The sequence below is a fragment of the Gossypium hirsutum genome, chromosome D02 (genome assembly GCF_007990345.1).
Source record: "Gossypium hirsutum isolate 1008001.06 chromosome D02, Gossypium_hirsutum_v2.1, whole genome shotgun sequence".
NCBI classification, from domain to species: Eukaryota; Viridiplantae; Streptophyta; class Magnoliopsida; order Malvales; family Malvaceae; genus Gossypium; species Gossypium hirsutum.
The window spans coordinates 52,344,145-52,416,233 of NC_053438.1; the positions used below are offsets into that span (position 1 = coordinate 52,344,145).

The window sequence follows — 72,089 nt, forward strand, 5'->3', positions numbered from 1 at the left end:
TTAGAACTTAATTATAAATCATTTGAGCCCCAATTGCATATGTCTAATCAATCCCTCCGCTAGCTTGTTGAAATCATAAATGAATTGCATGTTAAATCAAATGAAAAAAAATGGATAGAAATGGTGAAAATGGAGAAATAGGAAACATTTGGAAATGATTATGGTTTTCTCAAAAATGAAAATTAAAATAGAGAAATCGAATCATTTGGAAATGAATGTGGTTTTCTCCAAAATGAAAATGACCTGAAAATGAATTTATATTTTTTGAATTAAATGAAGTTTGAAAATGTAAATAAATCATTTGGTCATAGTGAACTATTGAATGTAGAAATATTAAATATATTTTATTATAGATTCTTTTACGGTAAAGTCATCATGATATTAACAGAATTAGAACTAGGTTGAGAAGATTATTTAATTGGAAAAAAATATTGAGATGTTTATTTTGGGAAATAGAAAAACAAATATCTGGTTGGATCGAATTATAAAGTACTAGGTTAAAAGTCCAGGAAATACTTGTAATTGGACTCAATATGAAAGAAGCAAAAAAAGCCTCTCGTGTTAATGAAGGGGACGACAAACCCTAGTATTATTAACTAGGGTTGTCTCTCCCTATACTTCTAGTTAGACTAGGAAATCATTTTTCTAGTTGAAATAAACTTCTGCAACTCAACAAGGGTTCTACTTCTTCTCCTATAAGTAGATGGCACAGATAGGGTTAAGAACACAAATTTAAAATATTGTTACTCTAGCCGGAAATAGAGAAAAATTATTTTCAACTATCAAATCTATTTTCCCGAATAACAATTTTTGTCGATTTTTATTGACAAGGGATTTTTCTTTTTCACACTTAAACAAAAAAAATCATTTTTGGTTCTGTGTTTGATTTGAATCATTTAAGCTCACACTCGAAGTAGTTCATGGTACGAGAATAGTGGAGAAGGTTGTACGAGAATAGTCTATCTTAAAACACTGGTGTGAATTTGGTTAATGATTTATTGCTATAATTATCACAAACAAACTCGGTTTTAAATTATTTTCTACTATGCAAGAAAACCGTTTTCAAACTAGACTTTTTCTAACTTGGAGATGTCAATGGAAGGGTAAGTTGGTGATGGTTTTGGCAAAGGTGGGCAAAGGGTTAGATGTGCATTGGCTGCAGGTTGGATTAGGGAAAGGGCAATGTGTATGCAAGGCATTCAGATTGATGGCTTCATGCAGCGGCTATAGCAAGCAAGTTGTCTACTATTAGTGGTGGTGTAGCAGTGTGTCAACTGAGGGGTTGCTAACAATGTAGGCTCAACAATGATGATGTTTAGTGGATTTGATTTTAGTTCTAGAGGCTGACCTTACTTTATCATAACCAGCTAATTTTTTTTGTTCCTTGGTAGGCCCCGAGCTAACTAAAATAATATTGGTCCAAAACTTAATCAAAACATGGACAGCATTCCATCACTACACATGTTGCACTAATTGCTACACCAATCTCTCAAAATTCATTGTCTTCAGAACATGAAGTGTGAGATCGTCCTCCTCTATTGCTACATCAGTAAGAGCAAGCAAGTTCATAAACTATATTTTTTTCCATATTTTTTAAGTATTTACCAATTGACCTATCTTCATGCTTGGTCTGTTAATTTATTTTTAAGATCCAAAGTCTGTTAATTTATTTTTAAGATCCAAACTATCAATCAAGTTCTAATGGCATACATATGAATTCCTCTTCAAAAGTCTTTAATGAGACTATGAAAGGCATTATTTATTCTGAATTAGAAGCAAAGATTGCATGAAGAATATAACATTTAACATAAGTACAATGTGCAGAAAAATACTTGCCTGAATGAATTAAGACACATGTAAAAAAAATCAAAGAAAAATTATTTATTATATGTAATAAACTAGGCTTTAATAAATTCCATTTAATCAAAGAAAATATTTGTCTAGATTTAGGGATAAAATATTTTGACTTTAATGAAATGGTGATTAAACATCTTGTCAAACATCCATTTGAAATGGGTTCAAACTAAGTGACCCCCATCCCTTACTAGAGCTGCAAAATAGCGAGCTCAAGTTTCTCGGGCTCGGATTAGCTCGAGCTCAGGTTTTCTCGAGCTCGGGCTTTTTCAAGCTCATATTTGTTATGGACTCGGATTTTCTCGGGCTTGGGTCCTTTCAAACTCAAATTTTTTCGAGCTCAAATTTTTCGGATTCGGGTTCGAATTGAGTTAGTTGGGCTCTAATGGATTCAAATAATTTTGAATTTTATAAGTTATAAATATTTTAATTTCAAATGTAAAATTCATTTTACTTTCATATGATAACAACGTAATTCAAATTTGTCTTATAAAAAGCATAAATTATATATATTTGACAAAAATTATTTTATATAAAATAATTAAAGTGCTTATTGTATGTAAAATTTATTACTCTATAATATTATATGATTAACAAAAATATCTTTTATTGTTCATTATTATATTATATTGTCAATTGAATAACTTTTTTTTTATCTTTCTTATTAAATTTATAAACCTGATACTCATATTCTAAAATATTTATTTTAAAACCCAAATATATTATACTAAGTCCAAACCCAAAATAACATATTCATTATTACTCAAACTCAATATAAACTAATTATGTATAGCCCGAATCTCAAGTCCAAAATAAAAAGAAACTAAACTCAATGCCCAAATACAATTTGTAAAAGTTAAGCTTAATTCAAAATCTAATTTAATAAAAATAATATTCTATTAAGATATTAAATTATTAAATTATTAATAATATTTTATGATTTTCTATTTATAATTATAAACATGTATTTTAATATACTAAATTACACTTGACTATTGATGATATATCTTTTATTATAATTTATAATATAATAATAGTTATATAATTAATACTTATAAAATATATTATTTTATTATATAATATTATATCACATACTATAATAGTAGATTAATACATAATATGTTAATTATTATCATATATATTATTGTTTATTATTATACTAGTTGAAATATGCTCGAGTCCCTATACTCTTTCTATATTTGAAAGTTAACTCTCCTATTATATTATATAATACTATTTCATATAGTATATAACATATTAATAGTTTATATATATACATCAATGATTAAAACATTATAATATCATGTAATATTACATCTTTTATTATAATCTATAATATAATAATAGTTATATATATACTAGCAGTACATTTATATATTATTGTTTATTACTATACTGGTTGAAATATGCTCTAAGTCCCTATGTTTTTCGTAGATTTAAAAGTTAGCCTTCCTACTATATTATACAATGTTATATTATATCATATAGTATATAATATATTAATAGTTTATATATATGCATCAATGATTATCATGTAATATTATATCTTTTGTTATAATATATATTATAATAATAGTTCTATATGTATTAATATTTTTAGTAATAGTTATACATTATTTTATGTATTAGTAATATAGAAATTTAGTATACTAGTTTTCACTAATAGTTATATAATATATTATTACATTACCATTAAAGTTTAATTTTATAGATTTTAAGTTGATTGAATCTTAGCTCGATTGGCATGAGCATTGTTACCAATGTAGAAAGACGTGAGTTAGAGTGCGCTGAAGCACATTATCCTTCTATTTATGGGAGGAGGACCTATGGGTAGTTCTAGATATTATGTTAAAAAGAATATTATCTCAATAGTGAGATTATTCAAAAATATATATAGATTTTAATAACTATGAATTTTATATATTTACTATACATATATAATTATAGAATTAAAAGTATTTTATATTAAATTAACGTTTTTAAATATTTATTTCACTTTATAATTTAACATAAAAAATATTATTAATTATTTTTTTATTAATAAAATTTTAATATAAATATGCAAAGCTTATAAATTCATTTTTTAAAAATAAAAAATTATCATTTATTTAATTTTTATTATTATTTTAAGTAATAACATAAAATTATATTACTTATTAATGTCTTTTACGATTGTTTAGTTATAAATTCGGGCTCTAAATCGGATTTATCTCAAACCAAATCAATCTTGAACTTGAATCTGTTACGGGGTCGAACTTCTCTAATTCAAATTTTCTCTAATTTAAATTTTCTTGAATTCAAAGCTATTTTATCATATCTATCCCTAACCCTCAATATTGTATAAAATGCAAAGGAAAATGCTTTGATTACGGAGAGTTAGTTTTATTTGAAACTGTACTGTATTTATTTACGTAAATGTGGGTAAAAAACGTAAAAATGTGGGTAACTCACTTTACTATTAATAATTTGCAGCCTTGAGTTATTTCCCATTGCTAAAAAACGTAAAAATTAAAAGGTTTATATATATATATGATGTTGTTTAAATTTAAATTATTTGAGCCCACCTAAGGTGTGTTACTTATTTATTATTTATATGCTTATTTCATATTCAGTTATTTGTAATATTGCTTGATCTGATAAAATGATTTAATTATATTTAAATTTTCTTTTAAAAAGATTAATAAAAATTATTGAAATTAAATTTCGCTCTACAATATCAAATCAAATCTAAATATATTGTTAGATTAAACTCGAAGCATCTCAATTGTGCACTACCCTATGGAAGAAAAATAACGGATTCTTATAGTGGATCTCTTTGTATGTTTTATTTGTTTTATTAAAAGTAGTACTCATACTTTTCCAGTATTTTTTTTATTTGATTAAAAGATGGATTCAGTTAACTTATTAATGTTTAAATTATTTATTATATCTTGATTTTTCACTTAAGTATATTCAAACCACATCCTTTAAATTGTTATAACAGTAACGTGATCAACTGAATTAAAAGTCCGACAATTAATATTTATAATTTTTTATTTTAATTCAAGCTGTTTGTAAGTTGATATATATATATATTAAAATATATTTGATGCATTATTGGTGTATAAATCTTATATACCAGCAGTGAATAATATAACATGATATAACATTAACAAATTAAACAAAAAAATTAGAGGACTTGTAAATAAATATTATTAATTATTAATTATTAATTATTAATTATTTATAATTAATTATTATTCAATTATGTTTAAATAAAATTATTAGTATATATTTAAAAATTTTTACTATTATTGTTGGTACTTATCCACCTGCATTTGAATTGTGATTACAAGTTGTATTTGGAGAATCCAACCCAATTAGGCTTTTAAAAAGGCGAAAAAGGAAAGTCCTTTGTTCCACAATTTTGAGCGAATCATCAACACGTCTACCTGTCAATCACACATTTCAAATGCAAATTTTTCTTTCCACACTCGGGAGGGGTTAACAATTAACCGTTCTTCTATATATGGCTATCCCCTAAGCACAACATTATCCCCCGAGTCCTTGCTACCAGACGATCCATGGCTCAAATTAGGAGGATGGATTGCAAGGTTGAGGTCAAGTCCTCAGCTGATAGGTTCTTTGATGCTTTCAACACCAAAGCTCACCTCATGCCAAAGATGTCCACTCGTCTTATTTCTGATGTAAAACTTCTTCAGGGTGATTGGAATTCTCTGGGATCTGTCAGAATGTGGTATTATGCTTCCCAAGGTATTTACCTAAACAAATATTCCCATTTTTATTTTTATTTGTACATTCATGTTTTGCTGCTCTCTTTTAGGTAAGTCTGCGGCTTGTAAGGAAGTTCGAGAAAACGTGGACGAAAAGAACAGGACGATTGTGTACGGTATATTGGAGGGTGAAATCTCGAATTACTACAAGACCTGGAAGTCCACCCTTAATGTCACACCGAATGGAGAAGGAAGCTTGGCGAAATGGACCATCGAATATGAAAAGCAAAATGACCACGTCCCTGAGCCTCTCAACTACTGCGATTTCTACGCCATCTGGTCCAAGGATGTTGATGCTTACCTTCTCAATGCCAAATGAAATATATATACATAAAAATATATAAATAAATCAAAGAACTTAAAAATTGTAAAATAAATTCGCTTTCTCTGTACGTACGAGAAAGCATGATTATGAAGCATGGTGTCGCAATAATGGCCGCTGGGTTTTCAAAACATTTGCCAAAGAGAGCTGAAAGAAAGGGGTTTGCATCTTTAAATGTGGACTGGCAAATGAGAATATATATAGCCATGCATTATTACTGCTTAAAATGATCTCTTTCTTTCCTTTTCGTTTCTGTTGGGAAAATGAAAGTCATTCTTGAAGCATACACGATGCTAAAATTGAATATTCATATATAACATACTGGAACATATCTAACCAGCAGCAGTTGAAAGCATATAAAACCTTCCTAACAATAATTAAAGCCATCAGCAAAAAAGCATAGAATTTCAATAAGCAAATCATCACATGCAAACCTAACTGGATGCTTCAACATATACAACAACAATGAAAGTAGCCGTAATCTACCAACATAATTAATCTTTGCAGATCAATTTCAGGAATTGAGCGTTACTGTTCTGCTCTATATTCTGATGAACAGAAGTCAAAAGTTTTCATGATCTTTTATATGCTTCTTGACACCATGAAACAACAATCATGGAATCGGCTTGATAAAAAATAAAAAAGAAAAAACCATGGAATCCGATTCAATCTTTACTCATTTCTTAATTGGATTTTAGTTACGTAACAGTACTTAAAAGTTTCATTCGGAACCATAAACATCGATATGCGCCTAATAGTGTATATAAAGCATATAAATTGAAGAATATTAGCATGAAAAGGACTAGCTCCCACTTGGCACTTGCACTTGCCCCTTTTATTCGTCTCCGATCGGGGGTCGCTGCGAACCATCCCAAAATGCTGTCGAGACATGAAATAGCAAGAAAAGTATCGACGCAAAGACCGCAGCTTCTCTGTGGCGTTTTCTATAATTTCCTCGCCAATACCATACACTCTTCAGCATTGTCTATTTGTTTTTTACGCTTATTAATAATAGGTTAAATTATTGTTTACCACTCTTTACTACACTCAACTTAGGATTCAGTTCATTTACTTCAATTTGAATATTTTTTCTTCCTACTATTATTAATGTTATGTATTAATCCAAATAATTAACACTCTTAAAAGTTCAAATAGTTAGCGGATATAATATTTTGTTTTTAAAAAAATCAAACTTAAATTGCTTATGTCAATTAAAATGTAAAGAAATGATTGTATTTTTAAAGTTGATTGTGTGAATAATGAAGGATTCAATTATCGTTGCATGAGATATAAAAAGGAGATTGTATATGCCAGTCAATTGAATCAGGGGAAAGGGGAAAGGGTCCACAAAGAGTTGGAGAAGATGGACACAACTTTCATGGTCTCCATCACCAATAGGAAAATAGAAAATTAATGTAGATGGTGGTCAGAATTTGGAATATGGAATAAGTATGGCTGGTGGTGTGATCCGAGATGTAGATGGTTTGTGGTGTCTGGGATTTGCAAGTAATATAGGGTTGTGTAGAACTCTAGGGCATACTTGATGGTCTTGAACGGGATTGGAAGCTTGGTTGTTGAGATATGTTGTTAGAATCAGATTATTTGGAAGCGTTGCACCATATTGAGGGGAACCTGATAATTAATCAACCAGAATCACACGTCGTAAATGTGATTCGAGATTTGTTGAGGCATGATTGGAATGCTCGTTTAACTCATGTGTATTGTGAATGCAATAAGTTGGTTGATTATTTAGCGAAGGCTGCAGCTTTCACCTTTAGTCTTAACTCCCTGATTTTACTTTGAATATGCTGCGTGAAGACCTTGCCGATTTATCTATTCCTAGATTAATTATTATGTAATACTCTAGAATGCTATTTCTTTTAGTAAAGAAATTTTTTACCCAATTTGATAGCTCGACTTTCATTTCCTCCACCATATTGGTACTTTGCGTTTATTTTCTTAAAAAAATGATGTGGCAAATAAGTAATCAATAAAAGCCTGCTAGGTGTTCAAAATACAACCTCCAAATCAACTACACCAAAACAGGTTTTTAGCGGCGCTTTTTTAGGCCTTTAGCGGCGCTTTTTAGCGCCGCTAAAAGTATTTGCGGCGCTTTTATAAGTGCCGGAAAAAACGCCGCTAAAGAATGCATCGCTAAAGACCATGTCCTTTAGCAGCGCTTTTACCATAAACGCCGCTATAGACCATGACTTTTTAGCGACGCTTCTGTCACAAACACTGCTAAAGAACAAACCTTTAGCGACGCTTATTGCAAAAACGCGCTAAAAATATAACCTTTAAAAAAAATTATTTTAATCAAATAATATTTATTTTTATGATAAATATTATATTATGTTTTATTTTTAAAATTTGAACTTTAAATATACTTTTTAAGGATAAATAAAAAAATATTATTTAAATTAAATTTTCTATGAAAATTTTAACTTTAAAATTAAATATAAAAATTAATGAATTTAATTTTAGAATTTAAAATAATAAATTAATAACACAATTAAAATCCAAAAGTTAGAACTCAAGTTGTCATAAATATTAAAGTAAAAATAAAAATTTAGAATCAAAACTAAAATAAATAATACATATGAAAAATTAAAACACAGACAGTAACGAAAAATTAAACACCACACATAAAATTACACAGACAGTAACAAAAAATTAAACACCATACATAAAATTTATCAAATTAGTTAAAAAAATACATGGTGCAGCTAGGGGTGAGCAAAATTCGATTCGACTCGAAAAAATCGAAAAAAAATTCGAATTTCGAGTTAAACGAATCGAGTTATTCGAGTTAATTGAGTTATTCGAATCAACTCGAATTTTTTTTTCGAATTTCGAGTTCGAATCGAGTTGAGTTTTTGAATTCGAATAACTCGAATAATTCGAATATCAAACTATAATATTTTACATTTTTACCCTAAACTCCCAAACCTTTTTACTTTTCCCTCAAAACTTTTACTCCTTCCCACTTTCCCCCCAAAACTTTTACTCCCCTCCCCTCTCAACCCAAAATCCATTTCCCACCAAAATTTTACTCTCCCATTTATTTTTTCTCAAAATTTTACTCCCAAAAACCCTCAAAACATTTTATTTTCTCCCAAAATTTTTACTCCCTCCCACTTTTCCCCTAAAACTTTTATTTCCTTCCCATCCCACCTCCCATTTATCCCAAACCCTCCCCCCTCCAATTTTTTTAATATTTTCTCTCCAAAATTTTACTCCCCTATTTACTTTCCCTCAAACTTTTATTTTCCAAAACTTTTTATTTTTCCCCTAAACTTTTACTTCTCACCCTTTATTCTCAAATAAAAATCAAAATTATCCAAAAAAATCACTAAACATAAATAGTAATAATTTTATTTATATCTACTATTTATATTATTAAATTAAATTTCACATTTTATATTATTTATATTATTGAATTGTTTAGTCATATTGAATATTTATATTAAAATTAAATTATTAATTATGCCATAAAATATTCGTGTTAAAATTTTATATTGGTATTAATTTCACATTTTATTTTTAAAATAACTTTTATTAAAAAATCATATTTTTACATTTAATATATTTTTTAATTCTAATATACATAGTGACAAGAACCTGAAGATAATTGAAACAACTAAACAAGCAAAGAAGCTAACCAATATATAAAAAATTAATAAATAAATTATGAAGTGATAAAAGTTAATAAAAATTTTGATTAATGTGAACAAATTTTATTACGATAGGTGACAATAGTTACAAGGACCCAAAATTATTTTTTTAAATTTAACTCGAACAAATATATTCGATTAGATTCGATTCGAATTCCATCTTACTCGACTCGATTCGAAAAAACTTCAAATAAAGTTAGGATGATAAAATGAGATTTAAAAACTCGATTAACTCGAAAATTTTCGATTCGATTCGATCGAATGCTCACCCCTAGGTGCAGCCATGCAGTATAAATACAATAGAATCATAGGGTAATTTTCCATAAATATCTTCAGAGTACCAAGAACAATGTCATAAAATTATAAAACATGATAATAAAAAAAAAAAAAACAGGAAGCAAACAAGCTATTTGTTACTTTTTGTTTTGCTTCCAAGGCTTCCTCAGCTGCCTTCATCTTGGCAACAGAATCATCTTCATCATCCCTGCTTAAGAAAACAAAAGAATCTATTGTTAAACAATTTAGAACTTGAAAAAGAAAATAACCATGTTACTCGGACTTAGGGATGAGTGTTAGGTGTCAGTATAAAGACATGTCAGATATGGGTATGAAGGCATGTCTGAGATGAGTATGTTCAATTGCATACTTAAATCGATCTGCCCATAGAAAGGAAAGCAAATTATCAGGGAAAACAAATCCTTAAATTGCATGCAAGAGTTGATAAAAGAAATGTACACACACACAGAAGTAGCATAAAAGATAACAGTGCAAAGAGATAAAAAGTGGTGACAGGTTGGCATGAAATAATCACATTGGTGAGAAAAAATGTTATTGACCAGCTAATTCACACAACAGGGAGTTGTTGTTATAAAGGAATCTACTATGCTGCGGACTCTTAACAGCAATAGCAACATCATGTTGAAATCGCTAATCCAGAATGCAACTCCACAAATTGGCAAATTGTGGTCAATGAAGTATCAAGAGAAAGGATCAACCATACAACCTCCGCCGGTTCAGATTAAACATAAATAAAAGAACACACTTCTTTCACTTAAATCTATATATTATTGCTCCTAGAAACATGCCCTGATGTCCCCAATTAAAAAAAAACACCTAAAAGTCATTGGCTCAACACTTTAGTATTTTGAGTATATTTTAGATTATAACAAAACTTATCAACAAAGATAAGTAGAACATGGAAAGCCCCAATGCTTAAGATTTAGGGAAAGTAGCATATGTAGACAACAGTAACACATACAGAACATCATGCGTGGACTAAATAAGCCATTATTAACAGTATATTCAAATTAACAGATGAGATCGTTCCACATACCCCGCCAGGTAAAGGCACCATAATAGTTTTCTTCTTTGAGATAGTCTTCACCCATTCATAACGTGTAACACCCAACCCACGCTCCCTGGACCTCTCCCTCCTCAACTTCTCTTCTAGTGATATATTACTCTCGTCAAGTCCACCATCCGGGGGAGAGAAGAATAAATCTTGCTTGACAGCATTGAGATCAAAAGTAAAAACCTTTCTACTCAAAGTTTCTTCAGGACTAAATAAATATGCTATCAAACTATCATCTGGACTAAAACTAACAGATGCAGGTGCTACATATCCAGGTAAGGGTGATTGAACTATATCTTTAACAGGGAAAATATCGTAATGGTCAAGGGTTTGCGTAGCAGGGCTGTCAGTCACGGGCATATCATGCAGGGATAGTGATCTTGATCGTTTCAATTTCGTCTTAAATTTATATATATATATATATAAATTACACAGGTAAAGAGCACAAAAATGATGATGGAAGACCAAATTTTAGGAGCTTAATTTCATACATCAAGAAGATCAAGCCAGCGGTTTGCAACAACAGCGACAGCTGAGTAGCATTCCTCTAAGGTGGATCCATTAAGGAACTTATCAAAAAGCTCTGCCTGCAAAAGAGAAAGTATTTCATGTCTAGAAAATGCCAAATGTGAAGGAGAGAAGTCCTAATCCTGAAATATGAAAATTGCGGTACATACAATAATAACATAATGCAAACAGTAGAAGAACGAAAACAATTTTTAACTTTGTTCCTTGTTGGGAATGTATTGAAGCTAAACAAACAATGGACGACAAATTTTATCGAGTTTTCTAAGACCTAAAGCATTCAAATACAAAGAACTGAAAATTCTCTTTTATCATAAGCTGATTGCAGAAATCACATAGAATTGTCTTTAACAATATGTGCACACACATATGCCACGCACTGCACCAAAAATTAATGTAATATGATGGAGCGCAAGAACTAAATATCTAAAAATCATAACCCCAAAGGTCAAAGCATTAGCTTTGTTATTTTGGCAAAAACCATCTCAAGATGCATACTGTAAACAGGGTATATCAAAGAGAGTGGGTACCTGGAAAATTTTGATGAGTTTCAGCTCACCTCTACGCTTTATCTCAAAACCTTTCAGTTCCGCAAGGGTTCCATCAACATTAAAAACAACATATCTTTTCTTGATTAATATTCCTTCTTCCTTAGACGCAGGTATAATCATTGCCTAAATCCCATAACCAATTTGTGCCCTCAAAAAAGGAATGCGAAATTTAACATTCAATAACAACTTAGTTTTCAGTATTACCTTATATGGGCCATCTACTTCAAATTCAATTGAGCATTCACTATGAGTTGTGTATGTTTTATTGACAGGATTCACAAGTGTCTGTCAAAAAAACGTAGCTTAGAAAGTCGAACAAGAACAAGTCTTTCAAAATACCAAAACTTCCAAAAGAAATTATCAAATGCATTTGGAAGAAAACAATTCGAACATAGATTAGAACAAAGTTCCATGAAAACCTGGTACTGATCATTTGTATTATTTCTTGCCACATCAACATTAAGCATAACACATGGATAAGAGATAGTCAGCTTCTTCTTCAAGTCACTGACAGACATATTGTATAGATTATCAGAATCTTTAAATCAATCATGAAAAAAAAGCAACATATTCTCTCCAAATATGAAATCTAGAATCATATTTCGTTTCAACTTTAAATACAATGAAAAAGTATTCAGAAATCAGTCACAAGTCCCAACTTCAGAGCACATATGCAAATAGGTCATGAATATAGCTTACTTAGTTTTAAAAGTAAAATTTTCTGGAAAAGACCCAAGAAGCGCACACCAGATACCATCTGTGTCTAATTCAAGTGGTTTCCCAATTTTTTCAACAAGTAAGCGAGCATTCTGAATGATTTTAGCACCAGTATATGTAACTACACCAGCCATTTCCATTAAGTACCACCTCGCACCTCTTTAGCAGACATATTTAGAACATTACTCTAAGCATGAAAGATATGTTCTATTTTTTTATACTAAAAAAGGAAGATATATACAGAACAAGTAGACAACCAAGTTCAAATTGTCGGAATTTAGAAGTAAATACAAGCTTTGAAGCCTACCCACACCCCACCCAAAATAAAGAAAACAAAGTGAAGTCACAACGTACTTGCGCATGACATATCCATAGAATGAGTTCAGAATACACTTATGGGCAAGTTGTAAGGAATCATAAAGCACTACCATGTCCTGAAAAATATTGAGAAGAAAAGGAAAAACCATAAGAAGTTTATTTGATTATTGCGAGTCGACTATAATGGTAGACAAAATGAAGAACATTTAGCATACTTGTGCTTCTTGGATCTTCATAGGGTTTCCACCAGCCTTGGCTTCAGACAGCTTCCCTTTCCAAACTTTATTCAGTCCTTTGTATTCATACCTTCTATCTCGAAAGCTTGAATAAGGTTAAAGAAAATATGATTTAGTAAGAAACCAATTTACTCAAGGTCACTTTAATAACTCAACTTCTTGTCATTAGAACATCTGAATAATAATCACCGATGCTCTCGTCAACAGATTGCATTACAAATTGAACTCCTATTGATTCCAATCACAACAGAACATGAACCTTTATGCAAAGATAAAAAAAATAAACTAATTAAGAAATGAAGTAAAATCATCAACACGAATTCAAGATAGTAAAGTTCCTTCCAATTCAACAATTAAGCTAATTGAGTTCAAGTTATTCTAAAATCTTCTTTCAATTTGATAAAAGTTTGCAAATAACACATTCTGAAAATTGAACTCGTTATTTTATCAAAACCAGAAACGGCCTCATTTCAAAATTCATTTCTATAGTTTTCTCGGCAACAAAGCAAGAATTAATTTTGAAAATTTAAACAATTAAGAAAGCCATTACCTGCGGTGGATCTGATCACAGTCTACTGAACTGCACCGAATCCACACTTTTTTCCGTGAAAACTAAATCTTCCTTTCCTTTTCACTTTAACCATAAAACCCAACTCAAATTAAAAAGCAACATGGAAAAAAAAGTTGACTTTTTTTCTTTCTCCAGAAAGAATAAGATTGGAATATTACCTGCAAAATAAGCGGAACTGATGATCGGCCATAAAAATTAATTTTTGTCCCTAAATTAAAGAAAATTTAGATTAAGATTAAAAGAAGGTAGAGGAATTAATGGAGTTGGATTGAGTAAATAAAAAGAAAATATTGAGAAAGGGCACGTTGTGGGCATCGACCGATATCAAATGCTAGGTTAAGAGTGGGAAAAATAATGCAAGTTCCATGCCCTCCTATTGACAACCCTTCCACTTGGTACCTTTCAATTTCCAATCCCTTTTTGCTGTTTTTCTCATCATTTCTTTGGTTTCCTAGTTTTAGGTTCTTTGATTTTGATTTTCCCTAGAGTTGAATAAACTTCGGGCTTCTTTCTTGGATGTGGGAAATAAGAGATTTTAGGGGGGAAAGTTGGGGATTTCGGCGGGAGGGGAGGGAATATTATAAAATGGCGCTATTTTTTTAAAAGTAATTTTTTTGTGGCGTCGCTGTTGTTTATCTATTGCGGCGTTTTTAATAAAAACGTCACAAAAAATTATTTTATTTGGAATAAAACGACATTGTTTTGTTATATAAAATGGCGCTATTTTTTAAAATAAAATTATTTTTTGTGGCGTTTTTAAAAAAAACGCCGCTATTGCTTATCTTTTGTGGCATTTTTATGAAAAACGCCGCAACAAATTACTTTATTTGAAATAAAACGACAATGTTTTGCTATGCTAAAAGGACGCTATTTTTTTAAAGTAAAATTATTTTTTGTGGCTTTTTTTATAAAAACGCCGCAAAAAATTATTTCATTTGAAATAAAACGACACTGTTTTGCTATGCTAAAAATCTTTTATTTTGTCTATTAAAAATTATTAGTTAAATTGAATTTTTATTTCATTTATTATTTTTTTTATAAATTGAATTTTTATAAAAAAATTTAAGTACTCTCCAAATAAATATCGTATATTTTAATAAGAAAAAATGATTAAATGACTGTAATTAATTATTAAGTTAGAATTATCCAATGTAAGCAATTAATCTCTCACATATCAAATTTCTATTAAAGATTGAGACGTTAATCATGATTTTATATTATTCATTTCTGATCTAATCTCCATTTTATTAGAGATATTTCTTCCTAAGTAAAATATAATTATTTTGCTAGATGTTCGATGTGGAATGATTTTAGTTTTTGTATTTTATTTCTATTTGTTATAATTTGGTCCTATATATCCAAAATAGATAGTAACCTATCCATATCAATTTGTTACATTTTTTTATTTTTTTAATTCTAATAGTTAAATATATCAAATGGTTTAGATTAAATTTTTTTAGTCATAAACACCGCTAATGTTACATTTTCCAGCGTTTACAGAAGAAACGCCACTAATAAATTAAATTCTTGTAATGAAACGACAACATTTTGAAAAATTCTAATACATATTAGCGGCGTTTTTGCTATAAACGCCGCTAAAGCTCGCATATTTTATAATTTTTTATATTCAATTATTGTATATTGCATATCAATTTTAAATTAATAATCTTTACAATTTATTATTATCTCTTTTACAATTACATAAGAACTTATTTAGTATATAAATTAAAAAATGCTAATTAATCTAAACCTTAAACCCTAATCTGACCCCGAATCTCTAAACCTTAAATCAATAACTATTAACCCCAAACTCCAAACTCCTAACCGCTAACCCCTAAACATTATTTAATATATAAATTTAAAAACACTAATTAATCTAAATTCTAAACCCTAACCCGACTCTAAATCCCTAATCCCTAATCCTTAACCCAACCTCGAATCATTAACCCTTAAACATTATTTAATATATAAATTAAAACACACTAATTAATCTAAACCTAAACCTTAACCCTTAACCCCTAAATCCATAAACCCTAAATCCCTAACTGATCTTAACTTCTAATCTCTAACCCCTAACCCCTAGCTCCTAATCCATAAACCTTAAATCACAACCCTTAAATCAGAATCTCTAATCCATAATCCCTAATTTCATAATCTATAAACCTTAAAATTGTAACTTTTAAACTGACCCTAAATCCTAAATTAATCATATATATACTCTAAACCATATATATTAAACCCTAAATTAACCATGTAAATTTGACCAATATATAATAAATACAACAAAATATCAAAATTTTCAACTTATAATAAAAAAATATAATTGAAACATTACTTGAGAATATATCAAAGAATGAGATAATTGAGAATATATATAAAAAAGGGCATTAGTGGCCCTTCTTCAAAAATGCCGCTAAAGGGCCGAGCATTAGCGGCGCTTCTTCAAAAAGCCGCTAAAAGGCCCCAGCATTAGCGGCGCTACCAAAAACGTCGCTAAAGGCCCGAGCATTAGCGGCACTTTATAAAAAACGTCGCTAAAGACCCGAGCATTAGCGGTGCTTTATCAAAAACGCCGCTAAAGGCCCAAACATTAGCGGCGTTTTTTTAAAAACGCCGCTAAAGGCCCGAGCATTAGCGACGCTTTTTTAAAATGCCGCTAAAGGCCCGAGCATTAGCAGCACTTTTTCAAAAATGCCGCTAAAGGCCCCAAAAACTCAGAAAACAGCGGGCTTAGGCTTTTTGTGGCGTTTTACAAAATACGCCGCTAATGCTTATTTTTAGCAACGTTTTCCAAAAAGCGCCGCTGGTGCTCGACCTTTAGCGGCGTTTTTATAAAAGCGCTGCTAATGCTTATTTTTAGTGGCGTTTTTTCCCAAACGCCGCTAAAAACGCCGCTAAAAGCCTGTTTTGGTATAGGGAAATAAGCAAAAATCAGATAGTGCTAAAATGAAACTTTCTTTAAAAAAAGTAAGATTATGCAAAATAATAATAATAATAAAATTCTAAAAATACCTAGAATTTCTAAACAAAAATCTAAAAGATTGAGACTTTTCTTCAATAATTGATTTTTTTAAATCATAAAAATGTGGAAATTATGAAAGAAAATCATAAAACGTATATTCCTTAAAATAAAAAAATTACAAAAAATAAAAATTTATAGAATAGAAAAATTCTAAGAAGAGCATAAGAACAAACGATGTTTACCCTAAACCCAAACCAAATAATAAGTTAGAACGAATTTAAATAGTTATGTATTTACGTTGATTTGTCTAAATTTATTCTAATTTATGATTTGATCTAGGTTCTAGGCAAACATCGTTTATTTTGTGTTCTTCCTAGAATTGTTAATAATATTTTATACTTTTATGAAAAAAAATTTTAGATGTTTTTGGAATTTTCATAATTTTAAGAATTTTTAGTGGTTTCCTAAGAACTTATATTTTTTTTATAATTTCAAAAGAAATTAAAATTTTAAAAATATTTTCATTATATATTTGTATTTTTTTAGAAATTTATGAATTTTATAAAAAAAACTTCATAATTATAATTTTTTTAAAAAGATTTTTATAGTTTCAAAAAAAATAATGATTTATTAGAATTTTAATTTTTTATAATTTTATGATATTTTTAATATACAATTTTGTTATGGTTTATTTTTAAGTTGATATTTTGGTAATAGATTTTTATTGATAGTTTATTGCTATACTATTTTTTAATGAAAATTGTGAGGCGCCATGTGAGGGGATGGAATGAATGTTGAGGTTGGAAAAACATGTTTTAAATATTAAACTGAAAATTTAAATATAATTGCGGAGTGAAATTAGGTATAATTTATTCGAAAATATTTACTACATTATTAGTGGAGTTTTTAGGTTACATAAGTGTTATACAGACATAGTAATTTAAAAAAAAAAGGCACATAATAATTTTTAAGACTATTTTTGTGAAATAAAAAAGAGTACGGTTAGTATAGCAAATATCAACTCTAATTTATTTGAGTTGAGATCCATCCTATTACATTTTCATCCATTAATATCTAATATAATACTCATTGTTATTTAAATGTGTAGGACCCATATGTAGAATCACATCTATTAAATGTGAAAAATTTACTCGTAAATAGTGATTAAACATGCATTAGTTAATGGACGAAAAACTAATAGAGTAGAATCAAACTCAATTTATTTGTAATAGTAATTACAGATAGATATGATAAAAAAAATTGAAATAGATTGGTTTTCATTCGATCGGATTTGATAGAGTTGGAATTTTGTTTTTTAAAATTAAGTTTGAAATGAAGGAAGTATTTTTTTTTAAAAAAAATCGAGTCTAAACTCGTTCTACCTATTTGAAATATTTACAAAATCTACTTGTAAATAGTGATTAAACTTGCATTAGTTAATGGACGAACAAATAATAGAGTAGAATCAAACTCAATTTATTTGTAATAGTAATTACCAATAGATATGATAAAAAAATTGAAACAGATTGGTTTCATTCGATTGGATTTGTTAGAGTTAAATTTTTTTTTAAAATTAAGTTTGAAAGGAAGGAAGTTATTTTTTTTAAATCGAGTCTAAACTCATTCTACCCGTTTGAAATATTTACAAAATTATCTTCTCTGTATATTTATGATTTAGATTTAATCCCTAAATTTTGAAAATGCTACCCTCAAATTACCCGTTTTACCCGTTTCATATATAATAGCTAAAATAATAATAATTAAGAAAATTAAGAAAAGATAATTAATTAAATTTTTATTTACCAAAACTTCTCATATTCACTCCCAATAAAAATTTTATTAAATTGAAAATTTAACTGAAACTATAAAAGTATAGATATTTAATTAGCTTTATTCAAAATAATCCTATTTATATATTTAAAATACTTAAATTACTATAATACCCTATTATATGTTAATGACTCTTAAAGGAGTTTTATATTGTACCAGTCCATTTTTTAGTGGTGTCTGAAACAGTGGTTTCAAAACCCTATTTCTGACGAGTGAGTTCGTAAATATTATTATTTAATATTTACGATGTTAGTATAAAGTTTAATTAAATTTTGGTCCTTTAAAATTTTTAAATAGATAGTTAATTAAGGTATAAGGACTAAATTATAAAAGTAATAAAAATTAATTGTTAAGGAATTTTAATTAACTAAAGGACCAATTGAGTATTTTAGCCCTTTTTAATATAGTTGACGGTGGTGGATGATCACTAACTATGTTAATTAGGATTAGTAATTAGTTAATTAAACTTTATTTAATAAAAATTATGAACAATTAACTTTAACTAAAGTAAATATATTCAAAAAATAATAATAAAACATTCTTCTTCATCTTCTTCCTTCCACAGTTTCTAAAGGAAATAAAAAGGTTTTTAAGCTTTCAATCATTCGGCCTTATGTTGGTAAGCTATTTCAAGTACTTTTCTTATAAATCTTATGTTTTTGAGGTCTTGAGAACTTGATTTAGTTAACTCATGTGCGAATTTCTAAAACTGTTGAAGTTTTGAAAAGTTACCATCAATAATTTCTTGAAGTTTTTTATGTTATTTGATTAGATTTTAAGCTTAGAAATGAAAAATGACTAATTTGTAAAGTGAAAGCTGTTAATTTTGAACATAGAGACTAAAGTGTAAATATTTCTAATTTAGTAAGAAATTTCTGTAAATATAGGAATTAGAGGGATGTAGAAGGATGAAACTGAGATCGGTTTCGAAATCGAAGCTCAAATTTGAAAGTAATGACATTTTCAATTTTAGGAACTAAATTGAATAAAATGCAAAATTTTAGGAAACATTAAAAAATTGAAATAAAATTTTCATAAGAATATAATAGACTGATATTAAGTATTTGGAATTGATAATTGAAATGAATTATTATTATAGATTAAGATTTGGACCAAACTGTAGATAATCGCGGAAAAGGCAAATTAGTAGATTAGTCCTTGACATTTTGTTAATTGTTGATTTTGTCTGGTAAGTTCATATGATAAGTATATGTATATTTAATTGATAAAATCTTGTTATGTGAATGTATGTATGTTTATTATGTTTTGAATTATGTACAAAATGGTAAAAAATGTGAGATTTGAATTAAATTGAAAAGAAGTGTTAAAATCTGTATAAAGTAATGCCCGAGTGAGCGTAGTAAAGAATAGGACACATTTGGCATGCCAATAGGGTTAGTTGTGTGCTTGTACAGGTTTGCACTTCGGTGCCTTTCCTTGCATTACAGTGCTTCTGTATAACACTACGGTGCTCTCTAGTGTGGTGTAGTACCTGCGTATCCTAATTTATTTACTAAAGTTCATCGGACTAAATGACTAATACGAATTGAGGAATGATACTGATATGGAATGAGTTTGATAAGAATGTGGTTCAATATCAGATTGGTTATATGATTTATATCGAAATATCATTTAATGATAAATATATATATGTTGACTTATCGTATGGAATACAAATAAGAATTCACCTTGTGGAATTGAATTGGAATGTTAGGTCTAAATGTTGGATTATTTATGTTATCGTATATAGTATTAAATGAGGTAAGTTTATCGTTTTATGATTATGAACTTTCTAAGCATTCAAAATGCTTACTTGGATGTTGTTTTCTTTTTCAGTAGTTTGTCTGTTCGATAAACCTGTCAATCGAATCATCTTAGAGCTCACACTATCTAGCTATTGATTTGATAGTCCTTTGTTCAATTACATTCGGTTATGTGGTATGTAAATAGGTGTCAGTAAGTGATAATTTGGACCTAGAGTATGTGTATATATGATTGTTTATATTACTAGTTGGATATGTTGGTTTGAATTAGTTAATGTTTGAGGTTATGCATTATTTGCTAAGTAGTTCATGTTGATTTTGGTTTTGAATTAATGTCCTTGAATGTTATTTGAATGGTTAAAAGTGGTGAGAATGAATTGGTAATGTGTTGTGTTCTTATGAACATTATTTGAATGATATTTTGAGTATGATAATGCATGACAAAATGATGATTTTGGATGGTTGTAGACTAAGGCTTAGTTTGGATGGGCGGTGTGTTTACCTCCGGGGAGGTTAAAAACAGCTGTGGCGGTGAGATTAGTTACTGTGGCGGTGAGATTGGATACTGTAGCAATGAGATTAGAAACAATTGTGGAGTGTGTGTTTGGATTCAAACGCAGTTGTAACGGTGAGGTGAGAATAAAAAATGACTATTAAGGACATCAGATTAGAATTGATATATAATAGAAGTTTTTTAAATTATTTTACTTTTTTTAAATTATTAAAATATGTGAATTTATAAATTCATTTAATAAAATATTAAAATGTATCTTCCAATATTTTAATGAATTATATAATTAATTTAAATTATTTATTAGATAAAATTATAATTATTTTTAATTTTTTATAGTTAAATATTTTTTTATAACAATGATAAATATTATTTTCACAAATAGTAACATTATACTTGGATCAAATTTTGAAGTATCTAAACAGATGATTTTTAATAAAAATATATATAGTAATATAAGACATAACAAGTTTCATTACTACTAGAAATTATGTTATGATACAAAATGTTTTTACAAATATGGATTCATTAAACTAGTTGCAATGGTTTCCCTTAACATCGTGATTTCAAGGTCACTTTCTCTGTTAGAAGAACTCGATTTACCTCTGTCAAACTGGCTTGAAGAGACTGGCATGTCGGGTATATTCTCAAATTCTCGAAAATCCTCATCATTTGACCAAGCATGTCTTCGAATGTAATTATGCAAAACTATTGTTGCAATAACTATTAAAACTTGCTTGTTGAATGAATAACTTGGAATATCTCTTAATATTGGCCATTTTTTTCCACACTCCAAATGTTCGTTCAATCACAGAGCGTAACGAAGAATGTGCGTGATTAAAGATTTTTTTTTTTCAGATACTTGATGATTACCTTGACGAAAATCAGGTAAACAATATCGTTCCCCCTTATATGGACCTAGAAAACCTGTCATTTGTGGATATCCTGAATCCACAAGATAATTTTTTCCTACAAAAAAGTAAAACATAATATCAAGTTTAAAAATAAATTAAAAATTTTAATATTTTTTTATGTAAAAATTAATTAAAAAATTAAAGTTCAACCTGGTGGAGGGTGTGGAAACTTTAACTCTTGTTTTCTAAGTACTTGCAAAAAAAATCTACTATCATGTGTTGTTCCTTCCCAACCAGGAAATGCAAAAATAAAGCACATGTTGAAGTCACAAACTGTCATAATATTTTGAGTTGGTTCACCTTTTCGTCCGATATACGGTATTTGACAAGAAATCGAAATGTATGCTTTTATGTGTGTTCCATCTATGGCCCCAATACAATCCTTTAAAATAAATACAAGTAATGAGATAAAAGTTAGAAATAATTTATATTTTAAAAATATAAAGATTGTGTAAATTTTACCTTAAAGTGGGGCCAATATCTTGTATCATATCGAATATGGTTCGGTACTTCCTCGAATTGACCTTCAGTGGGTTTAATCGTGTCTATTCCCATTCGAGCAAATATATGCAACATATCAGTAAAAATTCGACTAACAGTTTCTCCAGATCGTTGAAATCGCTCTGTTGCATTTGAATTTGATTCTCTATTTCCAAGAATGTACAATGATAATGCTAACTTCTCCATTGCCGATACTTTCTCATTCTTTAAGCAATAATTTGTTTGCAAATCATGCAACAAGCTGTGAAATATTTTTTTGGCATCCTAAAACTATTTATGCAACGATCATCGTGCCCATTTAATACTTCGTCCACCCACATTTGACTTGTATAATTTGAATTCATACGCGGTTGCATAGTGAAATAAGTTTCATGGTGTACCAATACACTACTTAACACATATTCTTCCTTTTCATGATAATTGTTGTGCTCAACTTAGGTAACAATTGTGGCTATTATTCGTTGAGCTTCTTCACTTAATTCAGGGGTATCATAATTCATATCAAACTATTATACATATTGTTAAATTCATCCATAACCTGAAAAAGTAATCAAATGAAAATAAATTAATATTTTGTGACATTCTATACAGCACAAAAACTTGATTAAAAGCATAGCATAAAAATACCAAACATAAAAAATATCATACATTAGTTTTACATATAAAAAAGTAGTATAGTTATATTACAATAATAATTGTAAGGAGTTTATGGTGGAGGTGGTTGATGGTATGGTTGGAAGGGAAATGAGGATGTTGCTACCAAGGATGAAAATGATGCAATTGGATTTTGTTCAGCATACTCACGTCGAAGCCACCAAACCTTATCATCTGGATCTAAGTTCAAAAACACTTCTCGTTTCACCGATATTTGGAACATTTTGGTGGCAAAATAGTACAGTTCCTCTTTTTTTGGAATTTCATCTCCCAAAGCACGCAAAGCATCTATTGCATTTGAAATAGTATATTGAGAGTGAGGAAAAATAATTTCATTCACTGACTTCCTTAGACTAGCCATACTCTCACACAATTTCTCAATCTGAGTAATTAATGTATTTCTTGATGATTTTTTACTTGAACTTGATTTTTTTCCTTTACCGTGTACAACCCCAAGTGTTTGCTTTCTTTGATTAGGGATTTAATGAGAAGGGTTTGATGGTACCTCATCAGGAGGAATACCTTCATTCTCGTTACTATGTTCATCTGAATCACCAAATCCCTCATTAGGTGCATCATCTCCTATAGGAACCTCACTTGGAAGAACACCAGACGAAGGTGCCCATGCGTTCTCTCCAGTGGCTACAATGCCACCAAACATTTGCCACATTAACTCATTCAATCGTGGTTCCATTCCTTTCTTCTTAAATCTTTAAAATCAGGATTTTCCTACATAACATGTTAAATTTAAATGTTATACTAAGATTTTTATAATTTTAAATTATTAATTTCAATAAACTTTATGCATTAAAATAATGATAAAGTTAACACTAACCTGTATTTTTGTAGCCCACCATTCTTCGGTAGCATCAACCGTCTTTTTAGATGGATACCATCCAATACCTGTAGATTCCTTAAGCAACTCCCTTCATAACCTCCATTCCTTTTTTTAATGTATCCCACTTATTTTTCAATTGAGGTTTTCTATAATTTTTTTGTGTTTTTGCTTGAAAAAGAGCAACCACATTTTCCCATCCTTTTGAGTTTAGATGAGTTGTCGGTCTATTACCAGCATTTACTTCATTCACGCAAAGCTCACAAAATATCAACGTCAGCTCATCATCCCAAACAGCTTTTGTTGCTAAGGTACTATCTCCCTCCACAAAATTTCGTGTCTTTACCATCTATTATTATTATTTTGATTTAAAATGTCAACCGGCATAAAACCATAAATATATAATTAGATATAATGATATAGTTTCATAAAAAAATAAGAATAACACATCACGAATGGATGAAAGCCATAATATGAACACTAAAGAAAAAATTCTCAAAGATCCTAGATAATAATTAGTATATGTGGCCTTACTACCTCTTCTTCATCGAAACTACTTTTTTAAAGATTAATATTACAATAATCTCATCTTCAACTTTATCAAAAATTCATCTAATTCATAATAAATACATGAATTTTAAATATTAATTTTTGCTTTAAATTACTGATTTTTAAGTAAGAAAATTTACGATAAGGTTTAAAAATATTATTCAAATAATTTTCAAGATTAAGGTATGAAAAGTTAAAATAGAAGAGCTTTTTCTATTTATAAAAGAAAAGTGAGATAGAAGAAATCAAATATAATGAATAACAGTTAAGTTATATTTCATCTTTAAGAGGAGAGTTTAAGAGGAGAGTTGGATAACATTCACAAAATCATTAATACATCTATTATTAATGTTTGTGGTTTACCCAGATGACTTCTTTTGCATTTTAAAATGAGGTAGCATGGATAATTTTTTTAAATTCGTATTTAATATATATGGATATCAATTAAATAAATTTTAAATTAATATTTATAATGTATTATCCAAACACCCGAAAAGAAACATCTTAATATTATTTGCTAATTAGAAAATAACATGAATGCTAGTTTTTATTTTAATATTTATATATTATAATTATATTTATAATAGTATGTCTTTAAAGTTCCCATTAATTTTGGACTGAATTAATTGAGCTTTACCAAACATTTAATGCAGAGGCCTTTCTTTCCTTTTGCAAACAGTAGGTTAAATTCTTCTAAATTATGTTGGTAACCTTGTATTATTCATAATTATTCATTATTCCCCACTAATGTACATTTTAGGTAATAAACTAATAATACGGTGGAAAGGGGAGAGGAGGCTTTTAGTAGTTTTGACTTTTGAGTGTCAACCTAAGCAATTGAATTGAGTTTTGGTCGGTGGAAGGATTTGGATACATACCGTTGATGATGAAACGCATTCATTTTTCAGGATTGTAGTGCTGAAAGCATTTAGTATCAAGGATTTTAGGTGTTGTTTGGAGGATGCCCGAGAGTTGTTTGATAAAATGCCTGAGAAAGGTTGTTTGCCGAATGAGTTTAGTTTTGGGATTTTGGTTCGTGGGTATTGTAGGTTTGGCCTTGCTAATAAAGGGTTGGAGCTTTTGGATGAGATGAGAAGTTCTGGGATTTTTCCTAACAGAGTTGTGTATAATACATTGATTTCAAGTTTTTATAAGGAAGGTAAAACTGGTGATGTTGAAAAATTGGTGGAAAGAATGAAAGAGGATGGTGTAAGGGATGTTCATAATTAAACCCTATAAAATTTAAAGAATTAAACAGTCACTTGCTCATTTTCCATATTCATAATTAATATTCTCACATTATTGTGCATATATATTTCTTTCTCTGCTTATTATTTATTTTACTTTTTGATGCAGCTGACATGCAAGCAGCAGCCTCTAATGTTCTACCAACTTTATCTCTGGTAAGCATATATATATATATCTTATAAGCCATGCAAGTATAGACATATATATATTTATATATGGTTTATAAACAGTTGAAAGCCTAGTTGTTGATTATGATGACTGTAAGGAACTTAGGTTTCAGTACTGGACTCCTTTTTAACTATTTTATTGCAGGAAAGGTTTATTTTTGTATTATATATGTTTCATAAAACTCTACATATAGTTTTCATCCCTTCTCTCATCTACTTTCGATATATTTGTTCAATTCAATAACTAGATAGATGGAGTAGTTGCCTTTTGATTTGAGCTTTTATTTTTTAAACACTTATCAAGAATATAAAAAAAAAAAGCAAGGGATGTTGGTGGAAGCAAAGGCCTTGGTTGAGTCCATGGAGAAAAATGGTGATTTGATGAATTTAGATAGTTATAATATTTGGTCGTTGGGGTTGCTAAGAAATGCAAAGTTAGTAGAGACTCAGTTGGTACTTAAAGATATGGTAGATAAAGGTGTAGAACCTAATATTTACTCGTATAACATTGTGATGGATGGTCTATGCAAGAATGGGATGCTTTTTGATGCGAGAATTGTGATGGGTTTTATTGTAAGGAGTGGTCTTTCCCCTGATACAGTAACTTATAGCACTTTACTGCACGACTACTGTAGTAAAGGGAAATTATCTAAAGCAAATGCTATTCTAAATGAAATGATGAGAAATGGTTGTGTCCCTAATACTTATAATTGTAATATTTTGCTGCATAGCCTATGGAAAGAGGGTAAAATGTTGGAGGCAAAAGAGTTATTGCAAAAGATGAATGAAAAAGGCTATGGTGTGGATACTGTGACCTGCAATATTGTAATTGATGGTTTGTGTAAAAGTGGGAAATTGGACAAAGCTATGGAAGTTGCACATGAGATGTGGACACATGGAAGTGCTGCTCTAGGTAACCTTGGGAACTCATTTATTGGCCTAGTTGATGATGTTAGCCGTAGCATGAGATGTATTCCTGATAGTTACATATTCTATCATAATTAGTGCTCTATGCAAAGTAGGAAAGATAGATGAAGCTAAAAAGAAATTCAGAGAGATGATGGGTAAAAGCTTGCAACCCGATGCGGTTATTTTTGATACTTTCATCCATATTTTCTGTAAAGAAGGAAGGAAAGATTTCATCTGCATTTCGAGTTCTCAAGGACATGGAGAAAAAAGGATGTAATAAGAGCGTACAGACTTATAATTCACTAATACTTGGCTTAGGAAGTAAAAATCAAATATTTGAAATTTATGGACTTGTCGATGAGATGAGAGAAAGAGGGATTACTCCTAATGTTTGCATATACAATAACATTATTCAGTCTTTGCAAAAATGGGAAAATCCAGGACACTACTTCTATCTTGGATGACGTGCTGTAAATGGGTATAAATCCTAATATTTCTACCTTCAGGATGTTAATAGAAGCTTTCTGCAAGGCAAGTGATTTTGGAGTAGCGAAGGAGTTATTCGAGATTGGTCTATATGTGGTCACAAAGAGTTTACATACAGTTTCTAGTACCCTCACGCACAAACAAATGAACCCAGATAGTTATTATTTTCTTAGCTAAGAACAAGATGAGAAGGAAAAACAGAAACTACTTTGATACAATTCAAACACATATATAGAGTGGAAAAAGAAGGGTTTTGACTTACCAAGTGATCAAATTTGAGAACAAGATTGGTAGGATGAGTCGAAAAATAGAGTTTCTTTGAGTCTGCTTGTTATTGGTGCTGTGTTTTTTCCGGGAGAAGTGGGAAAAGAGGAGAGTGAGAAAGTAGGAGTTGAAGAGCGGATGAGGTTTTCAGCAAAATTTGGCTGCCAAATCTAAAGAAAAATAAGAATGGGAAAGAAATTAGTTTAACTTTCAAGGATAAAATGGTAAAATAATAAATAAAAGTAATGGTATTTTTGTCTGTTAAAAAAGACCAATATCTCAGTTAATTTCAATTGCTGCTTTCATCTCCAGTTGATTTGGGGCTGACCAGCGTGGTGGAGATTGCTTCTCATGGACTAGCATGCTGAACCAAAGGGCTGACCAGTGAGGTTGGTACCATATTTTCTCCCCAACTGCACCTCACTGGCATGCAAAGCCAAACCAAAGGAAGCCTAAGGATTGGTTGGTTGAATTGGTATAGCTTTGATGGATTTGTTTTGCCAAATTTATGGAAATGTTAGAATGGAAGTTTAGAAATAGTTGAATAAATGTTTAGACATGCTTTTAGACTAGTTTTGTATAGGTTTAAGTCTGCATTTATGCACTAAATAAACTAATAGTTTGGATTGGCATGAAGTAGGTACCAAATGACTTATTTTTGCACTAAACAGAATCCTTGTCTCGACAACGACCAATAGTTTGTAACATCCCGACATCAAGTGGTCCAATGTCGTGACGTGGCACACTGTTTGGCGATGTCACGACATGGACGAAGTCACGTGGTGATGTCGTTTGGAAATTTTGAATTCTTTGAAGTGTAGTCCTTATTCAATCCTAGGTCAACTTCAGAGCTTACGTAACCTCGCATAAGACTCGGGAAAAGTTTAAAATTATATTGAATGATTTAAATTATTAAAATTATTGAGTTTTGATTCATTTTATTCGTTAAATGTCTATAATTATTCCGTTATCGACTGTACCATCCTGTAACTCAGATCTCACAATCGAGTCGAATGAGAGGTATTACATATATTAAATGCTTAAATTACTATGATACCTCTATTAAGTTTTAGTGACTCTTAAGGAATTAATTTTATATTAAATATAGATTTTAATCGCTGTACTTTTAAAATGAAATAATAAAACTTTGTATGATAGATAAACAAGCAAAATAGACATATTTGTAATAGACGAAACATAGATTCATCAATTTAAAATATGATGTGATTTTTTTTTATTAAAAGAAAGGGACCAGTTTACATCAAGCTAGAACAATTTTCACAAAAGCCAACTCATTCTCATCCTCAAGCAGAATCTATTCTATCTCAAGAGGAGGTGAGTCAAATAGATGAAATCCCACGCCCATACATGTTAGATTTGCCATAGTGTCTGTCACTCTATTACCTTCCCTATAACTATGTTGGACAGTAACCTCCCAATCGCACTTGAACCAATTTCGAATCCATCGAACTAATGTATTGGAGTAATCTTCATTTGAGTTGTTATTGATAAGATTGGCAGCAGCAAGACTGTCCATTTCCAGTATAACATGTTGCAACTCAAGTGATCCCAAAAGCCGAAAGTCCGTCCATGACACCCTAAACATCGGCATCCAATACCGAAGAACGACCGACTATACGAGTAAAGCCTGCCATCCAATTTCCACTATCATCTCTAATCATGCCTCTTGAAGTAGCAACATTTGAATTCAACTTAAGCTCTCCATCAGAATTGATCTTAAACCATCCTTGAGGAGGAGTGTGCCAATTGACCATCTAATGCTAATAAGTCTCACTGTGTCTTCTGATGACTACTTCGGTTGGTAGGGACTATCGCACCTCAAGCCAAACTGGTAGTGACTACCGCACCTCAAGCCAAACTCGCTTACTTCTTTCCCAAATGCCTTCTGTTCCAGTGAAATATGAATCAAAAACTAATTTATTCCGTCTGTTCCATAAACAACAAGAGAAAATCTCAAATCTCATATCCTGATATTCATTATCCTTGGCAAAGCAACCTGAGTTAGAAAGGTTAGCAAAGATCTAATCTTTAGTCTCCATTGGCATAAATTCATCAATCTTTTCAACCTTAACCAGAACGACTGCTCCAAAGCAGTGTCTAGTTACATGTACCATATCTTCTGTTTGAAAATTGTAAATCGAGCAGTGGCCATGTTCACTTAATAAATAAAATAAAATCCATATTTGATTTCATACCTTAGATTCATTGGTTAAATGCAATTGCTTTAAGAATTTCTAAGTTACAACGAGTTAGGTGAAACATGTAGTGTTATATATATTAAAATAACACCACATCATCTAATTAAATGAATAAAATTTTTGCAATAGCTAAAAACAATTTTCTAATTTTCCAGTGTACATGAATTTTTTTTCCATTTTGTAATATAATTCATAGACATATACAATACGGTTGTTATAAAACAAAGTCGACAAAATCTAGTGGAAATAATAACAGTATTTCAACATCCGTACGAGCATTCCAAATATCACGGTCTGACACAAGTTAAAGCCGAAATACATGCTTCCAAGTTTGTTGTTTCTTTTCAAACAAACTCTCGACACAAACCAATCATGCCTAAACTCCCTCTCTAACAACAAACAGAACCTACCGATCCAAACCAAAAAAAATACCTGAATCTCCATTTTTTTTCTAACCAATATTGTGCTTTATTAATTTCTCATAGCCTGTTTTTTTTTCTTCAACCAAAAGAATCTCTCATTGCTTTCCATTCATTTCTCATCTTTGAATCAAAGTGATAGCAATCTAATGGGATTTGGGTCGATTTTGAGTAGGGAAAAGAAGCAAAATCCCTCGAATCCAGTTGCTTCTTCATCTCCAATGCGAACCCAACTTGAAGAACTGGAACTAGTTTTCAAAAAGTTCGACATCAATGGCGACGGTAAGATCTCATCTTCGGAGCTTGGTTCCGTCTTGGGTTCTCTCGGCCTACAACCCTCCGAAGATGAACTCCTGAAAATAATCAAAGAAATTGACACTGATGGTGATGGGTTCATAGATTTCAAAGAGTTTGTGGAGCTGAACACCAAAGGAGTGGACTCAAACAAGGTTCTGGAGAACCTGAAGGATGCTTTCTTGGTGTATGATATTGACGGGAATGGGTTTATTACGGCCGAGGAACTTCACCAAGTTTTCAAAAGCCTCGGAGATGAATGCTCGATCATGGAATGTAGGAAGATGATAAGTGGAGTGGATAAGGATGGAAATGGGATGATTGATTTCGAAGAGTTTAAGGTTATGATGATGGCCGGCGCTAGATCTTAACTCCATGGAACCTCGGACTCAATGAAGATGATGGTGTTCCCTTTTTATTTTGGAGGGTTAATCGGTCGTGCCATGTTTTTATATATCTAAATATTAGTTGATCAAAAGAATATTATGCAAATCACTACCCCCCCAAAAAAAATCCAAATGTTCTTATACAATCCATGAAATATGGACGTGTTAAAATTATAGTTTTTTTTTTTATAAATGTCATATGGGGTATCCAACATAGGTGACATGAGACATATCAAATACCTTGCTCAACTAAAATAAAAACGGTCAAGCAAGGCTATACATCATACGACACCAACGACACAGCTATAGTAAAACACAATCGCTACCTGAACATCAACAAAACCATACACCATAACAAGCCAAAACCTACTCAATACCTGCATTACAAGAACCCATATAGGCACCTAAAACAACATATATCACACGTCCAATGCACCCAAAACAGCACCCTTACAAACAATCCAGTAAGGACCTAAAACAGTTACAAAAACTGTAGAAGATTGATTAATATTTGGAGGAATAAACAAAGAAAATGATGAAGAATATAATGGAGAAGAGAAATAAATTTTGTATGGAAGAGAGAAACACTCTTTCTAATAAACTTATCTTTTTTATTTCACACACTCTACAAATGCTTCATCACATACAACTCTTTATATAGGAGTTGTAAGTGACTATTCATCTACATCACTTCAGTGCTATAGGAGTTGTGACTATTCATCTTCATCACTTAAATGCTATAGGAGTTGTGACTATTCATCTACATGCATGTGTGTAACTCTTCATCTTCAAGTCTCTTCACATTTCTAACTCTTCATCTTCAAGTCTCTTCACATACTTAGAAACTACATAATTTATTTTGTGCAAGATTAATTTAATTATGTGCCAACAATGCCTCCCTTAAATTAAACTTGCTTCGAACTCCCAACCTTTCAACATTTTTCTTGAAGACTTGTCCACTAAGTGGCTTTGTGAAGATATCAGCCATCTGATATTCCGTCTTGTAATACTCAACTTGAACATCACCATCATTCACAAGTTTCCTCAAGAAGTGATATCGAATGCGAATGTGTTTTGTCCTTCTATGAAGAACTGGATCCTTTGTGACCGAAATAGTAGAACTATTGTCACAAAACAAAATCATTGACTTGTTTTGCTTCTGCTTAAGACTCTCCAAAATTCCACGTAACCAAAACAATTGACATCCTGCATAAGATGTAGCGATATATTCAGCTTCTGTAGTCAAAAACGCCACAACTGATTGTTTCTTTGAGCTCCATGAAACTCCGCCACTACTAAGGTGAAAAAAATAACTTGAAGTGCTTCTGCTATCTTCAATGTTTCTTGCTAAATCACTATCCGTATAACCAATGAGATCAACTAATGTATTAGCTTTAGAAAAAATTCCATAATTAATGGTTCCCTTCACATATCTCAATATTCTCTTGGCAGCCTCCCTGTGATTGGAGTAAGGTTTCTTCATGAATCTACTCACCAAGCTAACAGCATATACGATGTCAGGCCTTATCGAAGTCAGATACATCAAATTCCCAACCAAACTTCTAAATATGGTGGAATTGACAAGCTTTCCTTCACCCTCTTTAGATAACTTCAGACCTGTGATGCATGGAGTAGAGACTGGATTAGCATTTTCCATCTTGAACTTTTTTAAAACTTCTTTTGTGTAGCTCTCTTGTGAAATAAAAATTCCTATCTTGGATTGATGAACTTCAATGCCAAGAAAATGATGAAGTTATCTATCATATCAAATTCTACCATCATTGAGTGCTGAAATTCTTTCAGCATCTTCACATCATTTCCTGTGAAAATAAGATCATCAACGTAGAGACTTACAACCATGAATCTTCATTGAGAATTGCCTTTGATGTAGAGAGTATGCTCATATGGACATTTCTGGAATCCACACTTCTGAAAATAAGAATCTATGCGGCTGTACCAAGCTCGGGGTGATTGCTTCAACCCGTACAAAGATTTCTTCAACTTGTAAACTTTTTCTTCTTCTCCTTTTTTGACAAACCCAGGTGGTTGATCAACATATACTTCTTCTTTGAGAACACCATTCAAAAACGTAGATTTTACGTCCATTTGGAACATTTTCCAATTGTTTTGGGTAGCAATAGAAATAAGTAACCGAATTGTCTCAAGTCTTGAAACTGGAGCAAATACCTCTGTAAAATCTTCTCATTCCTATTGCTTGTATCCTTTTGCAACCATTCTTGCCTTGTACTTGTTGATAGAGCCATTTGGATTCATCTTTGTCTTGTACACCTATTTGACTCCAATTGAATTCTTTTGCGGCGGCAAATCTGTGAGCTCCCATGTATCATTGTTTTCAATTAAGCAAATCTCTTCTTCCATGGCTTTCCTCCATATTTCTTATTGATATGCATCATCAAAAGAAATTGGATCTTTTCCTATAAAGAAGGCAAATAATACAACATCATTTTGCATAGCTTCATCAATTACATCATATAACTATTGGAGACTTCTCGTTTTTCAGATCGGGCTGGATGAAGAAGAATTTAATGAAGAACTTGGAGAAGCAGGAGGATTTCCTGCTTGAGCACCATCTTCAGCATTCTCAATTACTACCTCTTCTTCTTCTTCAAGTTCAAAAGGAAAAATTGGAAAATTCTCCTTTTCAACTTTCATATCTTCAAACATGGAATTTTCATCAAACCGAACATCTCGGCTTATCACAATATTCTTTGTCATTGATTGTACAACTTGTATGCCTTACTTCTTTCACTATAGCCAATGAAAATGTATTTATCTGACTTGTCATCCAACTTGCTTCTCATTGCATCTGAAATATGAGAGTAAGCAACACTCCTAAATACTCTAAGATGACAAACGCTAGGCTTTGTAACATACCACTCCTCATGTGGCATGCAATTCTCCAAGCTTTTTGTCGGCGATCTGTTGATAAGATAAACTGCACAAGAAACAGCATCAGCCCAAAATCTTATTGATAACCTCTTATTCTTAATAAGACATCTAGCCATCTCCGTAATTGTTCTGTTCTTTCTTTTACACACACCATTTTGCTGAGTTGTATGACGGATGGTCATTTCATGCCTAATGCCACTATCTTTGCAATATTTCTCAAAGTCTTTTGAAAATTTTTCACCTCCACGATCTGTCCGCAAGGTGTTAATTTTCAGCCTAGTAAAGTTCTCCACTTCTGCCTTGAAATCTTTGAATCTCTGAAAAGCCTCTGATTTTTCTTTGACACAATACACTCATAACGTTCTTGAGTAATCATCAATGAAAGAGATAAAGTAACGATTACCTCCCAAAGATGAAACTGTAATTGGACCACAAAGATCCAAGTGAATAAGTTGCAATGGTCTTCTTGCTTTCCACGAGGATTGAGAAGGAAAAGCAATTTTGTGTTGCTTTCCAAGCTGACAAGCTTCACAAACATCATCAAGCTAATCAATCTTTGGTAAACCTCTGACCATCATCTTCCTTGAAAGCATCTCCAAATTTCCATAGTTCAAATGTCCATATCTATCATGCCATAACTTTGAAACTCCTTTCTGAGCACCAATAAAACAAGACACATTTTGATTTTGAAGGGTGAGAGAGAAAAGATTATTTGATGCTACTCTGACTCTAGCAACAACCTGATTTTTCCTTGACAAGTAACAAGTCATGTAGTGGAAATGAATATCATACCCCTTCTTCAAGAGATGCCCAACGCTAAGCAGATTATTTTTAAGACCAGGAACAAAATAAACTTCAGACATTTTCTTTACCCTTCCTTGCTTTGTAAGCTTTGCCATCTCCTACTTTTACTTCTCCACAATTAGATTCAAATAACTTCGAGAATAAATTTTTGTTACCTGTCATATGCTTGCTAGTACCACTGTCTATGTACTAGACATCATCAATCTCTCCACTATGAGACACGAGCAACAAAGTTTCTTACTTTTCCTCTTGATCATTTTGCACTATATTAGCTTCATCTTTCTTTTCTTTCTTATACCAGCATTCACTCGCCAAATGACCAGGTTTGTGACAATAATAACATTCAAAATAGCCACGACCTCTTCCTCTTTGATTTCCACATCCACGTCCTCTTTGTAAACCTCTAAAATTCTGATTTTGGTTGGCTTCTTTCCATCCATTCTCCGTGCTTGCATCTTCACCTCTTCCACGAGCATTTGAGCCTCTTCCTCTAAAGTTTATTCCTCTTCCACGACCACGATCTCTCCCTCTTTGATTTTTAAAATCTCCCTTCTTTTCCTTTAGAGACAAATTTGACTGGAGTGCTTGATCTAGATCTACTTCTTTCTTCTTCTTGTTTAATATTTCTTCATGGCTTTGTCACGAGCCTGTGAGTTCATCAATGGTCATGGTACTCAAGTTATTTGATTCTTCAATGGCTACCACAATGTTGTCAAATCTGAAATCCAAAGAACAGAGGATTTTCTCAACAACACGAATATCATCCATAGTTTCACCATTTTTTTAATTGGTTGACTATGGACAAAAACCGTGAATAGTATTCAAAAACATATTTCGACTCTATTTTTTGCAATCTTTCAAACTCCCCTCAAAGAGTTTGCAACCGAACTCTTTTCACCTTTTCATCTCCTTTGAATGAATTCTGTAAAATCTCTCATGCTTGTTTTGCCGAGGTGCCACAAGCTATTTTTCCCAATTCGCTTCATATTGTTGAACTCCTTGATATATCCAAAATAAGGTTTGTTGATTTTTCTTCCTTGATTTCCTTATACTCTCTTTTTAAGCTTGTGTTAATTCTTCCTCCTCTTCAGCCTCAACTTCATTATAACCTTTTTCAACAATCTCCCATTCTTCTAGAGATCCAAGAAGAGCCTTCATTTGGATACTCTATTTACCGTTAATTGGGGAACGGAAGAAAGAGGAATAGAATTATTCATTTCGATCGAACTTGGCTCTGATATCAATTTGTAGAAGATTAATTAATATTTGGAGGAATAAACAAAGAAAATGATGAAGAATATAATGGAGAAGAGAAATAAATTTTGTATGGAAGAGAGAAACACTCTTTCTAATAAACTTTTCTTTTTTATTTCACACACTCTACAAATGCTTCATCACATATAGGAGTTGTAAGTGACTATTCATCTACATCACTTCAGTGCTATAGGAGTTGTGACTATTTATCTTCATCACTTAAATGCTATAGGAGTTGTGAGTATTCATCTACATGCATGTGTGTAACTCTTCATCTTCAAGTCTCTTCACATTTCTAACTCTTCATTTTCAAGTCTCTTCACATACCTAGAAACTCATAATTTATTTTGTGTAAGATTAATTTAATTATGTGCCAAAAAAAACTCCATCAAAACCCAGTTCAAGAGACTCCCCCTTCAACAAAATCAACATTGTCCAAGGCCACCAACATTTCAAAGCATCACCTACTGCAATATTCTTAAACAACCCTTTAACCCCATGATAGAACAAAATCCAATCATTTCACCTTTCATTAGCTATCAATTAGTAATTCGAGTCCAGCAAAATTCAACTTTTACGGTCAGGGAAAAGATATTTGAGAACGTTGACAGCTACCAAAAAATTAAACGACAAAGCCGAATGCAATTGGTCAGGTTGGGTCAGGTCAATCCCTAATTCGATTTGAAAAAATTTAATCTAGGCCTATTTTTGGGTCAGTTTACCCATTTTACCGTTCAATAAAAAAATGTATATACACTTCAATTTTGCCATAATAAACCTTGTTAACTTATTGGAGAATTTGAGCTCACCTTAGTGGTGAGATGCAAAGGGAGCTAAAATCTCCTGTTGCAATTTTTTTCATCTATAAAATTGTAAAACATAGCTTCTTTTGCATACAAAGAGAACTTCATTTGAGAAAAGAACTCCACAAATCAAGAATATTTTCCTTACTTTAAACATTAAATTGGCGGTGTCCGTAAGTATATAAGTCAAATTGTGATATAGAAATGTTACAACGGAACACCGATAAGTATTTCGAGGATCATACCCAAGGGATTGTAGATTGGAGAAATTATTATTAAATCAATTAAAAAAATAACTATTAATCTAATCGAGTTATGAATTAGTAGCGCTAATCCAAATTAAAATATTAATTAAACTAATTAACCTAATGGAATTTTCCATTCCTAGTGTCAACAATGCGAGCTTCTAGCCTATGATCGATTGAATCCCTAATTATCTAATTAAATAATTAATTATCCTCGGTTGAGTTATTTATCACCGTTAGCTAAGAATACCCTTTTGGTCTCATCTTCACTAAGGATTACCACCTAAGTCACCTTTCCAGTCTCTTCTGAGGCATACGAATACCCTTCCAGTCTCACCGTTTGGCACAAGTTATACACGACAGGATACCTTTCCAGTCTCACCTGTCTATATATTCTATTAGGGGCATCACTCCCTAATATACTAAGTACTTTTGAATAAACAACCACTTTCAGATAAATAATTACTTAGTAGATGAATCAGTTTAATAACCGAATCATGCAAGATATAAGAAAAACACAATAATCTATTCTAATATTTATACAACGATTAATTGGCTAAATCAACGAAATATAAATAATAAAAAATAGAAGAGAAGAGTAAAAAGAATGTTCATTGATAATATATCGAAGCGCGAATTCGAAGCAATCTCCGTCACAATTGTCTTCACATCGGAATAGAAAAGTTCTGACTAAGAAAACATAAAAAGAAAATACAAAGAAAACTAAATGAGAAAAATTGTATTTGATGGATGGATGCCCTAATTTGTGTACAAAAGCCACTTATTTATAAGCTAAAATATGTACACTTTATGCCCGATATGCCCGATATGCCTTCGATACTAATAATTGTTCGATATCAAACGATATCTTAAAATTTGGACAAACACAACTATTGGTGTCATCATTGCTTGTAACCCACTTTCAGGCTATGACTCAACATATGTTGCTATGGCTCAACACAAGAGCTGTTATGGCTCAACATAGGCTGTTATGGCTCAACACAGGCTACGTGTTGTGCCATAGACATTGCATGTCACGCCATAACAATCTTTTTGTGGCTTTGGACATTCATGTCATGCTTTTGTAGCTTGGGAAGCTTGTGCAACACTCATCCCAAGTTCCTACATCAATTGGGTCTAAAATTAAGCACCCTGCACACTTAAATACACAAATTAAACCTACTTAAGGCCTGTGCTGGCCTAATAGGTTACCAACACCAAAAAATGTGTCAAAAACACTTATTTTATTAACTTTTACTACTTAGCTACTAAATAAAAATATGTAATAATTAATTATAAAACACCTAGAAAACAAGCTCCTTAAATGTGAAATATACCAAAATGACTACTACATTTGAAGTTAGGTCAAATACCCCCATACTTAAGTCTTTACTTGCCTTCAAGCAAACCAAACAAAACAACAAGAAAAAAAGAACTAAAACAACTAAACTGAAAACGGGAAATAACATGCAAAAAAAGAAAATGTACTTGAGCTAGCTTGATACAGGAAATTGGATAGAAATATATTAACAAGATAATGTAAATAAACATATAACTCTAGCATGATATACAATTGACTCACAATTTCTAAAATTAGACCTGTTAGTTCACTAAATTACAAAGAAAACAAATAAAAGAATGTTAAGTATAGGTTTCCATCAAAATCAATATATAAATATACAATTATATTCAAATGAATATAAGCAATAAAAAATCAAAACTTGACACAATTTCATCCACATAAAGTACTACCTAAGTCACATAGAACTTTTTGATTTGTAACATTCTACGGCTTAGGTTGGTCCGGATTTCAAGAATAGGCTCGACAAAATGCTAAGCACGAAAGTAGTTTGGCACATTATATTATCCCCGATACTCTCTTGAGTATACATGTAGCTCACCGCCTTATGTTCACTTCTCTCACCTTCCTTATTTCTCCCTTTACTAAGGCATAGTATAGTATTCACGAGTACAATCATCCGAACTTGATTTTTTTTCTAAATAAATTTGAGCTCACTTTTTTCTAACTCACTTTGTTTTTATTTTTTATTTCTCGAGATTTTCTTGATTGGAATTTTGCCTTATTTTTCTACAAGCTCAAGAAATCTTATAATCACTATACCATACAATTCCTTAGTTCACTCTTTTTTTTTCTTTTCAAACCCCTGTGATGTATCTACCTAATCAATATCAATGGTCAAATGTCTAAATCCGTGCAAGGACCAAGAAATTAAAGGATCAAATAAAATATTTGTTAGGCTAAAGGTTTCAATTATGGTTCATCGAGAAAATGGATTAAGGTTCAAATTAGGTACTAGGGAAAATATTTAAGAGATAGCTTTTTGGGCTGAAATTTATCTACTAAACAACGCCTTAGGTCATCCCTAGGTAATTCAATGCATGGATTAAATCGGCCAAGTATATCAATTTCTACAACATATATAATTCAATTAATCATGCATGGTAGTTATATATCTATTTATCATGTTGTATACTTAACATCTTAAATCTATTCAGAGTGTAATAAAGTGAACTAATTAGTCTAAAATTAGAAAATTTAGTATTTCTACAAGCTTAAGCACATGAAAACACACAATACAAATGAAAATTTTTAAAACTATTGAAAACAAGAAAAACAAAATAAAATAACAAAAAAAATTAAAAGTTTTCGTAAGTCACCCCGACACTTTATTCGGTACATTGTCCCTAATATGTAATAAAAATTAAAGGAAAGATGTTACCTGATTGGCGTGATTAGTGCAGCAAAATTGGTGGGATTGAATCTTCCTTGCGGTGTTAGCTTGATATTGTAGTGTCATCAAAAGTATGGGGTTCCTACAGAGAAAAATTAAACACAAACTATATATAATAAAATAAAATCCTAATTTAACTAACTAAAAAAATAAAAAGCATTCAAAATTAAAATAAGTCTTAAAAATATAAATAAAAAATACAAATTAAAGATGTTTAGAACTAGTTAGAATAAGGCTCTGACTCCTTGTTAGCTTCATCTGAGTTGCCCTCTGAATCTGGATTTTCTTCGCGATCTTCTTTCGAGTTTTCCATCAGATCCTCCTCTAGATTTTCTTCTACCTTTATCTTGCTGGATTTTGTCTTTGCCTCGTATTTTTCTGTTGGGAATTGAGGCAGCCTCTACCCACTTTTTTGTGCATAGTCCTCATAGATTGATCTCGCTTCTTGCATCCATCGAACTATTGACCGCCTCTGGACATACAAATGTCTAAAGTGTGACTACTACTATAAAATAAAAAGTTATGAGGTTGTATCCGCAAGTATACGGGTCGAGTTGTAATATAGATTTTACAGCAAAGTAGGTGAGTACTCCGAGGATCGTACTTAAGGGAGGTGAATACTAAATCAATCTTAACCTAAATAGTTAAATTTCTAATTAATACTTTAAGTCAGTTATAGTATGAGAGTAAAATAAGAAATATTATTTTAGGGTTTTTAAATTAATAAAATAACATAAAAGAATTAAAATTGCGAAAGATAGAGAGAAATAAATTGAATCAAATCTGATGATGGGGGATTAGCTTACTTCAGCAATCTCAATCAACTGTCGTCTCGGGTTCTTCATCAATCAACTAGTCATTACCCTGGCAGGATCTTCTGATCATCCACTAACATAACGAGTCAGCAGTAACTACTTATCTTCTGACCTCATAGTCTAGACTGGTTTGGGGTGAAGGTGTTCACGAATGAGAAATACCAATTTTGGGTTAATTCCCACCTTAATGACTTCCCAAAGTTGTCAGTCATAGGGTTTGTTTCATGTTCTTCCTTTCCCAAATAGTTGATTTGTTGAATAACCCTACAAAACAGTTAAAAGATCATGCTTCCACTCGCTAATCCCCCATAGAAGGATTAGTTTCTTAAGGTTTTCATAAACAACATGGAATAGATGGAATAATTAAACATAGATAATGGATTGAAATAAAGAGTTTAAGAAAAGCTTGATTGATATTGATAATAAGCACGAATCCACAATAGTCGATCTTCTTTATTACTCAAAACTCTTGAAAGAAACAAAGAAAAAATAAACTAAAACTATAAAAACCTAAAGAAAGAAGGAAAACAAAACTTAAACTTAAAGAGAGAATCTAAGCTAATGGAATTTGTCCATAAAGTGTGCCAAAAGAGCCCATTTATAGCCTTTAGGTAGCTGTCGTCCTTAAATCCTAGGTTAGCTGGCATTCCTGAGCTTTAAGTTCGATTGTGTAGACCAAAATTCCCCTCATTCATGTTTTATTCTCATCATAGAGTTGATGTCGCGACACACCAGGGCCTGTGTTGCGACATAGCAACCAGTATGCTCCTCTACAGCCATCTTCAAGGATATGTCGCGACACCCATAGTCTGTGTCGCGACATCGAAGGTAGTTTCTCACTTTCTCTATTCTGCTCTCTTCTCCTATGTTGCAACATAGCATCCAGTATTGACCCGAAATGCCTTCTGATAGTCTCCTACACACTCACGAAGTACGTTAGCTCTCCCTTAGGCCTCATTCGGCCCTTAAGGTTAATAAAGGACTCAATTTGCACATTTTATTAAATGCAAATAAAACTAAAGAAACTTAATTAAAACATAATAAAAATGCTTGTATTCAATCTCCTTAAATGTGAAAACTAGTTTAATCTGGTACACCGAATCACGACAGATCAACTATCCATTTCGAATCTGGCAATAATGTCTCTCCTAGATATTATTTTACTTTGATGGTCCTATTTTATTTTTGATTTCCCACCAAGTGTTCTATGCTCGGTTCTCGTACCAGATGTTTTTTTGGTTGTAGGTTGTGTTCTAGTCGTCTCATTAGTACCCTCACTTGTTTACACAAGGTTGTTACTAAATGTGGAAAGAGCAAGTTGACTTTTTTTTCTTGACACAAAGCAACATGCGCCGGTAGATCCATATACTGACACATACTCTTTCTTTCTATAATATGACATATGGTAATGTAACTTGGAAAGTATCTATGTTAGACATGTCTGAGGCTGGGCAAACTTGAGTGTTGATAAATTGTAACCACATTCTTACCCTCAGAGTTAGTTGTTCTTACGAGAATGATGTCAGGAAATTTGTTCCTAAATGGCATCTTCATTCTTCTTATTCGTACATTAGAAGGTTACGTATCTCCTCTATATTCTCTCTCGGGAAATATATTAGATTTGTATTTTGTACAAAATCGTATAGAAATAAAAGGATATCATAATAGCTCGCTATCTCGGGAGGTGAGATGGCAATTTTTTTACCTTGAATAAAAACCCGCAATCATGGTACATCCAATTCTCAAGTTGGGTCGATCTCCCTTAAGGCAGTGTAAAATTTCTACACAACTAGCATACAGGCTCATCCCTTTGGGATGACACAGAACCGAATTACCTCTCTCATTTCGTTGTTTAACAAAAGCAAAGACTCGAAACCTTTCTCCTAAAGAGGAGATTTCTGTCAAATGTCCCGCAGATGAATTCCAAGCTACTTTTCAGAAAGTTATTTGAAGTTATCAACTCCCGATTCAGCATCTGAAAGGTTGCTCCTCATCGTTTTAGGACTATGAAACAAGTGAAAGGTAGAGAATTCACGAAATCTCAAAGAATATAGTAGCGAAGAGTGTTTGATTGCTTGTGGAGGCTTGGAAGATGCGTCTTCTGATAAGGACAATATATAAAGGCCATCTGGGGCTTAACTTGACGTGCAAACTAGGGGAATATCTCTGAAGATTACATCGAACTAAGAATGAAATGTTTCCAAAAATAGGTTGCATTTCTTGCCATACAGAAGGCATTGCACGACACGAAATGAATTTTTCCCTTATATTTACTTCAAAGTGTGCATGTCCCGCCGTAGAATGTGTATGGCGTGACACGTCAATGTATTCTCAAATTTTCTGGTTCAAGATGGGTGTGTCGCACCATGGGATTGTTATGTGATGATATAACTTTGATTTGGCCTTTCTGAGACTTATCAAAAGCCTTTGGTTGTCTGTACTTAACCCCAAATTGCTTCTAGCTCTTCCGTTGCTTCTGGAAACATGTTTTCTTCTAAATCTAACATAAAATTAAAAATCTAAATCCTAAAATATAACTAAAAATAAAAACAACAAAAAATAAAATTTGAAATAAATAAAATTTAAAAGCGTAGTATTTTTCAAAGTTAGGACAATATATATCGCCCCCGAAGAAGTTCCAGTTGGTCCTTGACACTTTGATCCGTCGTTTGTTCCACTATCGATAAATCTAAGCCAGAACCTTCGGTCGATTCCAATGATATTGTTTATCTTTGATCAGTGCGACATCCACATCACGAGTCACTTGGTGCCGAATCAAAGCCAACCCTAAATCATTTTTCGGGTTATTATTGCCTCAAGCTTCCTCCCCTCCATGTCGCGAGAAGCTTTTGTTACCTAAGCTTTGTCTTTATCATTGAACGAGAACGACATGAGCTCATCGATTTGTTCGATTGACACCTCCTTTGTTATGGCCAAAAAGTATTTCGACTCGTCTACTGTTTCTTTCATAATCGATTAAAGCTCCTTTACCTCTAATTCTATTGCTACTTATACTACTACATTTACAATTATGTTAATTGGATCGGAGATGTCTTTGACTATATTCAGTTCATCCCTGACTCCAGTTCCAAACTCTTGTTGACTTTCAAGATTTAATTTCGGATGGTTGTTTGTAAAACATTGGTTCTTTGGATTGGAATTGGAGACATCATGTATCACCTTTTCCAATTGAGTACTTTCTTGGGATCTTTGCCAGAAGAATTCCTCTAATTGATCCAATTGTTGTTGGATTCTTTTTTATTTAGCTTGGAATGCTCACTCGCAGATTTCTTGTTCAGAAGTATAGTCATACGAATCACAAGGAGTTTCGATTAAAAAGTAGGGAAATTAACAAGCTAGTAAGATTATTAGCTTCTCTATGTATGTAAGAATAGGTAAATAAAGTTATGGACCTTCAAAACCATTTTAGGGGTTCTATATGCTTATGAAAGTTGAAGCTTTTAAGATGAAGTGCAAGTTTAACCAGTATATTTTTTGTTGTAAAGCTTAGCTACTAGGAGAATGGAAGCTTTGGCAATCAGGAAGTCTAAGCTGAGGAGATGACAAAACTTTAGGTGAGTTTTTAAAACTCTGAACATGGATATTATGATCTAAGTTGTTTTAATTTTCCAGGGTTGCATAAACATGAAATTTGATGATATGTGCATGCATTGCATGACTGTGGGAAAATCCTCAATTGGATAGATGGAGTTATGATGGGAAATGGGGAGTAAACCTATTAGATACCGCCATGGGCAAAGCTTCAGGCCTTGCAGAGGTAACACTGTGGTGTTCGAGCATCATGGTTAGGTGGTGTAAAGGAGGTAATTGGATGGGGTTTTAGGAAATAAGAACCATGGAAAGGTATTTATTGCGACAGTGGTACCAACTGGACCTTTGAGGCAACACCGTTATGATGGTATATGACGTAAGACCATAGATGAAAAATGCTATGATAGTCTAGTATGAGGTACATAGCATAAGACCATTGATGAGAGATGCTATGGCAACATGGTGCAAGGTATAAGGTATACGGTATAAGACCATAGATGAAAGATGTTGTGGAAGCTAGGTATAATTAGTAAGACCATAGATGAAAGACTCCATGACATCCATAGAGATAGTCCGCACAGAAGAGATAGTCCACTAGGACAGTAAACACAGAATAGAGATAGTCCATTGGGACAGTAAACACAGAGCTAGTCTACCGGGAACATAAACACGAGGTAAGTCCAATAAGATAAGGGAAACTAGGTTAGAAAGGTTTACGACCATAGCTCAGCTATGACAACCCATAGAGTTCGCAAGGACCTCATGCGCGGGGTATACAGCCAGTGCGCGCGGGGTATAGTGCCAGTACGCTAAGCATGAGAAAACCACGCAGGTGGAAGAAAAGTTAAAAGCAAGTGAAAGTATGGCAAGCGAAACAAGAGGAATCGTCCAAAAATAATGAAAGTGGTAAGGATAAATGTGAAATTCAACAAGGTATAGGTGAAGACTGAACAAAAATTAGAGGAAAATAGACTGTGCGAGAGTTTGCCTTATTATGGGACAGTAAGAGGGAAAAATTATTCGAGGCTCGCAAGCAAAGATTCATCATGAAGAGCGGCTAGGGGTAGCTCAAAAGAGTTATACGTGAGAGGAAAATCTCATTGAAGGGATGGAAATTTTACTTCTAGGAGAAGGATTCTATCTAAGGGATAGAATGTCATTGAAGACTATTTCTCTTTAAGGAAATTCTAATGCAGGTACACCAACGCAAAGATAGCCCGTAAGGAGGAAACGAGCAAATGGGATGGTAAGTTCATATAATCACAAGGACGATAACCTGTTGGTTCATCGAGTAAGATTGATCTTCATTTATGGGATAGGAGTGTCCCCAAGTAAAGGCTCGTGTGAGGGGCAGATTAGCAGAATTAATCCTACCATAGTTACTAATAGGATGGGACAAGAATGGGTTCGCCAGAGTGGTGAAATCCACTGTGAGTCAACATAATATAGAAACGTCAATAAGTCCTTTGGGACTATGGTATGGAAAGAGGTACTCTGCCAAGGACTATTCTAACCAAGAAAGCCCATCTGAAAGGTATGACCTAAGTATCCTTGGGCAATGAGCTAGGAAATTTACCATAGAAGTCATGGAACACCCTATATGTAAGGTGTATGAAAGGAAGGAAACATGAGGAGTAAGGATTGAACTTGCTTATGGCGAGTTGTCTCGATTACAAGCAAGTAAAGAGTTTGACCAGAGGAAGGCCTTATAGTAAGCTGAGTAGCTCAGAGGATCGAGTAAAGTTTGTCACCCAGATAAAGAACATTCACCTTGAGTGAGCAGGGAATAAATTTATGTTTAGTTTAATTTACATTTGTTACCCTCGTGCGATAGGGTTAATTCATGGTGTCGTAAAGGAACTCACTAAGTTCATTTGAAGTTACAATAGTTTATTGATGTTCATAGGATTTGTGAAGATAATCGAGGACTTAGAGGAGGGATCCAACCAGATAGTGACAAGATCAGGGATTGTAGACAGTTAGAGTCATACATGTAGAAATGGGGTACCGTTAGAGGCTTCACCTCAATAACAAAAAAAAACGAAGCTAGATAATATCCCTAAAATTTGGATTTTTAGGATAGATAGCCCTTAGCTAAAATTTTTAGAGTTATTTTGTATACAAATAGTCTGTATAGAGATAGAAACCTTGTGAGAGCAAGATTTTAGATAAACTTGAGGCTTTTTCTATAAGAAGTATTATTGTATCCATATAGTCTATTTTATAACAGTTAGTCGATAGAATTTAGGATAAGTTAATTAGGTCCATTTGTGATGCTCTGTACTCGAATCTGACATATGGGTCAGGTTAGGGGTGTTACAACTTTAGTGGTATTAAAGCTAGGTTTAGTCGATCCTCTTAACCTAGATGATTGGAAAGAAGTACCTCTATGTTGATGTGATCACAACAACATCATGTTATTGAGCCTCTAATCAGAGTTAGACCCAATCACCCAATTCAAAAGGGTCAAGATGGTTTGGTCTAATATAGGCTTTTGAAGGAACAAAAGTTCTAAACAAACATTTCTTCTTAACTAAAGGTATTGGGCCTAAGGGGGCTGTAACACCTTATACCAGGCCTAATCGTCAAGCCCAAATTCAAGAAGCCACACCACTGTCTCATGTCACATATGAGTGAAAGTTCTTTATAAACAAAGCTTCTACTATTTTAGTATTCGTATAAGTTTTAAGTCAATTATACCTGTTATTTATCAATGTTACATACTAACCATTCATCAAATAGTCATATAATAATACTTAAACATGCGTAAGGTACATTTAACAAGGTTTCCAAAACTTGTCCGTAGGTATCAATACTGACGCTTAGGTGTAGATATTTTCCCTAGGTGGTATCGATACCATTTTCATATTCATGGAACTAAGCATATTAAAAATATGTAATCCTTATAAACCAAATCAAAACTAACAAAATATACAGAAATAAACAAGGCTATAACAAGTTTACAACATTGTATTTTTCCTATTAGTAAATAAATAAAGAACACCTACAGGATAACACTAAACTGGCTTGAATCACCACTCGAAAAACTAAACCGCTCACACCAGTTCGCAACTAATCTACAGTGAGTAAAGAAGGGAGTGGGTAAGCTTAACAAGCTTAGTGAATGATTAGAATAACTATATCACAAACATATCATCATGCATCCTCAAGACAACCATTTAAGTACAGTTACAATAGTCCAATGTCTAGTGTCGTAGAGTACCTAACCATGCTTTATCTTCCAATTTTTTTACATAGCATTTACATATTCATGCAAACATATGTCACGTAACACACATATTTAAACATGCATATATCACAGTTCTCTCAAATCACATATAATGATAAATTGGCAATATAGCACATACTCCATTAAGCATAAAACGTGTTCCACACAGTTACATATAATATAATAGATTGTCACTTGAGTTATGAAACATATAGTGAGCTCTATCATCACTCACTGGATACATGGATCTCCAACATGCTGCATAGACTCATAGAGTCAACCATGTCCCAAAAGTGTAGTATAAAACTAACACTCTCCTTATTTCCCCTCACATGTCTCGTTGAATGGAGCTTAGCTCACATTCCCTTATCACTCCAACATATCATTGGGCCTCAACACCCTAAAATTACTATACATATAGGTGAGTACTCACAATCCTATGGCATGCCAACTATATCCAACAGTTTCAAGATCATAAGGCCAAAATATTCGAAAAAGTAATCACATATCACTTACCAATTATCCGTGCATTATCACTGCATGTTAGCATCTTTTGCAAAACACTATCGCAGTCATTTAACATATTTATATATCATGTATACATTTTCACTTTTCAAAATAGTCACCATATCCATATATCACATGTTTGAGCTTCTCATTACCATGCACAATTTCATAATCACATAAGCACAAAACCACAAAATAAGTATAGATACAAGAAAACTTACACTCAGAATTTAGAGTAAAGACCATAGATGAAAGATGCTACGTAAGCCAGGTATAATGAGTAAGACCATGGATGAAGGACTCTATGGCATTCATAGAGATAGTCCGCTGGGATAGTAAACGCATAACAGAGATAGTTCACTGGGTTAATAAACATAGAAATAGTCCACTAGGATAGCAAACACGGGGTGAGTCCGATACGACAAAGGAAAAGAGGTAAGAAGGGTGTAAGACCATAGCTTGGCTATGGAAACCCATAGAGTCCTCCAGGACCACAGTGTATATTGCCAGTGTGCCAAGCATGAGAAAACCACACATATGAAAGATGAGTTAAAAGGAAAGTGTAAGTATAACAAGCGAATCATAAGAAATCTGCCAAAAATGATGAAAGCGGTACGGATAAATGTGAAAGATTACGAGGCATGGGCAAAGAATCGATAAGAATTAGAGAAAGATTGGTTGTGCAAAAGCTGGCCTAATTATTGGAAAGTAAAAGGGGAAAATAATTTGAGGATCACAAGTACGAATCCTTCATGAAAAGCCACTGGGGGTGGCTTAAATAAGTTGTACGCAAGAGGCAAATCTCATGGAAAGGATGGAAATTTCATTTCCAAGATAAGGATTCTGTCTAGGGGATAGAATAACTGTTAAGACTATTCCTTTTTGATAAAAGTCTAATGCGGCTACACCGCTGCAATGGTAGCCAGTAGGGAGGAAAGATGCAAGTAGGATAGAAAGCTCATATTGTTGTAGGGATGACAACTTGTTGGTTCAGCGAGTTAGACCAATCTTCATTTATGGGATAGAAGAGTTCCTAAGTAAGGACTAGTGTGAGGGACGGATTGCTGGAAGTAATCCCACCACTGTTTCTAATAGGATGGAACAAGAATGGGATCTCCAAAGTGAAGAGGTCCACTATAAGTCAGCATAATACGAAAACGTTAATGAGTCCTTTAGGGCTATGGTATGGAAAGAGGTAGTCCACCAAGGACTGGCCCGACCAAAAAATCCCGTCAAGGCAAGTATGACCAAAGGATCCTTAAACAGGGAGCCAAGAAAGTTATTACCATAGAAGTCATCAAACTCCCTGTATGTAGGGTGTATGAAAGGAAAGAAAGAAGAGGAGCAAGGATAAGACTCGCTGATATGAAGAAGTGTCCAGATTACAGACAAGTGGAGAGTTCGACCAGAGGAAGGCCTTATAATAAGCTGAGTAGCTCGAAGAATCGGGTTGAGTCCACCACCCTTATAAAGAAAACTCTCCTTAAGCGAGCAGTGAGTGAATTTATGTTTATTTTAATTTACAATTGTTACCCACGTGCGATAGGGTCAATTCATAGTGCCATATAGAAACTCACTAAGTTCATTTGAACTTACAAGAATTAACTAATGTTCACAGGACTTGTAAGGATGATCGAGGATGCAGAGGAGGGACCCAACCAGATAGTGACGAGATCAAAGATTGTGAATAGTTAGAGTCATGCACATAGGGAGGGGGTACTGTTAAAGGATTCTGTTGGATTTGGTGCCCTTAGTGTAATATATTTGTTTGTAAACTTGTAATTTTTTCGAACAGATTGGTTAATATAACAAATTAATTGAGTACATTAATATACTTTGTATAATTTTCCTAACATGGTTTTTTCACGCGAAGCAAAATGGAAGCAAATGTTGCTCATTGGTTGTCTAAATGTTTAACTAATACTAAGCGGTATTACATGGTTGGATTGTAGTATGAAAAGACAACTTGTATTAGTAGATGAACCTATACATTTCCTTAGTCTTATCAGAAATGAGTGGATGACTTGAGGAGATGCATTGTCTTGGGCATCAGAGCAGATGACTCCCAAAAAACGGAGACATAAATATGACTGAATGGACTGACAGTACATCAGAAAAGACCCAAGAAGAATAGATTTTAAATATGTTTATGAATTTATTCACTTGTGACATTCGTAGTGTGGCATACCTAAATCCTTAGTGGATGGCGGAGTATGTATGCATGACTCGTACACTTTAATGTAAGTAAAAGCTTGAGCTCAAATAGATAAGGAAATGAAAGTTGGTGCATTGGGTGTACGACATTTGTAGTATAAAGTGTCATTCAAAATAGTAGAATTCATAGCCTAAAAACATGGGTAAATGAGATCTTCTCATTGGCATTACATGGTTGATGAAAAGTAAACGTGGCCATAGGTCGTCCGTCTTTATGATAGATGACTTTATCACTATTTGATAGTGATTGACTTTTCTTGAAGGAAGATGTAATGATTACCATGAGATAAAATAGAATCATATTGAGAGAAAGGATATTATTGCAAAGAGATCAAGCATATCCTCTGAGGGTAACACACTTATGACAAGTTCATTGGACAAGCACTGAGTAGTTGCTTTCATAATGGTATGTCGTTTGTAACACCCCAAACCCGGTCTAAACATTATGACCGAATCTGGCAATGTCACATTGTAACACCCCTTACCCGTATTCGACACCAGAATAGGGTACGAGGCATTACTAGAAGACATACATTTGCATACGTATTAAACCAAGTTACAAAATTTCATCTGAATTAAAACTTTCAAATTATTAACGTGCTTTTATAATTCTTTACAACATATCCTTGAAATATTATATTTAATCATGTAATTTAAAGCTTCATTTTCATTTCATTCAATTCATAATTTCTCATGTTCACAATTCAAATCAATTTCTCAATCTTGATATAAATTACAGAAATACCAAAATTCAAGGACATTTTGGTAATTTTCTATTTTCCTCGAATTTCCATCCAATCTTGATATAAATTAATATTTCATTCAAATCATTAATTTAAATAATAAAACAATCCATTTCATGCAATTTGGTCACTTTTTGACATCTTTACCAATTTACCCTTAAAATATTACTTTTATTCAATTTAGTCCTTGAACCTAAAACATACAAATTGACCATTTTTAATGAGAACTCATGCAAGTTGAATAATCATTTATTTTCCTCCTCCTCCTCTCCATTCCACATCCTTAATGTATATAACATGCTTATATGTAACATTATCTATAATTTCATTATTTATTTGTTCATTCAAGGCTGTCCACTTGAGTCACAATCACTAAATTATTTATATATTGATCTACAGAACTCCAAATTAAGATCCGCTAAATTCCTATGAAACTAGACTCACATATATACTTACCATAATATTTTCATAATTTTTGGTTTATCCAATAAGTACATTTTATTCTTTAAATTCATCCCTATTCTGCTGTCTGACAGTTCTGACTCTTCTTCACTAAAAATTAATTATCTCCTCGTACAGGATTCGGATGATGTTACCGTTTGTTTCTCTATTCGGATGATGTTACCGTTTGTTTCTCTTGAAAATAGACTCATTAAGTATTTTAAAAATATAAATTTAAGCCTCTAATTATTCTTATTCAATTTTTTATGATTTTCCAAAGTCAGAATAGGGGAACCCGAATTCATTCTAATCTTGTCTTACAAAATTTATTATATCTCATGATTTACAATTCCATTACTTACACCGTTTCTTCTATGAGAAACTAGAATTAATAAGATTTAATTTCACATTTTTTTCATCCTCTAATTCGATTTCCACAATTTATGGTGATTTTTCAAAGTTAACCTACTGCTACTGTCCAAAACTGTTTTGGTGCAAGATGTTGATTACTAAGTTTATAACTCCCTAATTCCCTTTCTCTATAATATTTCCCATCATTTTCACTTATTTCCCTTCACTAATATATCAAGAACATAAGAATTTATTTAAGAAAACTCTACTACAACATCATTTCCATGCTTTTTCAACAATAACAAACTTAAAAATATATTGAAATCTTGATTTTCTTACCTTGTGCTATTGATTTCAATCTTTAACTTGATTTTCTCTCTCTTCTAGCTTCTATTTCTTGAATCTAACTTGACATTCTAGCTCCCCATTCTCTCTAGGAAGCTATGGAAATTCTTTTGATTTCTAGGTGAAAATAGTGAATTTTTGGTGAAAGGACCAAATTGTAAAGAAAGCAAAACTTTCTTTCTTCTCTTCTCTTCTAACGTTGGGTGCATGGAAAGATGATAATTTTTTTCATCATCTTTCCTCCCTTTTATATTAATCATTTAATAATAAAATAATACTAAAAATCTTAATAAAATATTAATTAAATAACATTGATCTAATTAACTAATTCAAAATATCACAAACATCATCATTACCTTCTAGAATTCTCTCTCTCTCTCTCTCTCTCTCTATTTGACCATTTCGCCTTTTATAATCTTTTGAAATTCCATCCTTGAGTCATCACTTAATTTGGTAAGATTGTAATTTAGTCCCTCAAAATTCTTCACCTTTTCAATTTGGTCCTAATTCATCCATTTTCCTTAGTTTCTAGATTATTCCACTCTTAAAATATTTACACTACTGGTCCTTCAAATTTTTCGTATTTACACTTTATTCCCTCAAATTTTGAGTATTTACTCTTAGGCAATAAAACTTTTCTCACTTTTGTGTTTTAATCCTTTCTTGAATTAATAAGTCATAATATAATTCCCAATGTTGTCATAACTCAAAATTTCCCTTTTTGTCACTTTATATCCTTATTTTACGATCAATGATACCTACTTTCTTACTGTAATAATTTTCGGGGTATTACAGTAGTAATTTTCGGGATATTACATCGTTGGTGAGAGCTCAGTCATGATACTATAGTGGAATGAATTCGTGAGTAAGTGAGTTTATATTTAACAGGTGAAAACTCAAAACTTAATTATAAATCATTTGAGCCTCAACTACATATGTCCAATCAGTCCCTCCACTAGCTCGTTGAAACTAGAAATGAATTGCGTGTTTGAATATAAATGAATGGAATACATATTGAAAGAGAAATGAGAAACATTTAAGACTGATTATGGTTTTCTCCGAAATGGAGAATAGAATCATTTGAAAATGAATGCAGGTTTCGTAAATGGAAATGAAAATGAAAATGATCCATTTGCAATCTTATATGGATTACTTAAAAAATGATCGAAAGAATGAGATTATATTTTTGGACTGTTTTGAAGCCCAAAAATGAAAATAAATCATTCAGTTATAGTGAACATTTTGAGTTTTGAAATATCGAACATATTTTCTCAAAATTTTACTAGAGGTAAAATTTTCAAAATTTTGTTGGGGGTAAAATAGGGATAAGAAAATTGTTTTATATATAAATATTAAATTTTATTTTGGGAAATAGAAAAACTAAATCGGGTTGGATAACATTACAAGGTATTAGGTCAAAAAGGCCCAAGAAGTACTCGTAATTGGACCCGATGTGAGAGAGGCCCAAAAACCCCTCATATTGTTTTTACCTCTAGTAGGAATACTAGAGTGTGTCGTCCACCCTATTCCTATTCTAAGTAGGATGTTGTATTTCTATTTGAAATAAACCACTACAACTCAACAAGGGTTCCACATTCTCTTCTTATAAATAGATGGCACTGGTAGAGCTATTAACAAAACTTTGAGAGATTGTTATTCTATCAAAAAATAAAGAGAATTTATTCTCAACTATTACATATAATTTTTTGGAATAACAATTCTACCGGTTTCTATTAAGAATATAGAGTTTTCGTTTTCACCCCAATATGAGAGAAAACGTTTTCTAGTTATGTGTTTCGATTCAATTGGTTCGAGCCCACACCCGAAGGAGTTCATGGTACGAGAATAGCAGATGAGATCATTTGGTTAAAAGCCTGGAACAATGAACGTTTGCAAAGCTGAAAAAACAAGTACAAATTCGGTTAAGGTTTATTATTATAAATATTACAAACCGAGTCTATTTTAAAATTTTTAATTTTCAATTTTGCAAGAAAACTGTTTTCAAACCAATATATTTCCAATAGCTTCGCCTCAGGAACAAAAACAACAAATCTAGCTAATGTCCCTAGAATCTAGATTTTTAGCAAAAATAAACCTTAGCTAAATTTTTAGAGTTATCTTGTAAACAAATAGTCTGTATAGAGACAGAAACCTTGTGAAACCAAGCTTTTAGATAAACTTTAGGCTTTTGCTGTAAGAAGTGTTATAGCAGTTAGCCGGTAGAATTTAGGTTGACTTAATCAGGTCTATTTGTGACACTCCATACCTGGATCCAGCGAATGGGTCGGGTTAGGGGTATTACAAGCACCAACAACTTGATTGCCTCTAACATGTTATCAGTTATGATAAAAATATCACACAAAAAATATAAGAAATTAAATTAGCGGTGTTTGCAAGTATATAGATCAAATTGTGATATAAATATGTTACAATGGAATACTAGTAAGTATTCCGAGGATCGTACCTAAGGGATTACAGATTAGAAAATTTATTATTAAATCAATTACATGAAATAATTGCTAATCTAATCGAGTTACGAATTAGTAGCATTAATCCAGATTAACAAATTAATTAAACTAATCAACCTAAAATTAGCCTAATGGAATTTCCTATTCCTAGTGTCAACAATGCTAGCATCTACCTTATGATTAATTAAATCCCAAATTATTTAATTCGATAATTAATTATATTCGATTGAGTTATTTATCACCCTTAGCTAAGAATACCCTTCTGGTCTCATCTTCACTAAGGAATACCACCTAAGTCACCCTTGGTCTCTTCCTAGGCATGCGAATAACCTCCGAGTCTCACTGCTTGGCACAAGTTATAAAAAATAGGATACCCTTTCGGTCCCACCTGGTTAGATATTCTATCAAGTGCGTCGCTACCTAAAACACTAAGTACTCTTGAATAAACAATCAATTTCAGATAAATAATTACTTAACAGATAAATCAGTTTAATAACCAAATCATGCACGATATAAGTAAAGCACAAAAATCTATAATATAAATAAAAGAACAAAAGAGAAGAGTAAAGAGAGTTCTCATTGATAATATATTGAAGCACGAATTCAGAGCAATCTCTGCTCACAATTGTCTTCATATCAGAGTAGAAAACTTCCAAATAAGTGAACATAAAAAGAAAATACAAAGAAAACTAAATGAGGAAAACTATATTTGATGGATGGATGACCTAATTTGGGTATAGAAGCCTCTTATTTATAGGCTAAAATATATGCACTTTATACTCGATATGCCCATGATACTAATAATTTCTCGATATCAAACAGTATCTTAAAATTTTATCAAACATAGTCGCTGACATCATTATTGCTTGTGACCCACGTTCAGGCTATGGCTTAACACAGGAGTTCCTATATGTAACACCCTATACTCGACCCGATCCACAAGTTTTGGTATTGAATGTCATGAACCACATATAACTTAACAAACTCTTTGACTATCCTATTTAAATATTTTGGTTTCTATATTTTACAAAATTTAACTTTATTAATAAACTACTTTAAGCAAACTTTAAAATTCTTACAAATTCACTATGTTGGTAATTTCTGACCTTGTTCGCCATTTTGATTTATGTCTACTACACCAATACATTCAATTTAATTCCCAATGTGTAGCCTGTAAGGAGTGCCCCTCTATAAGCATGTTATGGCTATCGCGCATTTCACCTCCAATTGGCAAAGTCTGGCTTGGTCTTCTCCCCTAATGGTTATATTAATCTTTAACCCTACAACCAAGGTAGTACAATTGAAAGTTCAAATGTACTTAGTGGGATTCAGTAAAACAATGAAAAAATCATATTTCAAATGTCTTTAGAAGACCAAAATTTTAAAGTAGAGATTTTAACTTTCTAAATATTCTTAGCCTTCTATAGATTTCACTAGCGTGGTTTATTCCTTGCCCTACTCCGCAGCTCACCGTTGGAGGACTTTATTCATTGTTTTAGTAACAAGTGCATTCTTTACGACAATGGTTCTCGATGGTACTGGCCCGATTTTGCCTCATTCCATTTTCTTTTTTATCTTTACCAACTCTGCATTCACAATTCTATCTATATGGATAAGCCATCTGAATGGATGCCTTACTGTTGTGGTAGTTTCGCATTATACTATCTAGTCTTAGCTAACTTTTCACCTTACTCCTAGTCATCAGAAAAAATGATGTTAACAGATAAATCCCTATCAAGCCATACTTTCTTTTGCCTTTTGTCAAAATTTCTTCCCAATTAACCCTTGGCAGACTTCTATGAGGTTTATTCTGTGTCACATAATCCTAGTTAACTTATTTCCCTATTGGTAAGTGTAAGGGCATCTTTTACCATCGAATCGTTCGAGCAACCTTTATCTTTGTGAGGACCTTAACGGCCTTTTTAGGAGCTAGATACCCCTTTTTACCCATAGATCCTTAGTTTTAGGTTTCGCTTAAACATCTTATGGTCATTATCCATTTTGGTTTACTAGCAAAACCTACTGATTCATACTCAGGTTCTCAAGCGCACCAATTCCATCAAATAATGTTACTCTCTGCTTGAGTTATACCCAAAAATTTTTTCCTCATCCTAACAACTTTTGGGTTTAGTGTCCTAGCGGACTTCTACTCGTTACAATAGTCGAACTATGGTCTTACACAATCTACCCCCTAAATTAACGTCCTGGCGGACTTTATGATGCCATAGTTGAGCTACGGTCTTACACGTTTATTTTCATGTTTAATGTCCTGGTGGACTTTTTATGATGTCAAAGTTGAGCTATGATCTTACACGTTAAACCTCTCTGAGATGTTTCCCTGAAAGACTTTACCGTTGTCGTAGTGTCACCCTGAAAGACCTTATCGCCTTCACGGTGTCGCCTTTAAAGCCTGTTGAAAGTCGTAGCGATGTTGCTCTATGGAACCTAATAACCATCATCATAATGTCACTCTAGTGATCCAATCGATATAATTTCATTTCATATTAACCTAGATGCAAACACTGCAATGTCCCCTCTACAAAGGTCGGAGGTTTACATATCACATTAGCGCCCAAAAATATTGGATTGTGGAATCTAACGAAAATTTCATTTCCCTATCTGTAACATCTCACCCGAGAAAGTCCTAATGATCAAACAATGTTGTTGAAAGTAAGGTACAAAGAGTAAGGTTTGAACGAGTAAGACATAAGGATTTGTCTAAGTATAAGAAATTCATCGAAATGCCTATACGACCTAGCTCAACGAATTCTGAAAGAAAAGCTCCGTAAGAAGTGTTATGGCGAACCAAAAGTATTCTATCTGTGAAGCCCTCTATAATAGGAATAGTTAAGGGAAATCATGAAAGGGGTAAGGTATGACCAAATAAGGAATAATGGTATAGAAGGGTACCATTGGCAAAATAGTATTCATCCAAATGCAGTTCTTGGCGTTTAGAATGGGCAAACTTCAATATAAGAATAAAGTAAGGATTTCATGTCTGATTACTATGAGTGGTGAAATTAGACTTATGGTTATGTAAAATGACCTTTAGGATGTGAGTTCACGCCAATGGCATAGTACACCCTATAGCTATTATGGTCTGTGCCAACTAAATTGTGAGGAAAACTAGTCAGAAATTAACCAAATGTTAACTAGAATGGTTAAAGGCTAAAGAAGTAACCGAGTAAGTTCTTAGAGGTGCCAAGTTTTTATAAAGCCACTTAGTCTTGATGTGATGTTCACCAAGTTCCTATAAAGACTTGGGTTAAGTTAAAAAGGACACTTCGGTTGGGTAAAGAAAAAGGTTATCTTCTTTCATTTTTTCCTCTAAAAAATAAAAAAGATTTAGGGCTAAAAAGAGATAGAAACATTGCTCTGAGCTAAGTTTGAAATCCTAGATATTTCTAGTGATTTTCTTCACTACAAGGTATGTTTCCTGACTCTGTCTATCAAGGAAACATAGATTTGTAAGTATGATTGAAGAAATTTGGCTTTGAGAGATGTTTGGGTTTAAAATGATGATAATGGTTACCTGAATGGGTTCTAACGAAGTGTTTCTATTCTACAAGGTAGAGAAGGTTGTAGCACCCTACTGAATGATGGATTCGAAGGTTAAGCTACCCTTTTGAGGTCATCAGGTGAGTCCCTAAGCTGATTCTTGCATGCATTATGTATGTTTTAGGAATTTCTATGCTAAGTGACCAAAGCATGACATTGAAACTAGAAAAGTATGAAGTAATAACTCCGATACGAAAGGAAAGGTTCATGATCATGAATGTATAGAATGTATGAAGTTTGATGGACTAAGTGTAGGACATGAACCTGAATGTGTGCGGTATGTACATGAGTTGGAAAGCGTGAATGTGTCTGCCATGAGTATGTCATTGTATGATGGGTCAATGCATGATGAGTTTATGTCTATCTCCAGAGTTGTAAAAAGGGTTTGTCGGGACTCAAAACATGAATCTTTGAAAGGATAAGACCATGGCCATGACGCTAAAAGAAGACCATATCGTGTAAGACCATAATTGGTGGGTTATAGCATCATATGGAAAGAAAATTATATCATGTAAAATATTAATTGGTGGCTTATGACATCATATGGGGATGTTTAAGGAAGATTATTACCTATTGTAGTTCTTTGTGTGTCCCAGAATGATGAGGAGCAAACCTCACTAAGTGTGAGTTTAGGGAAATCCCTATCGTTTAAAACACTAGTAATGTAACAACTCATTTTTAGTGGTGGCGAAAATATTTGTTTCAGGACCACAATTCTGACAAGTAAGTCAGTATTTTTATTAATAATTATTTATAATTTATAGGGTTATTACAAGGTCATAGTAAAATTTGGTTAGAAAATCTTAACGTTTAGATAGTTAATTAAGTAAAAAGGACTGAATCGTAAAAGCTACAAAAGTTAATTACTATTAGTTAATTGTGTTAAATGGTTGTGAACCAATGTTTTGAAGGCCTTAAATAAAAATTAAACCATTAATAGTTATAGTGGACGGTGTGGGTCATTATTTAGTTAAACTTTATGTCTAAGTAAAAGGGGTCATTTAGTAAATTAGTAAATTAAAAAACATAAACAAAAATTAAAAAAAAATCATCATCCTCATTAGCTCTCACCACCAAATTTTATTAAGAGAAACTCTATGGGAGAATCAATTCTACCTTGCATGTGAGTAAAATTTTAGTCTACTTTTAATAAATTTTCACGTTTTTGAAATTGTTATAGCTCAATTTAGTTAATCGAAGGACTAAATTATGAAACCGTCCAATATTTAAAAGTTTTCCATGGTTTATATTGCATGTTTTTTTTTATGTTAAATAGTTTAGTATTAAGCTTTTTGTTGAGTTTAGATTAGTTTGAGTTGTAATTTTGGTTGGTTTTAAGTTAAGGACTCATTTGTTGAAATAGGAAAGTTCACATGAAATTCTTGGGAAAATATGATAAATATGGACTGTATAAGGACCCCCAAAAATTTGATTAAGCTTGGAATTGGTTTAATTGTGATAATTTTGAAGTTTTGGTTTTAGGGACTAAATAGTATAAAAGGTAAAAGTTTTGGTAAATGTATAAAATATTATTAAAGAGTTAATTACATGATTTAAAGTGTTATAAGATGTTAAATTGGATTAATTGAATTGAATTATCATATTTAGATTAAGAAACGAGTAAATCGATAGATAATCATGGGAAAGGAAGGGTTATTGAATAGTCGTCATCAATTACCAGTAACCACGTCATAGGTAAGTTTGTATTATGTAATTTATGGTTTAATTAGTTGCTTTTTACCTATTCATTGAAGTAATAGTCATTATTGTGATAATTATTGAATGCTTAGTTTGATGAAAGATTATTATTAAGATTAAAATGTATTGGAAATGTACGAAGGGCCCGTGTGAACTTGGTAAATAGTCGGAATACAAATGACAAGTCATTAAGAAGAAGTAAGCTTTGAGCTGATGTATTTGTAACAGGCCTTGGGCCTAGCAGGCTTTGAACCGGTGAATAATTATATTCGATACTTCATACGATTAATGGATACCGTACCGAAAGCTTGAGGTCAAGCATGTGTTTCGAACTCCCTAAAGCTTGAGGTGTTGATTAATTCCCTAGAGTTGACCCATTTGGATATTACTCTTCCGTGTATTCGAAATGATTTACAATTTACAATTCAACCTATAACATTCACACCATCAATTCACCATATTATTGATTAATTTGGATATTACTCTTCCGCGTATTCGAAATGATTTACGATTTAATAATATGGTGAATTGATGGTGTGAATGCTATAGGTTGAATTGTCTTGGTTGGTTAAGATAGGTGAATTATGATCATTGATCTTACATTATGTCCTTTTATTATTGAATTTAAATTTTCGAGTATGATATGTTGAATTTCACGAACTTACTAAGCTTTTCATGAGATCACCTCATTTTGATTTTATTCTTGTAGATTTGTCGGGATCGTGACATCGATTCGATCAACTCAGGAGATCACACACTATCTGTTATCCTTTCAGTAGTCTTTTTGTTGTTTTGAAAATGTTAAAAGTGGCATGTAATTAGGGTATCCATATGTATATATTTTAAACCCTTAGTTGATAAGTAACATATCGTGGAATGGTAGCTTTTAATTGACATTTTCGTACTTTGTTGATGTGGTTGGTGTAATATATTAATTAATGGTAGCTAGCATTTGGTGTTTTTGGTGAATTTGAAATTGTCATTATATGTGTTTGAGTAAGAATGTCGTGCTTGTAGAATGGATGTTAGTGAATTGATATGTTTAAGCTATTATGAAATAGAATATTGTGGTAATTGTTTATAGTTTAAATTGATGTTTGAATTGTGGTGCCAATGAAGGCATATTGGTTAGGTACATAGGTTGATTGTGAATTTGTATGTTTTGGTTTGTTTAGGCACATTTTTGTAACCTCCCAAACCCGGCCTAAACGTTATTGCTAGATTGAGAAGGCTACATTAGCCACCAAAATGGCTAAGCTAACTTACGTTACTTTTTAAGACTTTAAATAAACTTATTTTAGAGAAAATCGTAGTTGTACTTTGAGTTAGCTTAAAAGCATTCATTCATTAGGTCATGTATGCTTAGGATTCATTTTATTGTTGAGAGTGTTGTTTTAGAAAAACCGTTTGCTTGTCGCTTCTATTTAATAAAAACTCAAAGTTAAACTAATGCAGCGGAAAACCAGTTTTCAAGTCATTTTGGAAAATTAGTTGCCTTATCGATTTGTTTTTCAAAAACAGTTCCTTTGCAATGTAGTGGAAACTAGGGAATAGTATCAAATTTTACTTCAACCCGATATTATGCATTATCCGGTTATTATGCTTGAGTAATTCATGCATGCAAAAATCCCCAAAAGAAAAGTTACTAAGCCACGGACTAGAAATAATTAAAAATTACTGGCCAAAACCAATAAAGACTTAATAATACTTAATTAAATAATAATAATCCGAGGTCCAAGTTGATTCTCCGAATGCCGAGTCCGGTCCTATTTTTGAGGTTTACCTGAAAAGTTAAACACTATTAGGGGTGAGCTTATGAAAAGCTCAGTGTGAGTCGAATAATTATTTAAACAGGAAAAAACATTAAATACAATGAAACATATTAGCATTAACAGAATAAAACAGAACCATCATAGGAATTTCATATCATTACATAGTCATTATCAAATTGATGTCAACGGTGTATGAGCATAGGTCATCATTCATTCGAGTAACAATCATTAATGTCGATACCATTCAATACAACAAAATACAATGCATAGCATAAATCAATAACATTCGAATATGTCGTGCATATGATGCAATGCAAAAAGGTTTCTACCTATACCATCCGCTACACACCACGAGTTCCCCAGAACCTGTCTGCCAAACTCCAAAACATTATGAGCATAGCTAGATGTGGTAAAACCACCGAATAATCAATAATGCAAAAAATTTGCCAGATATCAAATAGTGCGATATAATCGCCAATAACTTATAATATGCAATAAAATCGCCAATCCCTTCGGTACTCTGGGTGCAGTGCACTAACTATGAATAATGCAGACTTAATATGCCGCCGATACTCCACGAAACTCCTCTGTCAACCACAAAATCCCAACTCAATGCATATGCAATATGCCACACAATCTCATACATAATCATAACTCAATACTTTTCACATTCATTTGACATGCTTAGCATGTCCTCAATAATCACATACTTTCAGTAAATGGAAACATCGTTCCAATCTTTCAAATTACTATTGTGTTGGTATCAATCAATATCGTTCAATTTCACGTACTTTATGGATTTTCATTGTGCATAAATAGCACCCTTTTCAGTACACAATATAACAAATATCTCATGCGTTTAAATCATACATAAGCTTAATATGTCAACACATTATATCATTCAGTCAAACATTCTCATATCTCATAACTCAAATATGCAATTACAAACTCAACCAAACATTCATACTATCAAACTAGCAATTTTGTCAACATGTCAATCTTTTAAGGCTCGAAACATACCTGGTTCTGCCACTCACAAAATCAATAATTTGGCTATTAAGACAATCCAATTAGAAAGCTAATTTATCATATATAACATGATATTTAACATTTTCAAACAATTTTAGATTTTAGGACCCACACCTTATTTTTTGCTTCCTTGCAGCACACTAGCAAATCTTCCAATTTTCCTTAATAATTCCTTAAACGAACCTAAACCAAAATTTAGTATAAATTCAATCAATTTACCATTAAAACAGCCCCCAAACACTCACTTATGAGTTCAAACCAATCGTTGAAATTAGAACTATTTTATGAATCCAAACTAGTTAGATTCCTTACACTTATCGATGCAAACCGTACGTACAATCGTTCTTTGTCTTTACGGATGATTTGAGGCATTTGGGTCAGCAGCTAATTCAATAATATATTGGAATAATTATTAAATTCCTTCATTTAATCAATTCATAACCTTTACCCAACGACTATGTCGAAATAACAAACTAGTTAACCTTAATTACACTTACGCTTCACGATTTGTGGGATCCGACAAATCACACGACAACTACAACACGCAGAGCTTCCTTTAGCTACATCCTTTTCTTCTTTGGAGCGACCTAAGAAGACAATGCTTTAGAGAGAGAAAAATTGGTAAACAGAATTGAGAAAAATTATGTTTCCACACACACACATATATATATACTCCATTGACAAGGTCTCCACAAATCAATACCACTACTTAATCCTAATCATTTTCTCTCTCACTATGGAACCAGTCGGTTCCAATCTAACTAAAACAGAATTGAAATCTAACTATTCTCAACTAGCCACTTAAGTTCCTAAATATCTCAATAGAGCCCACAAATTTCTATTTCTATACAATCATCTCCCAGACTCTTCTTTAAATTCGGGCCTTGAAGAGAGTCGGGTGTGACACTATGGCTTAACATAGGCTACTATGGCTCAACATAGGAATGTCCCAAGTTCCTACATCAATTGAGCCTAAAAGTAAGCATCCTGCAACTTAAATACACAAATTAAACCTACCTAAGGCTTGTGTTGGCTGGCCTAATAGGTTACTTATAGCAAAAAATGTATCAAAAATACTTATTTTATTAACTTTTACTACTTAGCTACTAACTATTGAAAATGCAATAATTAATTATAAAATACCTAGAAAACATGCTCCTTAAGTGCGGAAATATACCAAAGTGACTACTACATTTGACATCAGGTCACCCCTTACGGTCTTTAACATGCATTAAAAATGTAGAAATATCATTTAATATGAATATAGATTTAATAGTTATAGTAAGTAAATATATTATATATTTGGAAAATTATTTGATATACCACTTGTAGTGTTTTTTAGACTTCACAAGCAGTTTGAGAGTATGACAAGTGTCATGCTTATTTATAATTTTTATTTTTTACTAAACCTTATAAATACTTTTCATACACAAAACCCGCTTGTAAAGTCTAAAACACACCACACACGGTGTATAAGATCATTTTTCAGCATATTTTATTTGATATGTAAATGTACAATCATAATCAAATGTTGAAAAAACAATTTAAAACTAGTAAGTTTGATAATTTAAAAATTTATAAGGAAATGTTTGGTGTTTTCTCATATTATGATTTTAATTGAATGTAATTCTTAGGAATGTGATTGATGAAAAAGTTATTACCGGGAAAGTTATTTTATAACATTTTATATATATTGAAAATTATTGATTAAAAAAAAGTTACATTAACACATTTGATACACTCAACACTTTCATGTAAATGTAATGGTACTTTGCAAAATCACTCCTATTAAATAAAAGATAATAATCATGTATTTTAACATTTTCAATAATTTCTATTATTAACAAATCTTTGAATTAAATAATTAATAATATTTTCAATAATTTTTATTTAAAAAAATATTTGACTTAATCCACAAGGTTTGACTTGCTCACTTCTTGGTTGGATCCATTACATGAATACATTTGAAAAATAACTTGTATATTAACTCAAGTTTGTGAATATGTAATATTTGAAAAATTTTGCTCACTACATTGTAGGAATAAATTCAAGTGTATTCATATTATATATATATGAATTGAAATTATCTTAATACTAAAGTTTGATGCTAATGAAAAGTATATTTTAAAAAATATTTATAACAAGAAAAGACATTTTTTTTAATCTTATTCCTAAACACACAAAAAAAATGATAATTTTGTCTTGGCAAATTCTTTTTACTTTATATTTTGATTGGAAATAACTTTACAACTATTGGAATACATTGAAAAGAATTAATTAAAATCCCGAAAAAATTACATTATTACGTTTGGTTCATTAAGTATTTCCCTAGGAATGTAATGATAATTTATAAATTTATCCTTATTACATAAAATATAATATTCATATATTTATTTTTTATAATAAGCTTTATTCTTAACCAATATTTGGATTAAATACTTAATATTAAAATTTAATTGATACATTTTACATTATTTTTTCCAAAGCCCCAATGTAACATAATTTACATATTGATAAAAAAACATAATTTACTTGAATATGACACATAATTGCTTTGAAATTTGATTTATTACTTGTCTTATCCATTCGAAATTGGTTGTCAATCTTGAAAATCATTCTTGTAGAATTTTCAATCACATACAACACATCATAATTCAAAGGTAAATCATGTAAAAAGGTTATGCTTAAAACAATCTTAGAGATAAGCTTGAACTTTAATTTTTTTTCCCTTTTGCTTGTAAAGATTCATAAATACTATGATAAAATTGAATTTTCAATTAATACATAGAAGAAAAGAGAAAAAATATAATACAATATTTAAACAATATAATATATAGATGATTCCGTTGAATAATTCGTTGAAGTAGTAAAGAAAATCAAGTAGTAAAAAGGAGGTGTAAGGCCCAATTTTAGCCCCCGACCCATACTAACAAAACAAACCAAAAATATAAAAAAAATTAACAGCTCAATAAAAAAAACCTAGTGGCCCAAGTGGCCCACAACCTAAACTCAAGTTTTCAGCCAAATCTAACCCTATCCACCTTAAGCTTTGCTGCTGCCGCACGCCACCTCTTCCCCCATGCGTCTGACTCCCTCTGCCATGCATGCACTGCCTCTGACCCGCGCCACACACCTCCTCTGCCACTGCATCTGGCACCTGCAAGAGCAAACAACACGCAAAAGAAGAGGCCAAGCAGTAGCAAACAAGAACAAAGGATCGAAACGAATTTTTTAATTTCGGCTATAAAAGCCCGAATATATCTATGTAATGTCTTCTTCGAAAAAAAAGGATTGAATACAAAAACAAAATAAAATATTTGAATTTTGTTGAAGGTGATATTCGTTTTTTTTATGTTAGAAATCTATTGTATTTTATTTATTTATTTATTTATTTATTTTTATCTACGAAATTAAAAGAGCAAAGGAAAGAAAGAACCTCACCTGGAATCGCCCCACAAGTCAGGTCGTCGGAAGTCCTTTTCCCGTCGTCGGAATCAGACTTAAAAGGGGGCTAGATTTTTCTCTTTCAGCCTCTCGTCGCCGGTCACTGACCACCAGATTTTAAAAGGGGCTAAAAACCCATCTTTCGTCATCGGCCACAGACCACGGCGGTGGCGGGGCCGTTCGTCGGCGGTGGCAATGGCCGGATTTGGGGTGCTTTGAGAGGTTTGAGAGGATTTGTGAGTGTCTTATTTTTTATTTTAAAAATTGAATGGCTGAATGAGTAAAAACAAAAAATAGCTTTTATATTAGGACCCATACGACGTCGTTTTGAACCTAAGCTTCAGGCGCCAAAACGGCGTCGTTTTAATACAATCCGCGTGTGACCCGATCCGCTCCAGAGGGATCTACGCGTTTTCGTTGAATGGGTTATTTCCAACCCAGGTCCTTCCGGTTTATCGTCTGTTTCAATTTGGCCCTTCTGCCTTTTGTTTTGAGTTTTTAAGTTGGCCCTGTGGTTTTTGCGCTTGCTTCATTTTCGTCTAGCTTGAAAACGGTGCGCATGGGAATGGGATTAATTTCCTCTTTAGTCCCTGTGCCTTTGCGCTTGTTTTATTTTGGTCCCTTATTCCTTTTTTTTAATTAAGCCCCTTAATTTTATACTGATTTCAATCACGCCCTTGACCTTTTCAGCCCCATTTTTTTTATTTTCTCCTTCCATATATATGTTTTTTTAACTGCTCTTGTTTTTATTATTTAGGATATTTCCTTATACATATTGTTTTATTTAAAACTGTTTTAGACTTATAATTATTTATTTCACTTTTTTATATATGTTATTTATTTTGAATATATGTATATATATTATCCATTTTAAATTTATATGTACATATATATTATTTATTTCAAAATTTTCCATATATAATATTTTTTGAATTGTTTTGTATATAGTTGATGTTTAAATTTCTTTTTCACATTATTTATTTAAAACTCATTTATTATCATTTTAAAATTGTTCTACACTTTATTTATTTTAATTTGCTTTGTACTACTTATCTTAAAATTGTTACATATGTTATTTAATTTATTCATCTTTGATTATTAATGCTAGTCTTTAAATAATGTATGTTGTGTGCTTATTGCCATTATGTGTACTATGAATTTTTTATTTGTGTTTTAATATTATTGTCATTCATCAACGTAACCATTTATTCATACATCAAATTTAGCATTACATCAATTTTTACTCAAATTCGTAAAAAAAGAAAATTTTGAAAATAAAGGCAATATTCGATACTTGGGATCCTCGAGAGAATTGGGCCCTAACGTGTTGAGTTCTAATTTTTTGTTGAATCTAAATAATCGAGAATGCTCTTTAACAAAAAAAACATAAATAAAAGCTCATTATCAGGAATTCAATACGTTGTGTCCTAACGCATTGGATATGACACGTTGTTTTCTCGAGACGAGGATTTTTCAAAGAAATAATAAAGGCAATATTTCGTATTTGGAAATTCGAGAAGTCGTGCCCTAACTTACTAGGTTTCGATTTTTCTCACGTTAAACCTAAATAACCGAATATCCTTTTAAAAATGAAATAAATGAGGTTTAAATAAAAAATAAAAGGCAAGCTTATTCTCAGAAATACGAGGTGTCGTATCTTAACTTACTGGATGTAACATCTTGTTACTTCAAGATAATGAGGTATTTTTTATTTTGATTTATTCGAGTAATTTTAAAATAGCACAATATAAAGAGGGATCATATTTTTAAATTCTTTTCGAGTTTTTAATTTTTGACACCAAGACATTAAGTAATCAACTAGGTACCAATTTTAGGCGTTACGAGGGTGCTAATCTTTCCTCGTACGTAATCGACTCCCGAACCCATTTTCTAAATTTTGTAGACCAAAAGCGTAGTTTTGATAAAATCAAATCGTTTATTAAAAACAACCATTTTCTAAGGTGACCCGATCACACCTTATCAAAAAAAGATTGGTGGCGACTCCCATATTCATTTTCATTTTTTTAAAAATCCAAGTCGACCCCGTTCTTATAAAAAAATGGTGTCAACAGCTTGGCGACTCCACTGGGGAACATAAGAGAGTCAAGCCGTAAACTGATTATTTTTTGTCTTTTTGTCGAAAGTTGAAATTTTTATTTTTAATATATGATCCTCTTATTGCATTCCATCTATTTTTGAGTTTTAGTTTTCATCATGTATTGTATTTTAAATTTTTATATCTCTACACATTGCATTGCATGACCATGAGTCACATCTTTTAAGTGGAAGTGAAAAACTAGTCCTTCGTGAGGTTTTCACCTACATGCAGGATAGTGGATCGCTTTCGGGATACATCCATACCTAGGTCTTCGTGAGATTTTCATCTCCGTGCAGCCATAGGGAAATGTATCCCCCTGAACTGAACTCGATCCGTATGAGCCTATAATGGGTGAGGATCGAGGAATCTGCTGTTCGGGTACCTTTGCTTTAGAGCCAAACCGCATATAGTGAACTTAAGAGCCTACCCTAGATAGAACCACTTCAAGCCCCGAGTGGTCACTCGAATAGATGTTCTATTTATTCTTGCTTGCTTTTGCTTTGTACTAACCTGTTTTCTTTTTAGTTATAATTGCATTGCATTTTCATCATAAAAAAAAGAGGTGTTGATTCACGTTCAGTTGCTAAATAGAGAGCTTGTCATAAGAAAATGGTTTTCTTGATAAAGTGGATGACAATACGGTTGTCCGAATATAGTCTAAGAAAACGTGATAAGAGAAGGATGATAGTTTAATGGAGGACTACACGACTATCGCTCCGTTGCCCGAGGATTCAAGATGACAAAGATTATTCGAGAGCTGCTAAACTTTCTTAAAGAAAAGCCAACGAGCATCACGAGGATGAGTGAGCAACGAGTCGCGGCCTGGGTCAAGCAAGAGATGTCCCTTTTGAAGAGTTCGTGAGATTTATCTTAACGCTCGAATGAATAAGAGGATCGAATGTCACCGCCTATAACGGTAAAGCTATATAAATATTCATTTTATGTAAAGAAATTTATTTTCTAGTAAAGTTGTTCTAATAGAATTGAATCAGAATCAATGTCTCTTTTTACATTCATTCCATTCATCTGCATTACATTTCATTACATCATTTGCATAAATTTCATGAAAGAGCCCTAATTAAATGAGATTATGGCAGTTACCCTAGAAATCAACAAAAATCCGCCAACCAGATATCACTACTGTACTCGTCACCAAACAAAAGCAATGGATCAGAGGTTAGAAAGATTGGAACAATTGCAAAAAGAGATGCAAGATCAGATGCAGGAACGACTGGATAAAATTCAACAAGACATGCTAGAAGCCCAAAGAACCATGACGAACCAGTTGGCTCAGTTATTGGCTGGAGGGAACGATAAAGGAAAAAGCCCTGTAGTGGATTCTGGGGTTGATCATGAGGACCCTGTTTATCCTCCAGGTTTCACCCCGACAAGTACCCAGGTACAACCAGATAGGTGCCCACAAAGGATAACTGTCAGTATTAGACCTCAATATCAGGCTGGTGCCTCGGTACCAATGCACTTTCAAACAGGCTCGGGTTCTAATCCTGGGGACAACCCTACCAATCCTGTGGTCCCTGACCTCGATGACGTGGCAGAAATAGAAAAAGCAAGAATGGACTTGCCGAAACAACTTGAGGACCGGTGTAGATGGCTAGAGGAAAAATTTAGAGCCATGGAGAACACTGACTACCATTGTGGAGTTGACGCCAAGGATCTAAGTTTGGTCCCTGATTTAGTGCTCTTGCCTAAGTTCAAGATGTCAGAGTTCAAAAAGTATAATGGGACTAGTTGTCCTGAAGCTCACATCATGATGTTCTGCCAAAGAATGACGGGATATGTTAATAATGAGCAACTGTTAATTCATTATTTCCAAGACAATCTAATTGATCGGCTGCCAAATAGTACAACCAGTTGAGCCGTACCAACATCCATTCATGGAAGGACTTGGCACAGGCTTTCATAAAACAGTACAACCATGTAACAGACATGACACCCGATAGAATCACATTGCAGAACATGGAAAAGAAGCAAAGTGAGAGCTTTAGGCAATATACCCAAAGATGGAGAGAGGTAGCGACTTAAGTCCGGCCACCTCTTTTGGAGAAAGAAACCACGATGCTTTTCATCAACACTCTGAAATCCCCATTCATTAACCATATGTTGGGAAGCGCTACTACGAGCTTCTCAGATATGATAATGTTTGGCGAGATGATTGAAAATGCCATAAGAAGTGGGAAGATAGATGCGGGGAAAAGTGCCAAAAGATCAACCCCAAAGCACAAGAAAAATGAAGTGAGCAACCTGAGCTTGTATAATAAAGGGCATTCAAAATCAGTCACTATAGGCCATCCAAGGACGGTAGCAGCTAGCTATCAAGGCCCTTCAAAGAAAGAATCCAACTCGAGGCCAAACACAGAAAGACTCCAGTTCACACCCATCCTAGTGATGTATAAGGAGTTATATCAGAATCTGTTTAATGCGCATATGGTAGCCCTTTTCTACTCAACCCCCACAACCTCCGTACCCTAAATGGTATGACACAAATGCAAAATGCGATTATCATGCGGGAATTACGGGGCATTCCATAGAAAATTGCATTGCCTTTAAAAAAGTGGTTGAAAGGCTTATCAGTATGGGCATTGTCAAATTTGATGATTCATCTAGTGCAGAAAATCCGCTACCCAATCACATTGATAATGGGGTGAATGTGATGTATGAAGAAGTGTTGGGAAACGTTCACATCAATGTCGTATACGAAGAAACAATTGAAAAGGGATCTCGTTAGATATTCGCCCTTATAAACTTGGGAGTGTTCTGAATAATTAGAACTGCAGAAGAGACCCCTGTAGTATTTAGAGCTTACTAAGAGTAATATTCAGAACACACTTGTTGCTTTCAGCCTAGAGGCATAAGAACTCTTTTGTGAAATAGGCTCATGTTAGAACGTCGTTATTTTAATGAAATATATCATTGCAATCATTTTTTGGCCAATATTCTTTCATTCTTTATGAATAATTATTTTTATTCTTTCATTATTTTTTCCAAATCATTCTTTCATTCATTCATAATCATACTGTACAGATAATTATTCTTAAATTCATACATTCCTTGTATATTCTTTTGCACCTACAATAGGCCCCTGGATATCAACGACATGAGTGACGCTGCTACAGACTCAGAATCTCTTTTTAAGCGAGACATGTGTTTGGAGGGATCTCATGACTTTGAAGATGATATAGATTATATCCTATCTCCGGACTTATTAAGGATGGTAGAACAAGACGGAAAATAGATCCTACCCTACAAAGAATCAATGGAATCTATAACTTCTCCCTATGTGGGGCATGAAGGTCATTGGGTCGATTTCACCAAAAGATTTTGACAGTCATCGATTTATCTTCATGGGTAGAAGTCACTTCATATGCCAATGTCACAAAATCGATAGTCAGCAAATTCTTGAAAAAAAATCATATGTTAGTATAGAACGCCAAAAAGGATCATGTCCGACAACGCACTAAATTTGAACAACAGAACAATATCAAAAGTTTGCAATCTGTTCACGATTAATGCCATATAACCCAAAAAAATGGCAAAAAAAACTTTACTGGGGCAACACCTTTCATTTTGGCTTATCACGTTTCACCCATTGAGGTCAAGATTTTCTTCGCTTTGAGTTTTTGGATCCAATCCTGACTAAAGAGGAATGTTCAAAGCTATCCATCATGGTCAAATGTGCCAAAAGCAAATGATGCGAGCTCACAAGAAAAAGAGAGAAGAAGAAGAGTTCGCCCTAGAGGATTTCACGAAAGGGACCTAGTATTGAAGAAGATCCTTCCCATGCAAAAAAGAACTTCATGCCAAACTGGGAAGAACCTTAAGTGGAAGGCCTTATATGGAAAAGCGTCGATCTTAATCGGAAGGAATAACAAGGACATGCCTAATCCTATGAGCTCAGATTCAATAAAAAATATTTGAAAAAAAAGAGAAAAGAAAGGAAAAGAAGAAAAAAGAAGAAAGAAAGAAAGAAGAAAAAGAAAAAAGAGAGGCCAAGGTGAAAACCCGCAAAGGGCGCCTTGAGACCAAAAGGGATTTGAGTTGAAAACTAGAAAAGGGCGGCTCAAATTTTGGGACAAAATGGGGTATGAAGTGATCAGAGCAGCTCAAATTTTGATCAAATTGGGGCATGTGGCGATCTTGCTATACCTGAATCAACAAGAAAGGGTAGGTGACATATTGGGGCATCGACGGAGGACTATAGATCACCTAAACACATGTCAAACTCAGAGAGGTCT

General features: G+C 32.4%; 4 protein-coding genes and 1 pseudogene across 17 annotated transcripts; 4 read left to right on the forward strand and 1 right to left on the reverse strand.

Annotated features, from left to right (window-relative positions):
- Positions 1 to 5,363: 5,363 nt before the first annotated feature.
- Positions 5,364 to 6,176, forward strand: LOC107908282 (MLP-like protein 31). Its single transcript, XM_016835507.2, has 2 exons — positions 5,364 to 5,607; positions 5,678 to 6,176. The coding sequence occupies exons 1-2, from the start codon at positions 5,418 to 5,420 to the stop codon at positions 5,944 to 5,946; spliced, it is 459 nt and encodes a 152-aa protein (XP_016690996.1). The 5' UTR covers positions 5,364 to 5,417; the 3' UTR covers positions 5,947 to 6,176.
- Positions 6,177 to 9,875: 3,699 nt separating this feature from the next.
- On the reverse strand, positions 9,876 to 14,438 carry LOC107909874 (DNA polymerase epsilon catalytic subunit A). Of its 12 annotated transcripts, none has more exons than XM_041088786.1 (11): positions 14,212 to 14,438; positions 14,051 to 14,100; positions 13,511 to 13,580; positions 13,301 to 13,406; positions 13,122 to 13,201; positions 12,750 to 12,926; positions 12,470 to 12,557; positions 12,255 to 12,335; positions 12,030 to 12,173; positions 11,466 to 11,561; positions 9,876 to 11,127 (listed from the first exon to the last, which is right to left on the reverse strand). In XM_041088786.1, exons 4-11 carry the CDS (start codon positions 13,319 to 13,321, stop codon positions 10,888 to 10,890), a joined length of 927 nt encoding a protein of 308 aa, XP_040944720.1. In that variant the 5' UTR covers positions 13,322 to 13,406; positions 13,511 to 13,580; positions 14,051 to 14,100; positions 14,212 to 14,438; the 3' UTR covers positions 9,876 to 10,887. The 12 variants fall into 12 exon arrangements, with proteins under 12 accessions (XP_040944720.1, XP_040944718.1, XP_040944717.1 ...); XM_041088784.1 differs by lacking the exon at positions 13,511 to 13,580 and adding an exon at positions 13,872 to 13,955; XM_041088783.1 differs by lacking the exon at positions 13,511 to 13,580 and adding an exon at positions 13,872 to 13,955 and having other exon boundaries at positions 14,197 to 14,438.
- A 10,415-nt stretch (positions 14,439 to 24,853) lies between these two features.
- On the forward strand, positions 24,854 to 28,155 carry LOC107909876 (pentatricopeptide repeat-containing protein At2g17140). Of its 3 annotated transcripts, none has more exons than XR_001687385.2 (3): positions 24,854 to 25,089; positions 25,768 to 25,814; positions 27,798 to 28,155. XR_001687385.2 is itself a non-coding variant. In XM_016837577.2 (3 exons), the coding sequence occupies exons 1-3, from the start codon at positions 25,396 to 25,398 to the stop codon at positions 27,810 to 27,812; spliced, it is 237 nt and encodes a 78-aa protein (XP_016693066.1). In that variant the 5' UTR covers positions 25,026 to 25,395; the 3' UTR covers positions 27,813 to 28,155. The 3 variants fall into 3 exon arrangements, 2 of the variants coding, with proteins under 2 accessions (XP_016693066.1, XP_016693065.1); XM_016837577.2 differs by having other exon boundaries at positions 25,026 to 25,570; XM_016837576.2 differs by lacking the exon at positions 24,854 to 25,089 and adding an exon at positions 25,104 to 25,620.
- LOC107909875 (pentatricopeptide repeat-containing protein At2g17140-like) lies at positions 25,822 to 27,419 on the forward strand (annotated as a pseudogene).
- A 1,836-nt stretch (positions 28,156 to 29,991) lies between the features above and the next one.
- Positions 29,992 to 30,917, forward strand: LOC107908283 (probable calcium-binding protein CML25). The gene has a single exon (XM_016835508.2). The coding sequence runs from the start codon at positions 30,273 to 30,275 to the stop codon at positions 30,786 to 30,788; it is 516 nt and encodes a 171-aa protein (XP_016690997.1). The 5' UTR covers positions 29,992 to 30,272; the 3' UTR covers positions 30,789 to 30,917.
- Positions 30,918 to 72,089: the final 41,172 nt, after the last annotated feature.

Excerpts from the sequence above, each read along its gene's own strand:
- LOC107908282 (XM_016835507.2), top strand. The coding sequence starts at position 5,418 with ATGGCTCAAATTAGGAGGATGGATTGCAAGGTTGAGGTCAAGTCCTCA. Across the intron at positions 5,608-5,677 it reads GTGGTATTATGCTTCCCAAG|GTAAGTCTGCGGCTTGTAAG; the intron begins GTATTTACCTAA and ends GCTCTCTTTTAG.
- LOC107909874 (XM_041088779.1), bottom strand. The coding sequence starts at position 14,082 with ATGGCCGATCATCAGTTCCGCTTATTTTGCAG. Across the intron at positions 13,202-13,300 it reads TGAAGATCCAAGAAGCACAA|GACATGGTAGTGCTTTATGA; the intron begins GTATGCTAAATG and ends AATATTTTTCAG. Across the intron at positions 12,174-12,254 it reads AAGTAGATGGCCCATATAAG|GCAATGATTATACCTGCGTC; the intron begins GTAATACTGAAA and ends TATGGGATTTAG.
- LOC107909876 (XM_016837576.2), top strand. The coding sequence starts at position 25,396 with ATGCCTGAGAAAGGTTGTTTGCCGAATGAGTTTAGTTTTGGGATTTTG. Across the intron at positions 25,621-25,767 it reads AAAGAATGAAAGAGGATGGT|CTGACATGCAAGCAGCAGCC; the intron begins GTAAGGGATGTT and ends TTTTTGATGCAG.
- LOC107908283 (XM_016835508.2), top strand. The coding sequence starts at position 30,273 with ATGGGATTTGGGTCGATTTTGAGTAGGGAAAAGAAGCAAAATCCCTCG.